The sequence below is a fragment of the Pinus tabuliformis genome, chromosome 1_2 (assembly GCF_031772625.1).
Source record: "Pinus tabuliformis cultivar Carrire ecotype Pingquan chromosome 1_2, CPIR1, whole genome shotgun sequence".
Lineage (NCBI taxonomy): Eukaryota > Viridiplantae > Streptophyta > Pinopsida > Pinales > Pinaceae > Pinus > Pinus tabuliformis.
In genome coordinates, this window is record NC_142298.1 from 671750997 (window position 1) to 671823085 (window position 72089).

At 32.5% G+C, this 72089-nt stretch overlaps 1 protein-coding gene and 1 long non-coding RNA gene across 3 annotated transcripts; one reads left to right on the top strand and one right to left on the bottom strand.

The window, feature by feature from the left end:
- Window positions 1–25384: 25384 nt before the first annotated feature.
- Window positions 25385–27528, top strand: LOC149207479 (uncharacterized). Its single transcript, XM_089395734.1, has 3 exons — window positions 25385–25681; window positions 25795–25924; window positions 26238–27528. Exons 1-3 carry the CDS (start codon window positions 25549–25551, stop codon window positions 27361–27363), a joined length of 1389 nt encoding a protein of 462 aa, XP_089251860.1. The 5' UTR covers window positions 25385–25548; the 3' UTR covers window positions 27364–27528.
- Window positions 27529–27892: 364 nt separating this feature from the next.
- On the bottom strand, window positions 27893–51990 carry LOC149207480 (uncharacterized). 2 transcript variants are annotated; one of them, XR_016252632.1, is made up of 3 exons: window positions 51574–51990; window positions 51255–51340; window positions 27893–28489 (listed from the first exon to the last, which is right to left on the bottom strand). It is a non-coding gene; the product is annotated as an uncharacterized LOC149207480 (long non-coding RNA). The 2 variants fall into 2 exon arrangements; XR_016252631.1 differs by having other exon boundaries at window positions 51578–51986.
- Between the last annotated feature and the right edge of the window lie 20099 nt (window positions 51991–72089).

Below are 72089 nucleotides of genomic sequence, written 5' to 3' on the forward strand. Positions count from 1 at the left end.
CTGGAAGGCCGAAACTCGGCAATCTTTTCATATTTTACGAGTCAATTGAAAAGAGCTTAAAGAAGACTCGTCTTTTGAGGAACGAGTGATCAACAGGGATAGCAGCTGATTCCAGGTACAGGTTGGAATTTTCCAATCACGGCAGTGTCACAAGGATGGCTAGGTGAAATCACTCTTCGCAGCTGTTCCTCAAAATGGGTAAACAATCATATGGAGGTGAACGATCGGCCAAAGTGGAGGTGGCAGGTGCAAACACGACCAAAGCTTTAACGGCTGATGATATTACATTCACAGTGGTTATTTACCAGGGTAGGTTCATTTTTTAATGAGCTTGAACTCTGGAGGAAACTCTTGCTCACAATCGCTTTTCTATTTTTTAACGAGCATAAATTCCGCGTTAAAACTGCTCGATACTTGCGTTTATTTTTTAACGAGCATGAACTTTATGCTAAAACTGCTCAATACTTGCGTTTATTTTTTAACGAGCATGAACTTTATGCTAAAACTGCTCGATAACCCAGTCATAAGATAAGAGTGTCTCATCAAGATTCTATTTTTTATGGAGCTTCATCTCACTAAGCTTTGCTCCTGATCCTTTCTTTATGCAAGTTTGGAAACGGCTAATCCTACGAGTTTAAAGGGTTAGACCTACAGGTTTAAAGGGAGGACCTAAAAATTTAAAAAATAAATAGTCGCCCCTTGCTTGCACTCCAAAAGGTTTGCATGCCCCCAGGTATAAAACAGAGTTTCAAGGTTACCTCTACTTCTCTTCCGTCAAAACATTTGTTTTAACGAGAGAGGCTTACCTCTTTCAGGTTACCCAAAGATTGTCTCGTTACTCTTTCAAACAAAACACTTCCTCGGCAATGTCTACCGAAATAGACAAGGGTGAATGACTCTGGTGCCAAACACGTAACTTTGACAAAAGAATCCTATTCTAGAACAACCCCTCTTCCATCCACGGACGGGGTACGGACTAGTCATATTCTCCCGCGGAAACCTACCCTATACCCAAAGTTTTCCTGCCGAAGCAGGCCAGGACGCATGCCCCCTGGGTTCCAGTCATATCCTCCCGGATTACTCGCGCTCATCAGGAGGACGGACCGTGGGTTGAGACACTTCTTGCATGAATAGACCATTTAGGGATGGCACATGACTATTTGCGATGTGTGATCCGGGAAACGAAAGTTGGTCCACGAGCTTGACCATTCTTCCTTCATGCGGAAAACACATTACTCTAAAGAGTGAGGAGACTACAGCTCCCATGCAATATATATAGTCTCGTCCAAGGAGTAGGTTATAATCCAAGGGTCCTTGAACGACCATCACGTTCATTTGAACGGTCTTCCCTTTCAATGTTATAGGCACATTGGGGAGGATCCCTAAAGGTCGACTGGTTCCTTTATCAAAACCTGATAGACTTCTCATCTCAGGTAAAAGCGTTGGCGAACCAAGCGCTTTCCAAGCAATAGAGGAAAGGATACTCACAGATGCCCCCTCATCAATGATAGTGCCAGCCATTACCATTCTGTATATTTGAAAAATAATTCTGAATGGTATAGTGGCTGGCAACTGGGGTCTGCCTAGTTGGTTCCAGTCAAAGGACACAACTAGGTTGCTTGGTGGTGGGACTGAATAGACGGCCGGATATCGCTCCGATGAACTTCCTTCCTGCGATAAAGGAATGGTGGCATTGCCCCCTTGATCATCAGAGTCAGTGTTAATGAAGAGAATTTGGACGGTGTCGTCTTTATTCTCCTCTGTGATGGTGTCATTCGAAGATGGAGCCTCTGAAGGCAAAACCGGGTCAACTGCCGTATCAACCTTTTGACTTTCATCAGGCATGGATCCAGACGGTTCATCTTCAATGACAGGTGCTTCGGTTGACCACTTGGACGGGTCAGCCGGGTTCTCAACTAGTGAGGGACTTGGCAGGAGTCTTTGATATCCAGGAGGGAGATGCGCTCGTAAAATCGGGCGATCTTCCAGAACTCTTTTTGCCTCGTCTAAGAAGGGACAACGGTGGATGGCGTGATCGCCTTCACACAGTCTGCAGGGAAATTTAGCTTTCCCACTCTGTCCTGGAGCTTCACTCCCACTAGTTGACGGTGAGCAATCAACATGGCTATCAGAGGTTGATGCTACTGAATTGTGCAAACGGGGGGACCAGTCCCTCAGTATCCGGGGAATACAGGGACAATCTCTATGGAAGTGGTCTCCCTGGCATATGACGCATGGCGATTTAGGCCTTACGAGTGCTGTGTGTGGATTTTTGTTAGATGACACTTGTTTTCCCCCAGTCGCCTTAGGCTCCTTCTTCTTCTTTTCTTTCTTCTTCTTCTCCTTCTTCCCCTTAGGAACCTGGTTTTTTGTTCGACCAGTTCCGTCAAGCGAAGAGGAAGAAGGGGAGGAAGATGAAGTGGAAGGCTGGGAGGCAACTCTTGTCTGATCTAACTGTTGACTCGACTGTTCAGGAATGGTGGTATTTTGAACGACATTGGTCGAAAAGAGCCAAACTAGTAGGCCAATTGTCAGTCCTGGAAGCGACAATGTGGCCATGTGGGGTGCACCAACATCTCCCCAAGAGGAGAATGGACTAGGATTTCCACCAAGAGGAATTCCTTGGTTGGTGTGCTCCATCTTTTCAACCTAAAGATCAACGCAGGATTAAAGGGTGATTGTTCCGTTTAAAATAAATTGTTAACGACGCTTTAGACACAACTTGCTTTTTCAGTTTTAAAGAGTCGAGAAAAAGCGAAAGATGACTCTAGTCTCCTTCGATGTTTTAACGAGCCCGAAGTGACAAATGCTCGGATGGACTTTTTCTGTTATAGAGTCTGAAAAAGGCCAAAAGAAACTGCTCTGGAGTTCTAGGCAGAGGGTGTGCCAAACTTTTCGCAAAACCGCAGAATACTTTTTAGGGTACGGGCGGTCGATCTTCATGAATGCTGTGTTCACTGCATTGCGATCAGTAGGGCGGCCGACACGGCTTCCTAGGGATAAAAGATATATGCCTATAGGGCTCTCCCAATATATACGCGACGGTACGTGGGAGCACAATCCGTACTAGTGCTATCGTCCCTCAGGAGGAATCACCCACCTTCCACGAGATCGACAGTCACTAGGCTTAACGACGCCGGAACACGTCTCTAGCCTAGACCTCTATGTTGTGCGTTATGTTACAAAGCGTTGTTAGGTTCATTCAGTTTATTTTAGGTTGATCTTTTTAAAGTTTGCCTTTCAAGGTTCACCACGAGATGTATGATACAAATTCCTAAATGCAGTCTAAAGATGATAAGCAAGCTTTATTATCTTTTCAACTTTGAAAATCCTAGCTACTAAGGGAAAAGAAAAACACTATCTTTTCTCAAAGAGAAATCAGCACACTCTAATGCACTTTCCCTAAATCCAACATGCAAACTATCAAATGCAAAATGCACAATGCATGTGTTTGTTTTCCGCTTTCTTAGTATAAATGCCTACAAAGAAAGCTTTTTGCACAACTTTGAATTTGCTTTTAAAATGATCAATACAAACAAGTTCACTTTTTCGAAATCAAAGAAGATAGAAGAGATTATAATACTTAACGATTTTCGAAATAAAGACTTGTTTTGACACTTCAAAAGAGACAAATTCAAACCAATAAGCAAAAGTAAACCTATAATCAATCTGCAAACAGCCAATGAACTCTCTTCTAAGATCCCAATCAATCAGATCTGAATCAAAGGCTACAGGATGACTACTTTACTCATGCAAAGGAAAACTGTAAATGACGCCACAAACACATAAAAACATTCACAGTCTTTTTGTACAAAAGGAGGCGGAATCTAAGCAAAGAAAAGGAGTTATCTGACTGGTACCTATGCTGGTTAAAGGCTACAAAAACAGAGATCAAAACAGGGCAACATACAGCAAATAACCCCAGCTGCACAAGGCCAAACTGGTTCAGCGCAACCTCAACACTGAGGATTTGACATTCAGCACAGGTAGCCCTCACGGGACCTGCGTTGAAATGCAGACTGCCTTCACAGTGCTTGCGCTGAAGGAGAAACTCTCGTTTCCCCTGGGTTCTGGGTCACAAAATGCTCAAAAATCAACTGTTTCAGGCCAAATTAGAAACACAAGCAAGGTATAAACAGAGGGATGCTTTGAGAGGGTACTAAAGACTATCACAAGGATCATCAAATCATTTGTGGATCCATTGTTTAGATCATAGACAAGTCCAGCAACTGGATCAAAGCAGCAACTTTCTACTTTGCATCCGGGAAAGATGCAGTTCGATAGTTGCTGTCAAGTCTATGAAGTAAACAAATGACTGAAACACAAATGAAATGAATAAACAAATTCTTCCCCAGCGGAGTCACCAATTTGTTGTGGGGAAAAATGCCTATGCAGGACGATCCTATCCACCTAAGGTGTGACAGTACCTTAGCAACAAACAAGTACAGCTACACTGGTTTCTTCCTTTATGAAATGTGAAAGAGGGGAGATCGATAGACTTACCATTGTCTTCCATTTGTCCCTCGATCTAAATCCTCTTCTCTCTGGGTGTTCACAGCTACTTGCCTCCTCGCTTGCTCAAGAGAACAGCTACTTGATTTCCACGAGATCACAAGAGAACAGCTACCTGTGACAAGAGAACAACTACTTGCGACAAGAGAAGAACACAACACAAAGGCAGATATTCATATTCATAAATGATTCAGGATTAGGAGTAAATCAAATACACTAATGCAACCATACAAAATACACTAGCATATAGGAAAGAACCAAGATAACTTTATTGATTGATAACAGGGTTCAGGAAGAGATACAACCCAAAGGGCTCCAATCCAGCATCTCCTTCCCAGCAGAATGGAATTCCTTCTTCAACTCCCTTCAAAGCATTAAGCACCCAATGTTTCCAGTCACAAACCAACAACAATTCTTTGCAATAACCAAATTCCAGCCTCCAGATCTCATGGAGGAGAGATCTATATATAGTTATTTTGGAGAGAGGATGAGTCAGCTTGAGATCTGACTAGTGTCCTTTCCCTCTCTCAGTTCTTGAGTCTACTTGGAGGTTCTTGCTTCCACTTGGAGATTTGGAACCTCTTACTCATCACCAGTTGAATTCCCTGAGGCAAGTGTCATTTTGGAAGCTTCCTGAGCATTGACACATTGAGGAATGAGCCTGCCACTTGTCCAAACTCGCTCAGCGCAGGTAGCTAGTGTTGGAGTTGACATTCAACGCAGGTAACCAGTGTAGCAGTTGACATTCAGCGCAGATGCTCAGTGGAGCAGTTGACATGATCCTGAATTGACTTGTTTTTGAGTGGTTTCAGGTGGAGAACTTCTGTGAATTGTTGTGGTTAGTTAGCCTTGTTCCCCTAGGGGTAGGAACAACATGTTTAGGGACTTTGGATCCCTTAGATTATGGACATTTCATGCTCAATGTTGTAAGGCACAAAAATTTCTATAACACCTGTGAAGGGCTCTTGACAATCCCTTGTCTAGTTGATTTTCCACCTCTTGCATGACTACCTTGTTTGTCACATATTGCAACAGAGATGAGGGGTTGTTTGACATCTGAAGCATCTGATGTAAGTTCCCTTGGGAGCTATAAACTAGTTTGTAATATCTTTAAGATACTCCTTCATTTGATCTTTCATGAATGGAAAATTGGTCTCGAATATCAAGTGAAAGATGGCTACAAAGAAGTGTGCGGCCAATCTGTCGTATGCACTTTTGAAGTTTCCTTCTGTTAACACCTTGTAGTGGACATAAACTGGGAACTTATATTTAGGAGTGCAGTTCCAATACAACTTTGGGAATGCATATCATGTAAAGATATCGCCCAGGAAATATGCAAACATGTAAAATTTTGGAGCTTGATTTGCTTACAAATATGCTTTGACCTATCCCACTTGTCATTGCAACTCAAACGATAATATATCCACCCAATTAAAATCTTTTCCATAGTTCACCACCAGATTGAGCATATATATCCAATTCTCTTTGAATACCTTAGCATTCTTGTGCCCAAACATCCGACAATACATAGCTATCAAATACAAATATACGTCTCTCGAGATATTTTTTAGATAAACTGTCATTGGGGGATGGCGAAACTTGGTGGGTTATTGACACCATTGCTTGATAACATTGATCATGTTGAGGTTATCCCGTATTGTGTAAAAGTCATTGTTTGCATATTCATTGGGCTCGAGCATCTCATATCCTCACCATAATAGGTGGCAAGGTGTCTACCACTTTTATTGCGTAGCACAAGGTGTGAGTCATCCATATCTGTACTTATCCATTCAATATCTTCAGCACATGGCATGGCCACATATCTGCACATCCTATGTATCATGGACTTATTGATGTTTATATATGCATGCACATCTTCTAAGTCCTCAGAAAATGTCTCCTGCATGAATTTGTTGTAGATCTTGCTCCAGGTAACCTTTGTCACCTTATCAATAAAACATTGAGTGTCTGCATATACAGGAATATTAGACTTTGTAACTTCAAGTGGCTCATCAGTGCTTGCTCCTGAGAGTTCTTTAGAGGCTACTTTGCGCAGTGACATGTCTCCAATAGATGATGACACAGTAGTAACACTTGTAGAATGAACACATGTTTGTGGAATCACACTCATAGTGACAAGATCAGCTTAAAACAACTAACTATGCAACAATATTTGTAAATCACATTCAAAGAGTCACCACAAATGACAGAGCATAAAAACTATGAACGAAACTGAAAAATAACCTGCATGCAAGCAAAACTACACATGCAAACTAGGAGGGTGCACTCTTGAAGCACGAAGAGACATGCATGGTCATTCAGGTCTTCATAGTGTGCTAGTGTGCTCAAGAAAGAGGAAAAAATCATCCAATGCACATTGTAGCACCCTAAAGGCTCAAAGGAATGAGAAAAGATGGCTTCAAGCCTTCCCTATGAACCCATGCACCCTCGGAGACAAGTGTGCATCGTCGGACTCCGAACTGATGAAGTATGAGGAAAAGGGAGATTCAAGTCTTCAAAGTATGCTTATGCACTCAAGACAAAGGAGGGTGTACTTTTGCATGTTGAAATGATGAATGATGACACTTCGTGTGTTCATGAAGTGCCCATTTACCCTAAGGAAAAGAGGGTGCACTGTCACATGTTGAAATGATGGTTGATGAGGCTTCGTGATGTGCCCATGTACCCCTAAGGCAAAGAGAGTGCACTGTAGAACTCCGAAGGGTTGAAGGGAAAAGCTTTGGGCCTTCATGATGTGCCCATGCACCTAGGAAGAAAACTTGGTTGAACAAGGCGCAGTTTTTGAGACTGAAGGATCTTCGAACTCAGGGAGCGCGATCTACCTAAAAAGATCCCTGAAACAAGTACATAAACTAGAATTTGATGCTAAGATAGGAGAGGAATTATTCGCAAGGATATATAAGTTATTATCGCATGCATGGTGGAAGATGAAGAGTTTCAGGAATGTGAAAGGTTTGTTGCATGTGATAGTAAATGAACACTTCCAAGATGAAGATCCAGCTAAAACGCCAGTAAACACACCATAGAACAAGAAATAGATAGCAAACAAAGCAATATTTAACCGTGAAATCATAAAATGAAGTAAATATTAGAGCATGCAAATTTACTTGCTACATTGGTTGATGAAGGGCTTGATGATTTTCCAGTTGTTCACTCAGATGAAATGATGGTGAAGGAATGATTAGTTGAATTTATTTAAAGAGATCATCATGCAAAACTAACTCATGCATGAGTTCCACTTGTCGCCATATGAAATGATCGCTTAATAATGATTTAAGGTGGTTCCTATTTTCTAGGAGTGTGCCCTCGTGCAACAAGTTGGATCATGCATGTAACTGGATAGGGCACATGTCTTCGTCATGAACGAGTGCACCCAGGTAGGGTGCACTTGCTCAGTCTTAAGGAGTGTGCCCATGTAGGGCACATTCATTTTTCCCAAAGAATTTTGCTCACCTTAAGTGCAAACCTTCATCAACTCAAAGTGTGTTTTTTCTTTTGTGAATATTTTCTTGCTTTTTTCTTATTTTTTCTACTTTTTTTAGTGTGTGCATGGCTAGAAGGAAATTTTCTAAGTCAAGAAAGACCGTGAGTTCACCTAACCACAACTTACTAACTCAAACACTTATAATGGTTAAGTGACGACACTTGAGACACATTGACTTAGGAGGATGTGACACTAGGAGAAAACACTCAAATAACAAATCAAACCACATGACGACACATGGGGGCTTGAAACGATATTTACCATAGGCTCCAAAATTGACATAGGAAAAAATTTTAGAGGCTCCTTGTCGCAATGACAACAAGTTGTTAAGGTAGGTAACCATACTTTGCTTAAAAAACAAAAATGTTGCACATGCATCAAGGTGGATTGCGTTTTTAATACCCATGGAAATTATTACAAGGTTCCTATGCATTAGTTTTCTTGAAAATTTTGTACAGGTTAGTGTGTAAAAGATAAAGGAAACATGTTATTGATTTGAAATAGATTGCATATGAATCATGCATAAAATATTAGCCACATCATTCTCTTGGTAAGAATACATGATAAAAGATAAATTAATGTGCTAATCTTTTGGAAAAGAATGCATATGAATCTTTCACATAAGAATTATAAGTAACCATGTTAGTTCTTGAAAGTCATTTCTTGAAAAGGATGCATGTGAACTTTACACACAAAAATATTAAGAGGCCATGTTGTTTTAATGGAAAATATTTCAGAGAATTATGTGTGTGAAGAGATAGATTATTTAATTGATATTTTCATGATTCCTATGCATTATAATTCTTAAAAACAGATATATATATATATATATATATATATATATATATATATATATATATATATATATATATATATGCATGAAAGAATGTCTATCATTTCTTTGATTTCTTCATAAAGAAACATGTGTTTGCATCCATGAATGAATAACTACTATGATTTTGATTTATTGGAAAAGAAATATGTGTTTTTGCATGCATGAAAGAATGACTATTGTGTTAGACTTCTTGAAAACAATGTATGATTATTTTTATATAGTTTCATGAAATGAACATGTGCTTATAGGAAAATAAATAACAATTATTTTGCTAAGTTCCTGGAAAATATTATTTGTTGAGGTGCACAAAACAATAGCCATCATGATAATTTCTCTTAAAAAGAATATGTGTTTATGTGCATAAAAATATTAGCTACTGTGTTAGTGTTCTTGGAAAAATAACATGTGTTTATATGCATAAAAGTAATGGCTCTTGTGTCATATTTCTTGGGAAATAAATGTATGTTTACATGCACAAAAATCATAGTTTACGTGCTAGTTTCTCTTACAATATAGTAGTTGCAATCGTTGTTCTTTTGAAAAGAATGTGCCTTGTGCAAAAAATAATATCTAGTGTGGTGTTTAACTTTGTAAAGACTTCCCTATTCTTGTGGGAAGAGATGGTGATAACCATGGAGATTCTTGTAAACATTACCATGTTCTTGTGGGTAGAAGTAGAATGTAATTGTTTCCCTTTCTCATGATACATGTGAAGTAGGGACAAGTGAACATCCCTTGGTAATGTTTATGTACTTTATGCATGTGAGTTATGAATGGATGGCATGTGTCATAACCATACATGTGTAAAGATAAAGATACATGTTTTGGTATTTATGTACTTTAATTAATGCATGTGCAGTGTTCACAAAGAAGCTCGTCTCAATACTTTGTATGCATTTTAATTATGCACGTGAAAATATGCTTGAAGCATAGCTGGTAAAGATTTATTGTTTGGACGTCAAAGTTTACTAACATTAGTGATTGCAGGAATGATTGTAATTCATGTGAAGGATGAATTATCTTTAACATTATGGAAGGCAAAGAATGAATGGTCCATGTAGATTGAAGCAATATAATCCACTAATGGGAAGAACCAGGCCACAAAGACATGGTGTTCAAGTATTTGTGGGTAAATGACATCATGATTAATGTAATAGCTTTTGAACTTAAGATGATATTTCTTTGTAATATTTTTTTTAAGTGTTCAAGGGATGGACTCCCTCACAGCTATTGAGTGAGGAGTGAACACCCTCATGAGATGTTTAATAAAATTAAATGTTTGTTAGCTTTTAACTATGGTGTTTCCCGTGTATATCGTTGTCCAATGACCTCTTTTCCTTTTGTGTGATTCTAATGATGCTTCTTCCTTGCATGATGTGGAAACTTACATTATTAAGTATGTGAATAATTGGCTTAGTTAAAAGAATCAAGATGATGACGTAAGGTTACAACAGGAATCTTATGTTAATATACCACAAAAATGGTTGTTATGTTATGTAACTTGATATTCTACTTCTAAAGTTACTCTATGTGATAAATATTATCTATCTAATGGTTAGTTAAGGAATATGGAATAAGTGACTTCATATTAATACATTCCAGTAAATTTCGTGAATTTTTTTCTAACCATATGTACTTTTACACGAGGATTGTCGGGAGATGTTAAAGTGATATCAAAGAAAAAGGTTGTAGCACTGATTCTTTTTGGGAATCAATAAGTGGAAGATAAGTAGAGTTATGATGCTATTAGGCATCAACTCAGGCATGACTCTAACAAAATTTAATAGTGATACATGCAGTAGACTACATTTGACATGAGATTTATGATGCATGTTAATAACCACATTAAAGAATAGTAAGTGATAATGCCTACTTTAAAACTTTGCTCATGACATTTGAATCTTATGTGGATAAAAGACAACAAAACTTATTTTGCATTTATGGGAAAACCTAAGCACTAATTATTGAAAGTGTGGATTAACTACCAATCTTTACATGCATACCATTATGATAATGATTATGGTGCTTTTAAAGAAAATGACTAAAGTTAAAACGCGTTGCTTATAAAAAATGAATGCATGTATTTCTCCATGTGATAACAAAAGGATGTAAAAGGTAGGAGGAGTCCTTGAAGAGAACAATGGGATGTTTTAAAAGGCATTGAAATAACTCATTTAGATATTAAATATAAACAATCACTGTAATGGCTAAATGATGATTGAGTCTTATCATGGATTTTGATTGAAATAAGATGGATGGTAACATTGAATAGTTAGTATTGCATGACTAACTATTAAAATTATATGCATGGATCCGTTTGATTGAAGATTAATATAAGTTGTAAGTAAATTCATTGTGGTAGTTTACTTCATGTTATTTGTCTATTAGTGACAATACACTATTGAATTTGGGGTTATTTGGATTGTTACTATAATTTTTATCAACATTTACACACTAATGATAAGTTAGTGCTTTAAATAAATAAATCTTTGCATAAGCTTTTATGCATAATGGTATTGTATGCAAGAAGCTACAATGATTGCGGAAATGGATACTTGTTTAACAATGCATACATATGCCTGCAAGATACAAATAACTTGGATCATGATACCATAATTTCGATGGTTCCATCAACCTAATGATAGAACTAGTAGTAATCAAATGATGTTGATTACCTTGTTTTTTCAAACTACACAACTTTAGAAATAAATGATTCCATGATGATGTTAGTTGGTATGCATATTATATTTAACAAGTATGTTAATTACATATTTTAGAAACCCATCTAGTGCATGTGAATATTGCAGTGACATTACATTCTATTATGTTGCGGACATATGGTGTCTCCATTTTCATCACTAAAAGAAATTTGGATGCCATTTTGAACCTATTGCCATTACTTTTTTGTTTAACCAAGAAAAGTTGAATTGAATTTGGTAATGCAACAAATGATTGTTGATTAGATACATGTGCATAAATAAAGTATCATTTTGCATGAATTAGTGACTATGGTATTTTTGAAGGTCCTACTCCATTAACCATTGTTGGAAAAAAGCTTCATGGAAACTTTGTTTTAAATTTCCTTGGATATAGGATCTGAAAGATGTGTCCTTATGTGTTAGGTTATTTTTAATGCATGGAAATGGTTTATGAAATGTGGATATGACCAATACATTTCTACATTGTTGAAATATTGAATTGACAAGATACTCTATAAATATTAGTATTTTGTAGAAGGTATGTTTTTATCAAAAGAAGTTGTGATTGATGTTGCTAGTGTGATTAAGCAGGGGTACCTTAATGGAATCATGGTACATAAGGACCTATTAAAGGTAAAACATTTCAATGTGATTTGAAACTGCAAATGAGAATGTATAATGTTATAATATGCAAGATATGGTAATTTATTTTTCTAAACTACATGATGATTATTATGTGGAAAGTTTGAAATGAATACTACATGTATGGTATAATATGTTAGTTATGAATACTACAGTTTATGGGATCCATGTTGAGAGTCAAGTATGAATGCATGATGTAGATAAATGTTTATTTGCTTTAATATATGGTCAATTTGGTAAATTATAGTGGGAAAGGGTGCTAAAGAGAATTTCACACGCCAGAAAATTATGGGACAGATGTGAAAGTCCCAAACAGGTCTATGGGTTGATGGCGGTTATCTTCCTGGATTTCCTCTCCCTATAGATAGATGATATTAGTAAGGGAAAGGAGTTAGCCAAGATGGTGAGAGGGAAAAAAGCCTGAGGCAACTCTGTTGGTTTTGGATTGTGTTGGAGGAGACCCAAAGAGTGAGTTATTAAGCTATAAATTCCTCATAGACGAGATATTGTTAGAGGAAACAGTAGGATGCTACCAAGAGGAATCATGTATTAGAAGACCCTATGTGGTCATTGGAATTTTTGAGTTGAACTTGGTATGGTCAATGGAATTCCAAAATAAACCCTGTGTGGCTAGTGAAATCCTAGGCTAGACCTAATGTGGTTAGAGAGCCCTAGGTGGACCTAGTATGGTCTCTTCCAGAGAAATTTCTTGGATGTGAAATTGGCTCAATCTAATTGTGGAAACTAGTTCCCATGGGTTGGGAGGAGAAATTTTTTTTCCCACTGTGGTTCTCATAGTATAAAAATTTAACTAATTAGATAAACGATGTGTTAAAATGAATTTTATATGATTGTGTAAGAATTTTATGTACATATTGACAAAAAAAGAGCCTAGTGCTTGGAACAAAATTACTAGAAGAGTAAGTTCCTTTCTTGGATTACCAATCTTGTGAATGTCTTTACTAGGGGCTAAGAAAATATGCCCTTGGTGTATTTATTGATCATTTCGATGATTAGAGAGCTAGGTGATCTCTCTGATTACTTGTAGAAGTACTACGCGAATTTATTTAGCGGGGGCTAAGACAATATTCACTTGGTGCAATGATTGATCATTTTGATGATTAGAGAGTCAGGTGACTTTTGAGTCCTTGTAGAAGTATTGCGATTAAAATATCATTTGACATTGCATAAATAATTAATGATTGAAAAATGTTGTGATTATTATGATTATATTGAATTTTTTTTACCATACATTATAAGGTGCTTGCCATGGAGGCTATGAAACCACCCTAGGTTCTTGTTGTTGGGTCTTGAAACCACTCTTAGAGTGCTTTCCATAGTTGATAAACCACCTTAATTGAAATTATTCCTTTTAAAGTGATCATGATTTCCAAGAGTAATTGGTAAGTAACAGTAAGTTGGTATAAATATATATTTTTTGTGTAACTGAATAATGGATAAGTGATTGAAAGTAAAAAGTAGGTATTTTTGTAGCTGAAAAGGCTTGTGATTATTGATAAACATTATTGATTTTACTTATTGAAAATAAAAATTCTTCATTTTCAAGGGGAAGGATCCCCTTATTGGGATTATGTTTAGATAGACATTATGAGTAAGAGTTAATGATGAACATTGAGGATGATGTTATTTTTAGGGGGGGTGGGGTTTCTAATTTTCCTTTGACATGCATAAAATGTCGTTAATGGTTAACAAAAAACAAAGTTCATAAAAATATTATTAATTCCATGGTTAACAAAATAGTTACCATCTAGTTGAGTTTTGGTCTACAACCACCATTTTGTTTCATGCTTTCTTGGTTGATACTAGATGTGAATTTTGGGGGATAGACAACTTGAGGGAAGAGGTAGTTAATATCCGCTCTAGATGGGGAACCTCAGTGTTATAAAAACTACAAGATATGTGAAAATGGGACAACCAAAGTAGATCATTCACATTCAGTTGGAAATAAAACCATCCATCTACTAGCAGTGAACCGGGGTGCATCATCTTTTCCAGCAAAATCATTATGTTGACATTATACTTCAACTCGAAAATCATGTTCACAAAGACACATAAGGTTGATGGAACTTTCATACATGAAATGAAGGACATTTCCATGAATGTGGCAGAGCCAACAAGTGGGTATACTTTGTGTTCGTTGTACATTTCCTTAATATAAATTGTTCTATTCTCAATCACTCATAAGATCCAAAGTCTTCGTTGTCGTTTTTTTATGATATGATTCAATACAAATCCTCATGGCATTTCTTACCAGGCTCCTCTTCTTCTGCCAAATGTGGGTGAACTAGCCATTTAGAAGACTAGTGTTTTATGGTTGTTCATATTTGATGCCTAGAAGGAGAGTGGATGGACTCATCATCTATAATAATTGTTAAGATAAGTAACCAGACTTTGCTTAAAAAGGAAAAATATTGCACATGAATAAAGGTAGATTACTTTGTTAATACCCTTGGAAATAATTATAAGGTTCCTATGCATTATTTTTCTTAAAAATTTTGCAGGGGTTGGTGTATAAAAGATAAAGGAAACAAGTTATTTATTTGAAAATAATTACATATGAATCATGCATAAAATATTAGCCACATCAATCTCTTGGTAAGACTGCATGATAAAAGATAAATTAATGTGCTAATCTCTTAGAAAAGAATGCATATGAATCTTCCACATAACAATTATAATTAACCATGTTAGTTCTTGAAAGTCATTTCTTGAAAATGATGCATGTGAACTTCACACACAAAAATATTAAGAGACCACGTTTTTTTCAGGGAAAATATTTCAAGGAATTATGTGTGTGAATAGCTTGATTATTTAATTAATATTTGCATGATTCCTATGCATTAGAATTCTTGAAAAGAATCTATATTTATATATGCATGAAAGAATAACTATTATGCATTTGATTTCTTGAAAAAGAAACATGTATTTGCATCCATGAAGGAATAACTACTATAATTTTGATTTCTTAGTTCAGAAATATGTGTTTTTGCATGCATGAAAGAACAACTATTGTGTTAGACTTCTTGGAAAGAATATGTGATTATTTCTATATAGTTTCATGAAAATAACATGTGCTTATACACACATGAATAACAATCATTTTTCTAAGTTCTTGGAAAAGAATATGTGTTTTGGTGCACAAAACAATACTCATCATGTTAATTTCTCTTATAGAGAATATGTGTTTATGTACATAAAAATATTAGCTATTGTGTTAGTGTTCTTGGAAAAAAAAATGTGTTTATTTGCATAAAGGTAATGGTTGTTGTGTTAGATTTCTTGGGGAACAAATGTGTGTTTACATCCACAAAAAATATAGTTAATGTGTTAGCTTCTCTTAAAATACATCAGTTGCAATGGTTGTTCTTTTGAATAGAAGGTGTCTTGTGCAAGAAATAATATAGTTAGTTTGGTTTTTAACTTTAGAAAGACTCCACCCTTCTTGTGGGAAGAGATGGTGATAAGCATGGATATTCTTGTAAACACTACAGTGTTCTTATGGGTGGAAGTAGAATGTAACCATTTCCCTTTCTCATTATACATGTGAAGTAGAGACAGGTGAGCATACCTTGGTAATATTTATATGCCTTATGCATATTAGTTATGAATGGACCAACATGTGCCATAGCTATACATTTGTAAAGATAAAAAAACATGTTTTGATATTTATGTACTTTAATTAATGCTTGTGCAGTGTTAATAAAGAGACATGTCTAAATAATTTATATGTGTTTTAGTTATGCACATGAAAATATGCTTGAAGCATAACTGGCAAAGATTTATTGTTTGGATGTCAAAGTTTGTTGACAGTAGTGATTGCAGGAAATGATTGTAATTCATGCAAAGGACAGATTAAATTTAACATTATGGTAGGGAAAGAACGAACGATCTATGAAAATTGAAGCAATGTCAACTATAGGACAATCCTCTAATTGGAAGAACCAAGCCACAAATACATAGTGTTAGAGGATTCGTGGGTAAATGATATCATGATTAATGTAATAGCTTCTAACTTGTTATGTTGAAATAAATATTATATTTCTTTGTAAGATTCTTTTTTAACAATGGTCAAAGGATGGAATCCCTTACAGCCATTGAGTCAGGGGTGAACACCCTCAAAATATGTTTAATAAAATTAAATATTTGTTGGTTTTTCCCTACAGGGTTTCGAAGGTATCAGTGTCCGACGATGTGTTTTCCTTTTATTTCATTCCAATGATTTTGATTCCTTATATGACATGGACACTTACATTATCAAGTATGTGAATAATTGTCTTAGTTAAGAGAATCAAGATGATGACGTAAGGTTACAAGAAGAAGCTTATCTTAATATACTGCAACAACGTTTGTTATGTTATGGAACTTTCCATTCCAATTCTAAAGTTACTCTATCTAATAATGATTATTTATCTAATGGCCAGGTGAGGAATATGGGATTAATTCAAAGTATTAAATTCCAGTAAATTTTCTCCTAATTTTATGTACTTTAACATGAGGTTTACCAGGGGATTTGACAGGATCGAACTTAACACGTAGAAGAAACCAAAGTTTTGAGGAAATAACTAATTGGAATCCAAAAAAAGTGGCATATACAAAACTTTGTAACTGAGATTAAACTAGAACAATAACTCTAATATAAACAAAAACCCAAATTAAAAAATTGACAATATTTACCCTATTGAATTTAGGCTTCTATAATTCATGTCAAGTTTATTGAGAAGGTTTTCGACGATAATCACATCAAAATTCATTTGTCAACGCGTTTCGAACCAGTAAGTGTGGTACCACACTATCTAGTTCGAAACGTGTCGACAAATGAATTTTAATGTGATTATCACAGAAAACCTTCTCAATAAACTTAATATTTACCCTACTGTATGTGATCAGTGAATCCATGAATATCAAAATGAATACATAAATACCTTACTATGTGTAATCAATAAGTCCATAAATAACTTATAAATAACCAAAATATCACTCTATTTTTAGATAAACTTGAACATACTTCATAATGATTAGATGCACATGAAAAGTACAAATCATCTTGTAAATAAGATACCAAACTTAATCATACTTTAAAATGATTAAATGCACATGAAAAGTACAAATCATCTTATAAGTAGGATACCAAAAATATGATACCAAACTTGATCATACTTCATAATCATTATATGCACATGAAAAGTACAAGTCATCTTGTAAGTAGGATACCAAAATTGTGATGAATATTGAGCTTACCTTTTTCTTTACGATTTATTTAATCTAAGCTAATTTTGATGGAAATGGTAATCATTTAAATAAATGGATTTACAAAATACCCCTCAAATGAAATTTATTTAAATAATTATAATAAAATTTTATCATTATAATTACTTCATTGTTGTGTATATTTAAAATTTAATTTATATTATTTATATTTTACCTATTATATTTATAATAATATATTCAATTTCGTGTAAGCCACAATTACTCGCAGGATTTTACATTCCATTCATAAGCAACTTTATTTTGATAACGAGAATCTCATTTGCAATTAAATATGCTACAAGTTCTCAAATAATTTGATATTTTGAGAACCAATGAAAATATGTTTATTTTTATAAATTTATTAGTGATATTATTTAAATAAGTGTTAAGTAGTAGCTAATACTTATTGTTTAGTATAAATATAACTAATTAGAGTATGAATTGGTAACAAGATGTGAGATGATCAATTAAAGTTTTTATAAAAAATAGAAATGAAAATGAAAATGTTGTGCTAAAATGTTGTTTTTTGGTGAGCTCCCTATCTCATTCGTTGGAATGAAGCTTTATAAATTTATTTCTTTGACACTATTTGGTTCAAATGGATATCGAGAAACTTAGTTTCAACTCAATGAGATGTCAATTCCAAGAAACTTGTTTTGCACAACCAATTATCTCCTACAAAGTTTATGGGAATTGTACATGATTGATATATAGTTGAATGCAATTATGTCTGTGGCAATGAAGGAATGAGAATATGGAACAAAACCTTTAATGTTATCTCTCAAATGGCCTCCCATTTTAAACAACAATTCTTTCTTTTGCAGAGGAAAATGGAGATGGGATGATCTATAATTTGTGATTATTTATTAAATCAATTTTTAAATTAAATTGTAAAGGCAAGCTAATTAATATTTATGAATAATTCATAATAAAAATTGTTTTATTACTAATTGAAGAACTAAATTATGACTAGCACAGTTATATAAATTAAATCACTAGTAACTATAGATGGATGTCAAAACACTTAGTTTCTAATCAAAATACTTAGTTCCTAAAACATTTTCTATTGTGAAAATAAAAATAAAAACATTTCAAGAAATTAATTATTAAAATAAAAAAATATATATATCATTAGGCATTTTCAAATATTTTCTAAATATTATACTTTTGTCTATGATTTGTGATTTAGTATTAAAATGGATGAATTTGATACAATCACTTTGAATAAAACTAGGAATAAAATTGCAATGCTTTAACAAAATCTTCTATGTTGGTTAGAGGAAAGAAGATAAAACTTAACAAATTAATTGAAATTGATGAGAAATTGAAAATAGAATATGGAACTTCAAAGTGGAAAATTAGTAACTATACATCAATAAAATTGGGAAAGTAATATTCTAAAAAGTAAAAAAAAATGATGGGTAAACAAAAGAATTATGATTAATGTAATTAAAATTGAAAATAGAGAAAAAAAAAATAGAAAAGACAAAAAAATATAAGCCATATTAAAAAATAATAAAACTTATAAAAAAATTATATTAGAAAATGTTTTTTTAATTATTTTTTCTTTTTAAAAATTTTTCATCTTAAAAAAATTCATATATATATATATATATATAACTAAAAGATATTTATTGGAAAAAGCTTTTTTAAATTATTTTTTCCTCCTTAAAATTTGTCATATTAAATTATAAATATGGAAAAAAACTATGACTCATGAAAATGGAAATAATAGAAAAATGAAAAAAAATAAATAAAAAAGTAAAAAAATAAAAATAAAACTAAAAACAAAAAATAAATAATTAATAGAAATAGAAGTTACTAAATAGTGCATAATAATACCTCATCCAATCACTTAACAAATAAATAAATTTAAATAATAATAATAAAATAACAAAAAATGAATTAAGTTACTATTATTATATTTTGTGTTATATGAGGTTGATTATGATGGAAACAAATATACATCTAAATATGTATGTATACCTTTTCTATAAACATTAATAAATATAAAAATTTAAACTTCTAATTTTTTAATATATTTTCAAAAATTAAAATTATATTATTATTTTAATAATATATTTAAAAAAAATTATTAATACATATTTTAAAAAAATTATTAATATTTTTTTAAGTTGATATTAACAAGAAATTATTATAATAATTTATTCATTAAAAAAATTTCATATTATAATTCATGAAAATGTAAAATTTAAATATAATATTATAATTCATGAAAATGTAAAATTTAAATATAGGTTAATTATTAGTTTTTTAATGATAAATAAAATTTTAAATTATTATAGAAAATAATAATAAACTTAACCTATTATATATTAATTTTTAAAATAACATTATTCATAATCATCTCACCTAAATCATATACTTCCTAACATAGACAATCATAGACTTCCTAAGCTAGCTTTAAATGCTAGCCAAAACCACCTAAGGCTTAACCGGGGATGGCATAAGGATACAAGGGCCTGGTTAAACTATTGGGAGATCAATGAGAATTATGCTTTGCAAAACATAAATAACATTAAAGATATTGTTACTTCTAAGTTCAAAGAAAAATTGTGGTGTGAGAAAGATTTAGCGTCTAAAAGAAAATTAAGTTATTATAAGATGGTCATCAACCCCACCCTTGAAGATCAAAAGTATCTCTCTATTCTAACTAGCTCAAAGAAGAAAATTAATATAGCAAAGGTTAGAACGAATTCTCATGAGCTCCATAGTGAAACTGGCCGCTGGGCAGTTCCTAAAACGCCATGGATGGAAAGGATCTGCCATATTTGTGAGAATAAGAGCATCGAGGATGAAAACCACTTCCTCTTAGAGTGCCCTGCATACAACCACATTAGATCTCAATTTCAAAACCTTTGTTACAATACTGACCTTCCTAGCCTTTTACAATGCCAAAATTATAGTGAACTCGGGAGGCTTCTCTCCAAGCTTTTTGAACATAGGAATAAAATCTTAAATCAAAATAAATAATTTGTCTTTTTAGGTCCGATAGATCATTATTTGGTCTCAGCGGACGTTAACCATCATCATCATCATCATCATATATAATGAGAAAAAGTAATTAAATTTAAATATTCAATCAAATATTCTTAGTATTTTTAATAAAATTGTTTATATAAATATATATATATATATATATTAAAAATAATATTATTCATAATCATTTCACCTAAATCATATTAAAAAAATAAATATAATAAGAAAAAGTAATTAAATTTAAATATTAAATGAAATATTTCTAATATTTAAAAAAAAAAAAAAAAAAAAAAATTATATATATATATATTATATATAATATAATATAATATAATAGGTTTCTTATTATTTTGAGGATGAGGAGGTAAGTTTTTGAATTATTTGAGAAAAAAAATAAAAATAAAAACATCTAAATTGTGACTTGTTTTTGGCATGGAATCACACCAATAAGATAGGTATATAGGATAGATATAATGTATGGTCTGAAATTAGTATATGAATATAAAATTAATAATATAATTATACGATATAAAATGTCTAATATGAAATGGAAAATGAGTGATATCTTCACCCTATTTAATCTATTAAGCAACAATATGAAATGGAAAATGAGTGATATCTTCACCCTATCTAATCTATTAAGCAACATTATTCTATTAAGCAACATTATTGCTCATAGAAAAGAAACAAAAGTTATCATCCTAAATATTCATGAAATCCCACTATTGCTCATAGAAAAGAAACAAAAGTTATCATCCTAAATATTCATGAAATCCCACTCTTCTAAGATCATGACCTCCTCCTCAAAGTTATAGAAGTCCACATTTATTGGACGGGCGAGAAACTTTAGTATTCAATTGCTTCAAATGTAAGTGCAAAGCATCGATGGTAAGAAGAATTTCTTGAGGGGCCTCACTTCCTTCCATTAACACTTTGTTCATGATTTCCTTGTTTTACTAACAAAAATGGATGGTCTATGAATATATTGTTTTCCAGTGTTCCCTCAGGCTCTTCCACATTTGCATCAAAAATGAATCAATGCTCCAGCGAAGCCTCTTTCTTTGCAATGTTAACTTTCCTACTAGTTAATAAAGTGTGATCCTTATAAGTTTCCATATAAGTCTTAGCTCCTAATTGATCTTTGGAATGGGGTTATTACCTTCTACCCCAATGTCCATGATATCTAGAAAACGAACTTGACCTTGGCATAATAAAGAGAAATGGGAGACTAAGAAAAAGGTGGGGGATAGATCAAGAATAGAAGCTTAGAGGGTGAGAAAGGGCAAGCCTAACCACCCACACAGAAAAGACAATGAGTCCAAAAAAGAGAGAGGATGGGGAGATCCCATAGAAAAACTAATAGAGAGACATAATTAGGGACACTAACAAAGAGATATAATTAGGGACAAGCCTAGGGAACCAAAAAAAAGTGGATAAGAGAAAATGTCTTCTCTAACCTCTCTCATGAAAAAAAAGATTACAACAATAACTAGAAGAGAAAGTATAACAAGTACCAACCATAAATGGGGACATTAGATCCAATGGACTTAGAGCTGGTTGCTACTGCCATTCTAGTGGTAGTGGGGCTATTTGATAAAGTCAAAAGTGCAATTATGGTTTCAGGATTGGTAGAAAACAACCATAACTCAAGTAAATGCCAACGCACATATAAAGAAATCAACATTAATATTTTTATGTACCATAACCTCACGTTTCAACGTCAGGTGTGTAGGTCATCTATTCGAATAAGGTGGTAGGCATAGGATAATTAATTGAAACTCGTGTTAGGGAGGGGGTATTTTATTTTATTATTCAATGAAGTAGTGCCATTTATTAGGTATAATATAGTGATTTATTATGGTGTTTTGCTATTTAACAAATAATTTTAAAATTATATTTTATAGAAATATATCTTCTGCACATATAAAGAAATCAACATTAATATTTTTATGTACCATAACCTCACGTTTCAACGTCAGGTGTGTAGGTCATCTATTCGAATAAGGTGGTAGGCATAGGATAATTAATTGAAACTCGTGTTAGGGAGGGGGTATTTTATTTTATTATTCAATGAAGTAGTGCCATTTATTAGGTATAATATAGTGATTTATTATGGTGTTTTACTATTTAACGATTAATTTTAAAATTATATTTTATAGAAATATATCTTTATTTTTATTTTATTAAAATAGAACAGATAATATTTATATTATATTATGCTAATTTTATCTTAATAATGTATAGAAATGGTAAATAATCTATATATTTGTTAAAAATTTAATATTCATTCTCATTATATTTATTAAATTTAAACGTGTTAATTTAATTTTAAATAATTTATATATAGCTTTATTATTTTATATTAAAATTTATTATTAATATTAAATAATTTATATATAGTTTTATTATTTTACATTAAAATTTATTATATAATATAAATATTTGATAAAAATTAAATATTCATTTTCATTATATTTATTAAATTTAAAAGTGTTAATTTAATTTTAAATCATTTATATATAATTTTATTATTTTATATCAAAATTTATTATATAATATAAATAGTTTCATATGAATAATTTATAATCTGGTCTGAATGTCAAAAATATATAATATTTATTTTCATAATAATATTATATGTAAGTTAGTTTTTTGGGTGTAACCTAATTGCCTATTGTCATGAAAAATGAAGTGTTATGAGATTTTAGGTTCAATTTTTTTGAGTTTGCCTATGATCATTATTTGGTCTCAGCGGACGGTAACCACCACCATCATCATCATCATCATAAAAGACATAGACTTGGTTCACAAAATCAACTCAAGGGATTACTAAATCAATTTTTAACTTTAACCGATTTAGCTACCAAATCTTATATATATAGATATATATATATATATATATTACCTTTTTATATTTATAAATATAAAAAATTATTTAATTATATATATAATACTTTTGTATATTTATAAATATAAAATTTTAATTTTATATATATATAAAATTCATTTTAGATTATGGGTTAAGTTAAATTAAAAAATAGATTATATCATGTTTAAATATAGTTCAATATTTAAAATATTGGAATTTTAATTGATTCAATTTTAAATATGTATTGTATGGGCCTCTTAGTTATGATTATTTATGTTTATATTGAATAAAAATATATTTATAATAACATAAACAAAAATAAAATAGGTAACAAAATTTATTTTTATTTTTCAAAAATAATGTTTTTTATATTAATATATATATATATATATATATATATATATATAAATAATAAATATGTTATATTTGGTGATGAATCCTAAATTTTACTCAATATTATTAAATGTTAAAATCTTTAAATTTAAATAATGATGAAGGATTTTGAAATAAATAAATTTATAAAAACTTTAAAAATCAAATTATATATATAACTATTTTAATATTTAATATTTAATATTATAATTATATTTTATAAATGTCTATTTTACAATAAACATTAGTTTTAAAAACAGGAAATGGATACATTTCTGATGATTCCACTACCTTAAATTGCAAATAATTTAAAAACAAATTGGAATTAGAAAATGAAAAAAGTTACATGAGGATAAACTCAACAAAAATATATTTAAAATGGTTATATTCAACAATATTATTTTAAAAATTATATTAAATTAAATTTTATATAAAATATAAAGATAAAAATCAAAATAAAAGATTATTTATAATTAATATTATTAAAATTTGATACAGATCATAATATTAAAATATATTAAAATTGGATAAAAATTATAATACAAGGAATCAATTATTGTACTGCGAAAACGATTTTTGAAAAAGTTATAAAAAATTAATAGTTATCTACATAGTGCAGATGGTCGGCCCACAAAAATAGTAGACTGATCTTTCAATACTTAGCTACCTACATAGTGCAGATGGTCGGCCCACAAAAATATTAGACTGATCTTTCAATACTTAGCTACCTACACAGTGCAGATGGCCCGCCCACAAAAATATTACACTGGTCTTTACAAGAGTTGAAAGATATACAGTTATCCATACCCATGAACATGTGTATTACCCATTTTTCATATTTTGAACATTAAGTGTTCAAAAGATTTAAAGAGAATGATTGTTAATATCTACTTTGCTGAGTAATGTTAGGATGTTGTATGAAATATGAAATAATGTATAAATTTTAAAATTTAAACGAATGTAATGGTATAAATTAGTTGATTCTAAACTATATATTAATTAAGATATTCTTTTTTATTTTGATAATATAAACTCTTGCTAATTTTGTGTGCCCCAATTGTTACAGCCCCAGAGCACAACCTACCAAAAATTATAGGGATAAGGGACAAAATCTAACTTATATGTTTTAAACCAGTGAATCCACACTAGTTACCAATTCCACCAATTAACCTCAAACAAATATAACTTCAAAAAATATAATTAATTATTCGAAATGCATTCGAAATACCTAATGCAGATTTTGTTTCAAATGACGAAGCATGTTCGTTCGACAGCAACAGCAATCGCTTGAACTCAAAGAAAAGAACATGAATCATGTTCAATAAGAAAAGAGCATACAATGGTTGGGCACGCCATGCTTTTTCATTGACAAGGATGCTGGTGGTGAGGGGGTGGCGTAAAGCAGATTAAATGTTTTATCCACCCGGTTAAACCATATCATAAGACGCAAACGCTGCTAATTACGCTTTTAATTTATCTATTAAATATGTCTCATAATTGTTAAGCAGGTAAGAAATCTCTTGTAATTGCCTAAGTTTGTTTAATTTAATGGCCAGTAGTTCTGGCGATGAACTGATTTATCATGCGTGAATAATCATTTAATCTTACCTTACAGTCAAACCCTCTGACTTCGTGTAAGCCTTTCGTGGAAAGCAAACTTATCCATGATTGAAGATTAGAGTTGTAATGTGTCTTTACTCTCTTTATATTTAAGCGTGGATCATGTCGAACTCTTAAACCGCAGATCTCGGGTTTTGATTAATCAATCCGACAGAGGATTCTGTATTTGAAGGGGTTCTATTTTTTTGCCTGTAGACTGATTACGAACTTGGGTTGTTCTGAATAAATGGGACGAACTCCGTGCTCTTTGAATGTGGGACTAAATAGAGGTCCATGGACGCTTGAAGAGGACCTTCGCCTAACAAATTACATCGAAGCTCATGGAGAAGGCGGGTGGACAACACTTCCCAAGAAAGCAGGTTTGTATCCATGAAATCTCTGAAAATTCAAACATTAGATCTCAGTATGAGCTTTCTAGGGTTTCTGATCTGACTCGATTCTCTCTCTTTTTCAAATTATTGAATCTTCCCAGGTCTTCTCCGATGCGGGAAGAGCTGCAGACTGCGTTGGATGAATTATCTTCGACCCGATGTGAAACGCGGGCACATTCTACTCGAGGAGGAGGATTTAATACTCAGGTTGCATCGTCTTCTTGGAAACAGGTAGGGTTTTCTGTGGTGAGAATCTTGAGAATGATGATTATTAGGAATATGAACCATAGTAGCTATTTTTGTGTGGAGGTTTTAAGTTTACAACAGAACTTATAATCCAGATTTGTGGTGAGTCGGTGACCATGAATCTTGTTGTTGTAGACTTGAAACATCATACAAAAATGGCTACAGTGCTTCATATTCCGAATACTCATCATTGTCAAAGTAGGGTTTTATTCGTTTTTGTAAAAAAACAACGAAGAAGATGATATATGAATAATTTGTATTAGATTGTTAGGGTTTTGCTTATCCGATTTCTTTGCAGGTGGTCTTTGATCGCTGGACGTATGCCGGGCAGGACTGACAACGAGATCAAGAACTATTGGAATACCCACCTTAGTAAAAAGCTGCGGAATCAGGGTATAGACCCGCGCACACACAAGCCCTTGTCTGAATCTCAGAACGTCGTGTGCTCGACTTCTGTGGATAGCGAAAGCAGCCAAAAGTCCAAAGATGAAAGAAACACTACAATACCTGCAAACATTGAGGAAAGAAGAGCCGATCTTCATGATGAGGGATCAAAAGAAGAAGAAATTGCAGCTCAAGGAAACGAAGATCAGGCATCTGCTACCTGGCCTGCCAATAATGCCAACAATCAGTTTCCTGAATCATCACTGATTTGCAATCCTCAGCCATTGTCGGTTCCAATCAGTACCTCGCCTCAGGCTCCTGTGACAACTTCCATGGCACTGCAAGAAAGTACTTCTATCTGTGTTGCTGAGGCCATGTTGGATTCAGCTGATATTGATCATAATAAAGGAAGCAAGCAAATTACCTTTCCTCTCTTAAACACTGCATGCTTCAATACTTCCGAACAGTTAGCAGGAGTAGGTTGTTACGATCTTGACCAATATTTGATGAATAATCCTGTTACGAGCAGTAACGAAATGATCACATCCACTGTCAGATTAAGCTCTGCTTTACAGACTGCACCCTTCGCTAGACAATTCGATTCAAATCATGCTTTTCTACCTGGAAATACGTTGCTCAATGAACAACATCGGTCCATGTCACTGCAGAGCTTGCAAGCTCTTGAAATGAATCCCGAACATTCTTTCTTAGTACATCGTTCTGAGGAGGCAACCTATAATAAATTTAGCCATACAAGTTGTGCTGTTTCTGATCAAATTAGAGGTACATGCAGCTATTCTTATCCTGTTATTCCCACTGCTACTGGAGCAGTTCTCGGAGATTTTAATTCAGATATCTTCCCTTCGCTTATGGGATCATTTGGTAATGAGGAGTTGCAGCTACAAGAACCCAGTACAGATACTCCCATAGCTCAGAATATACAGCTATGCCCTTTAAGTCAGTCTAAAGCTGAGAGCCTTACTAGTTATGATTTGTGGTCTATGCTGGCGCCAAGTCCACAATACCATCCCTATGATTGATGCAAGTAGATCTTTTTAATATTAGGTATCTGTAATATATTGGCTTAATCCTGCTGGTGTGCACTAAGAATTCAATGTGTTTGAAGATTGTTTTAGTATCTGTTCAACAAGGGCGCGTTTGTAAGTAATTTTATACAGTTATTGCAGTTATTAATGTTGAAGTTATGGTTTGTATGCTCATGTGTAAAGTATTTGGTCCTGGCAAAATGACTTTTCAGTGGAAAAAAAGGGAACTTTGTCGTGAGCTTTCACATTGAATATCTGAAAACCAGACTGCTTGGACAGTTTGGCTCGGAACAATATGAAAGAAAATAGATATCGTGAAAAACTCTTGATATACAGACACATCTTTAAATCGATATAAGCCTCATTTAATATCTTTATATATTCTCAATTTAATTAGGAATATATATATATATATATATAGTCTTGTTGTATCAGCAATCCTTACACTACCTAACACATCCAACAATAATATTGCTATCTCATCAATCCTTTAAATATTCTCAGCATTACACCACCAAACACATACCACAATAATCTCTCCGTCCTTTCTATATACTTGGTGTTATACTACCTAATACATACAATAATCTTGCTGTATCAACTGACCACCTCATTTATAGATCCTTATAATAAGCATGACAACATTATACTAACCAACACATGCAATAATCTTGCTGGATCAACAGGCCGATCTCTTTTATAGATCCTTGAGCCTGAGAGCATTACACTAACCAACAAATACAATAATATTGCTGGATCAACAAACCTTAATTATATATCCTTATAATGGGGATGACAGCATTACACTACCCATGACATGCAATAATCTTGCTGGATCATCCATCTTTTATATATCCCTTTTATAAAGGTAACATCATTGAGACACTACCTAACACCAACATTATATTACTGGATCATCACATTTAAACAAGGTCTGTAATTGTCTATAATTGGTTATCTTGCAGGAGCTCCCTCCGCAAACAAATTGGTGCGTGCGATTCAGTAAACTGCGTGCGTAATTAGATTTAATCTCCTTACTGGTATTTATGTTAAACGTAACTAGAATTTGTCCTTCTATTCTGCGGTTTGCAATCTGTTCAAGTTTCAGAGTCTGGACCATCTGCAAGAAACAGCCGAGTGTGAGAAAAAATTTACATGAAATAAGTGATAGTAGGTACTAGGAACTACGAATTTTTATGACACGTTAATGAGAGAAAACAATAAAAAGGAGAAGCAACGGAAACGCATGAAAGGACATATCGAGTCTAGAAGATATTCAGATTTTTATTTTGAAACTGCAAATATCTGAGTTTTTTGGAAATTATTATCATTAGGTTAAATTGTGGGTTTTATGGAAATTATTATCATCAGGTTAAATAATTAATTCATATTTTGAAAATTATAAGGATTTCTGAATCTTTTGAATACTATTAAAAGAAAATAATTGTCTAAACTAAAAATAAATTTTTATAAACTAATAATGAGTTTGACTCTTTTTATAAACTAATAATTTGTTTGACTCGTTTTTATAAACTAGTAATGTGTTTGACTCGATGTTAATAATTTTAGTATTGATTAAAAGATGGTTCAACCTAAACTACTAATTTTAGTATTGATTAAAAGATTGTTCAACCTAAACTATTAATTATTGATTAAAAAATTGTTCAACCTAAACTATTAATCAATTACATTAGGGGTTGATAATCTTATTAACATTAATTTACTATGATGATTAATAAAAATTGGTATAATCATATAATAATAATAAATTTCAAAATATTTATCATATTATTAATTTTTTTTCTTATTTTATAAAATTTATAATATTTGAAATATTTTTCTTAATATTTCAATGAATTTGAATAGATTTAATATTATTAAATATTTTTCTTAATACTTCAACGAATTTGAATAGGTGTTAATATTATCAGTAATATTTATAAAGTTATAAAGTTAGTAATATTTCTTCTAATACTTTAATAAATTTGAATAAGTGTTGATATTATCAGTAATATTTACAAAATTGATGATTAAAATATGGTTAGTCATGTCATAGTAATAAAAAATTTAAAAACATTTAAGATTATACTAAAATTTTTATTTTTAAATTCACCACACTTATAATATTTAAAACATTTCTCTTAACACTTTTCTACTATAAAATTGAAAATGTTTCTCACTCTTATAATACTTAAAAAATTCACTAAAACAATTTGAAAATGAAAAATTATCCGTCATATAATCATGAGTCTTTCTCTCTGATATTTGAACTCACCAAATAAAAAAAGTTTTGAAACATTTTTCTTACTAATCTAAAAATTAAATAAACTTGTTTTTTAATGACAATTCAAATTGAGAATATCAATTTCCCCCAAAAAAAAAATAAAATAATAAATAAATGAATCTAAGCATCATCTTTTCTATTAGAAAAATAAATTATCCCTCCTATCATAATAAAAAAAAATTAAAAGGTTTAAAACATATTTTTTTTTTAATTCACCAAATTTATAATATTTAAAATATTTCTCTAAACACTTTTCTGCTATAAAATTGAAAATGTTTCTCACTCTTATAGCACTTAAAAGAATACACTAAAACAAGTTGAAAATGAAAAATGGTCCGTCGTATAATAATAAGTCTTGCTTTCTGATATTTGAACTGGGCGAATAAACAAGGTTTTGAAACATTTTTCTTAATCTTTTCTAATCTAAAAAATTAGATAAACTTGCATTTCTATCACAACTCAAATGAAGAACCATCAATTTCTATAAAAAAAAATCTACTCATCGAATTCCAGTGGCACAAAAATCGGTGTGAGAAGTTTACCGAATAATCACTGCGTTGGGCGTTAAAAGAGACCTGCACTGTTATCATCTAACCTACGTTCGCCATCTAAATTCAAGTAGTCAACGAAACGAATAAAATATTGGTTGCAGAGGGTGTTGAAATCGAGACACAAAAGAAACAGACGGGTTATGGGAACGGAAGAGACAATATGAACGCAATCAAAATTAGACAGCTGTGTTTGTCTTTATTTCATCACATCTCCATGGAAAAAGAGATAATTTCAACTATCCTTCAAAGCTGCACTACAGAATTTAGGTCAATGTACACACATTTGAACCAGTGTTGTATCTCAGGCACAGCAGAAAAAGCATGGATGTACATCATTCCCGAGCAAAAGCCGGAATAACTCTAGTAAAAGCAGGATGTACGTCAATAAGGAAAAGAAAGGTAACCCATTCCTATGTCCTAAAAAACGTACAGAATTCAATGATTTCTGTTTCTGAATGACGTTACAATCATAGCATGAATGTGTATCATAACTCAAATTTGTATTGATGTAACACTCATCTGCCAAAGTTAAATCAGTTTTCTTTTGCAGAATCATAACTGAACAGACTAAGTCATCAATTTTAATAGTAAAACGCGTGAAAGCAATTTGTGTCCACAAGACAATAAAACCATGAATATAAATCAGAAGCCAACAAATTAAATCATCAATGTTGTGTCTGCACGAAAGTAAAAGCGTATTCTAATTATTATATGCTTTTGATTTTTTGTGAGTACATTTTTACTAAAATTTGGTGGAAATTTTTTTGAAGTAAAAGAGTATTCTAATTATTATATGCTTTTCATTTTTTAGGAGTACATTTTTTCTAAAATTGGGTGGAATTTTTTTTGAAATAATAACTTGAGTTTGACAATTTTCACAATTTAAATCCCTTATACATTAAATCATGTATATGTATATGGAAAAAGTATTTTAAACAATTTCGGGAAGAGCAAAAATATAGAATTGAAAAAATTAAATCCAAGAAAACATTTTTAATCAATATAAGAAAAATTATTTAGGTTCGGGCAAAGTAGTCAGAATTTAAGGATTTTTTTCAAGAAATCTTGCAATAGCAATGTTTGAATCATGTTTTTTTTTATGATAGAAATAGATTTAGCACTATTAAAAATTTTTAGGTCACCTAAAATTTTGAAATTTGACAACTATAACCTAAATTTACAAACATCAAAAGCAAAAAAACAATCTGATTAAACTACAGTCTATATAACCACTGAGCCAATTAAGTAATTAATTGTGTACTCACATGATAAGAATAATAATGGCAAAATTATACATCTCTGAAATCTTACAGGTCCCTCCTGGGGACATTGCAAAACTGTAAGATTCTCTGAGAGAGCCAATTAAGTAATTAATTGTGTACTCACATAATAAGAATAATAATGGCAAAATTATACATCTCTGAAATCTTACAGGTCCCTCCTCGGGACATTGCAAAACTGTAAGATTCTCTGAGAGAACTAAGCATAATTCTCCTGCTGAAAACATAAATCTATATCACGACTGAGCCAGTTAAGTAATTAATTGTGTCTTTACATGATAAGAATAGCAATGGCAAAAATTATACATCTCTGAAACCCTACATGTCCCTCGGAACATTGCAAAAAGTGTAAGATTCTCTGAGAAAACGTGTCAGTACAAACGCTCCCATACATGTCACCCATGTTCAACCGAAACCTTTTTAGAAGCGAATAATGTTTCAACGTACAGTACAAAATTTATTCTTCATCTTTGTTCAGTTTATATTGGGGATAAATTTTACTATTTAGTAGAACAAATTATTTTCATGACAAGAAGAAGATGCTATCATGGTGTTCTCCCAGGTTTATATCATAATTTTAAATAACGTAAATAATCAATTTATAATTTTTTAATTATTAATTTTATGTATATTTAATAAGTTTAAAATTAATTTTGTTAGTATATGTTTGTTTATTGTTAATTTATAGGTTTATGTTTATTTTTATTTTGTGGATAGTAAATTGGATAAACACTACATTTTCATATCATAAATTTTTCTTAACAAAAAAATCTATGTATAAATAAATTTATAATTACAAACTTTTATATATAATTTTTTTTTTTTTACTTTAACGTTGGTGAATGGATAGTATTTGTGGTCTTTTAATTAGAAACATATAATTAAACACATACATTTAACTATTAAGTCCATTATTAATAATTGAATGAATTATATATTTTTTTTTAATTGATTTTTTTTATTTAATTTCTTTAAATACTTAGTATGGTTTAAATTTACATATCAATTTGAGATTTAAAAAAAAAAATGTAATGATCAATTTGATATAAAATTATTTATTTAAGATATATCTATCTATCTATCTATATGAGAAAGAAATTGATATATATTATTTAAATATTTTATTTAATATGATATTGTAATATATGAATTACAGTTATTACTCATATTTGAAAATAAAAATATAATTTATTTATTTATTTATAATTAATTATTTTCCTATATAAAATTGATCTACAATGTTATTAGACAAGTATTTTTATATATAGTTTAAAGTGAACTAATTTTTTTAATGTTATATTTCAATTCTATATTAAGCCCTAGATAAATAATATGTCTTTAGTTTTATAATATTTTAAATTGAAATTGTTCAAATATTTATATTTACAAGATATATATGTCTATTTTGAAATATAGATTTCAAAATTTTAATTTAACTATCAATAATTATTAGATGGAAGGTTGAGATTTAACTCTGTCATATTTTTATTAGTATTCATAAATCAAAAGTTGAGATTTATCTCAAAATTGGTTATGCCATTTCTACTATATTAATTAAAATAATTAATTAAACAAAATAACATATGGACATGTCTCATATTAACATGAGTTATGATCTTTTTGGCATGTGGTATTTGTAAACCATGGTATTATGTTGAAACATATTTACAAGTTAAAAATATCTATAGTAAAGTGAGAGTCTCTATGTTTTTCCAAACACACACGAAGATATATATATATATATATATGATTTAAGATTTTGAAAATGTAAAATATTTATAAGATAAATGTTTTAATTTCTATGTATATTTATCATCTATTTAATTTATCTCACTATGTTATATTTAATGAATATTTTATTTTTACATTAGAAAAAATAAATATAAATTTCAAATTAGGTAAAAAAAATACATCAATATTAAATTATCAAAAATATATTTTAAAATAAAATAAAATAAATAAATTTACTTTAGATAGCTCAAAAATTATTATAATAAATAATAATAATAATTTAAAATTTATAGTGCATTTTCTTTTTTTACTATTTTATCTAATTTTTAAAAAGTTAATTTAATTTTTCGTTACATAAAGAAAACATTTTTTATAAATATTATAAAAAAATTATAAAGATAAAAAGATAATATAAACATTATTTGATATTTAATAAATATAATGTTAGTTATAGTAATTTTTTTAATAAAAAGATAGTTTTGAAAGTTAAAAATTATGATAACTACCATAATCATGATAAATTAAATAGATAATAATTATAGATGAGCATTAAAATACATGATATATATCACATAAATAAAAATTAAAATAACATAAAAATTAACTAAATTATTACTTTATTTAAATTACTAATATTATTAAATATAAAAAAATTTGATTTGTGAATTTTATATATATATATATAGAAACATGTAATAAGATTCTTAACTACAAAGATTCAACCCAATTTTATTATGGATATCTTTAAATGTACTATGTTACAATATAATGGGACAATATTATGGATTACTAATACCACATGTTCACATAAGACATGTTCATATGACATTTTTTTAATTATGTACATAGATTTATCTATTTTAGAATAAGGCTTCCAAAATTGTTGAGATTTATATTCAAAGTGGTTTTTTATAATTAAATTAATTAATTAAAAAATGTCATATAAAACGAGATATGGTTTTGTGGACATGTGGTGTTGATAAGCCATGATATTGTAACCAAACCTATATTTACAAATTAAGAATCCTCATGATAAAGTGGAGGCAAATATATATATATATATATATATAAAGTGTGATTCTAATCATGGATTGATGTCTATCCATATTTCCCAACCATTTTATTTATATGGTTGTGCTAATTAAACAATTTAATTAAAAGTGTGGAAAGTGCATAACTACTTAAGAGATAAATCTCAACCTTTAATTTGTGACTACTACTAAGAATATTCTAGAATCTTCCATAGATGTTAAATCCTTCCACATAATAAATGTTTGATAATTAAATTAAAATTTTGAAAATCCTATTCCAAAATAGGCACACCTATCTAGCATAACAAAAATTAATAATAAAATAACTACTAAATTGTTTAAAAAGAGGTAAATATATAATGTATGGGTGGGTTATATATATATATATATATATATATATATATATATATATATATATATATATAGGCACACCTATCTAGCATAACAAAAATTAATAATAAAATAACTACTAAATTGTTTAAAAAGAGGTAAATATATAATGTATGGGTGGGTTATATATATAGATATATATATATATATATATATATATATATATATATATATATATATTTTGGATGATTTTCTATTAATTTAAGAAGAGAGTACATCATAAGTATAACATATGCCATTAAGCTAAGGCCTCACTCCTACTAGATTTGTTGGCCATTAAGTACATACAAAAAAGAACTGATAATATCTAGAAAATACTATAAGACTTCATATCAAGGGCCCAACAGGCACATAACTTAGCAAACAACAGAATGTATCCCACTCACTTCATTCTACATTATCATCATTAGGGCCCTTAGAAGTGTTACCTCTGCCAACCAGATGATGAAAGGCATCATTAATATGTGACTCCGTATGTGCCATCCACCCTTCAAAATTGTCCATCCAATCTTGCAATCATTGTTCATTTTGGCATAGTGATGCTTTCTTATCCAAAAAGAGTCCTTGGTTGTGCAAAATGCGAGTAAAAAAGATGATAATTTCATTGCGATCATTTTGGCAATCTTGATCTTATTGGTGGATCGAACCTTGGACTAGGTAGATCTGGACTTCTATGGAATCGAAAGGGGCGGAAAGTCAACTCTTCCAAGCGAGACACTATGAGGTAAGTCCAAATTTCCTTCCTCGACCAACTGATCCCCTGGCATTCTATCTCCCCTGCCCCATTGGCCACCCTGATGGTGAGGATGAACATGTTGCCACAACATAATTGGCTTACAAATATATCTACTATGGTCTGTAACAACTGAGCCCACCAACTGTGAATAGACACATCCTCTCGCCTGACCCTGCCTAGGCCTGCTAAGTGACAAGAGCATCAACTCCATAGGCTACAAATTGTTGGCAGGTTGTAGCTACCCCAAAGCACCTGCCTTAGACACCGAATAAGCAAGGATCATAAACACCTAGTTGAAAATGTAAGAAATGAAAGGGGTTATCCTAACCCCAATGTTCCATGAACTCCAACATCTAGACTCTGAAGAGGAAAAATTTCTCAAAACTCCCATCCCTAACCCACAAAGGCTTCGAAGTGCCACGTTGGGATCTTTCCCACACCTCTAAGATATAAGAAATACAACGCTATACTCCCATAGTAAAAAGAAAGAAGGGAAGCTAACCCCTAGAAAGATTTTACACCATGCACATAATACCAATTCAAGCATTCTTTGGGGAGAAATGGGTTGCACAATGAGATAAGACCAAATCATGCACTCGGGATAAAGACATGGGAGAAAAATTACCTAAGAGAAACCTGTGAAGTCCGAATCGACCTCTCAAATGTTGCATAGACTTGCATCCTAACAGAAACCTTACAAGCGGTTGACACCATCATACAAAGGATTTGCATCCGTGCAAAGACCCTACATGTGACTCAAACCTAGGTCCCATATTTTAATCCGCTCGTCAATAAGAACTTGCATTTTGTCATTCTTATGTCTTTGGGTCACTATGAACGGCACACTCTTACCAGTAAAATGACTCAAAGTTCTAAGAAGTTCAATCGTAGAATTGGAACCAACACCTCCATTATTTCACCAAATTTCATTGCCCAACTATCTACACCAAATTTCGTGGATTTTATAACTTTAATCCTTTTTAAGAATATAGATTAAAATTTAAATTCTAAATAATTTGTCTTAAATAATAATAATTCAATTTAAGTAAATTAAAACATGTTTATATATAAGTATATAAATAAAATTGGGCCTTTAATTTATATTTAATAAATAATTTTGACAGTGATTTATTTATAACAACTAAGTAAATTAAAACATGATATATTTAAAACATAAATTTAAAATTTAGACTTTGTTTATCCGTCCTAGCATAGTTATCTTTGATAATGTTGTCTTTACGACGATTATTAACTTGGTTGTTATATTAAGTTCCCATATAGCTTCCACTTCCTCTTTATGTATAAAGAGGTCTTTTGAGTACATTGTAGTAAAAACTTCATTTATCTACAAAAATACCTTTTAGCTCTAAAAATAAGTTTATCTTTTTAATTTAGAAAGTAAATATTTATTTTAATAAAAAATTATTATCTATATACTAATTTTTTTTTTATGATTTTAGTAAAAACAAAGGGAGCTTACTCTTTGAGTCATACATTATAACAAGACAATATACTCATGTCACCCAACAAACCCGCCCACCTTACCACTTATTCCTTATTTGCACTTGGCCTTATCTTTCAAGGCACATGTTTATTTTCATGGAGAATGATAAATAACATTATAATATTAGTTTGCAATATACGTAACAATTTCTACCCTCTTCTCCCACTTATTTGCACTTGTAGTTATCTCTCAAGGCACATGTTAACAATATAATTCTTCAGATCCATCTCGCATTTAGATGCAATGTTTATATTAAAGATAAACTTTACTGATTTAGAAACTTCTTATTAAAAGTGACTAACAAACTTGGGATATCTATTATAAAAAGATAAACTTTACTAATTTAAAAACTTCTTATTAAAAGTGGCTAACAAACTTAGTATATCTATTATAAAAAATTGATGCGGGATTTCATGGAATTTATAAACATAACAACTTTGAAAGTTGAAATTTAATATTTAATGAATTTAAATGTATAATTTTTTTAAACAATTAGTTGTCACACAGATAATAGCTTTATTTTTGGAGAGAAAATAAGCAAATGATGAAGTCCATGGATACCACTTTCTACTTCTAATTCGGGATGGAATTTTGCTAGAAAAGATATAGAAAAAGAACATCTTCCACCTTATTATGGTATTGAAATTTAATATAAAAGTTTATTTTTCTCTAATAAAATATAGAAGAGACATTTCAATATTGTATTTGGAAACCTAAATAACTAATAAGGGATATCCATGCATTTATTGTAGATGTTGCGTAATAAGAGGTGGTATAGGTTAAAATATAAACATTCTAACACCATTCCTAATAGTCCAATGTTGGCCCTTCTTTCAATAAATAACACTAGATTGACGGTCAATTATAGGATGATATGATATGTATGTAGTATGTGAGTTAAATGAGGTTGTTTCATTAAGTCAATTATAAGGAAATATTAATAGTATTTTCCTTACATTTGTTATAGATGTTGTCCAAGGAATTTGCTTGTAGTCAAGAAACCCTCTTTTGTTTCATCTAATTTGTTAAATTATCTTAGGTCAATAAGTCCTTCAAAATGAGATTATTAATTTTAAGAAGAACATAGTAGCTATGAAGAATTGAGGCTACATAGCCAATCCAAAAAAATATAGCCAATATTTCATTGCTGTATGTAGATATAATCCTCTCTACATCATTGCACTTGCAACTTTCAAAGGTAGCTTGCCTATTATCTCATAAGATTGTCACAATGAAGAACAAAACTAGAAGAGTTACACTCCATATTAAATGGGAAAGTGAAATCAAGTGGTAAATGTAATATATGAAGAAGGAATTCATGTAGGATTCAAAATACAAGGTGTACCTCATTGGACCAATGAAAGAAATATTTCCTTATTAAGTAGTCAGGTAGCAAGAAATAATGGAGATTTTAGATACAAGTGTATGAGCATACTAATCTACGATATTTAATTTTGCTAAACCCTTAAATATATAAAGCTTTTAAAGTGTCACAATATTTATGGATACTTAATTGGTTGAGACCTTCGAAGGATCAACACAAGCACTGTATTTAAAGATATCATGTCTAAGATACTCTAAGGAAGTCTAAGAAAATTCACACTTGAATTCCTTTACATAGGAATTATATTGAGATAAAATATCAAATACAATATCCATTTACTTTAAATGTTCTATTATAGGTTAATACATCATTAAAGAAAACTAAAATAAAATTTTGGAGGTATTTATAAAACATATTTTTCATTAAATATTTAAAAACACTTGAAAAGTCGCAAGAGCATTACAAATGATGAATAGCATTACTCAAAATTGGAATTTTTCCTAACAAGTGCTAAAGCATTCTTATCTTCATCATTTTTGAGGTAATTATCAAATATATTAAAGAGAACTTGAAATGTAGCAAGATCATTACAAAGGATAAATGGATAAATGGCATCAACAAAATTGGATGCGACGCTTATGATCTCAAAATGCATTCTTCTCTTCATCATTGACTTTTGTAGTTAAATAATAGTAAAGTGGATGAAGGTCAATATTAAAAAATAATTTGCACCATGTAGCTCATCCATTAAATGATATATTTGATGCATGTGGAAAATATTTTTAATAATTATTTGATTAGGTGGTCTATAATCATTATAGAGGTGGTAAGAACCATACTTTGTATTATGAAAGAAACTTACATAGAATAAGGGTTTTTGCTAGAATAATAATCTAATACTATAAAATGTCTTCCATAAGTTTTTTAATCGAATACTTCTTGAAATATGCAAATTGATAGGGTTATGGAGTTTTCGTATATTTAGTGAGGTTCAACTCAATAGAACATTTCATGTCTCTATTAAAGTGTTGCTTCTAGGCATCTCCTAAATTACCACCTCATACATCTAAATTATGGCAGAGAGTAATAGAGAATAATTTTCTTAAATATGAGTTGCTTCCATGTGGTACAAATGAACCATGAAACCACAACTATTCTTCTTCAAAAGTTTGTGCAAGTGTTTGGAATCCACGATCTAGATTATCCTAAGGCCAACTCTTTTAAGGATTATCTCATTACTAGATCATAGTGGAACAAGAGGAATCTCTCACCATGGTGAGGGGAGGAGGTACCAATAGAAATAAGTCATTAAATGACCAAAACAACAATACATCATATCCTCGATCTAGATTATCTTAAGGCCAACTCTTTTAAGGATCATATCATTACTAGATCATAGTGGAACAAGAGGAATCTCTCACCATGCTGAGGGGAGCTACCAATGGAAATAAGTCATTAAATGACCAAAAAAAAATACCTCGTAGAACATTTACAATATAAAAGTGATCCTAGAGACCATATTCCTCCACTTTAAGTGCCACCTTGTATAGTGGACTTTTACACTTAAATATTTTTAAGTCTTGAGATATTAATGACAAATTATACGAAATTATTTAACTGGAGAACCAAATGTTGAACCAACTTCTATCAAGAATATTTAGTCTACTACTAGGATCAAAAATAACAATGACAATTTTTTTTCTAATATAGGCATAAAAATTGAAGGTATCAAATCACCCCAACTCAATCATTCTGTAAATGGAACCTAATGTTTCTCTTATTTCTAAGTGCAGAGGGTGTTGGTATTGTGGACTAGATTAATTACTAGGATATTTAGGAAGAATGTCTTATATAAGTTCATATTTTGAGTTGGGTTGGTGAAGATATCCTTGCATAAAATGTTTTTGGGAATTACAAGCATTACACTAAGATTCAAGGCATCTACAATGTGATTTTTATGTGGCCATATTACAATTTTGGTTGGGTTGACATGTATGGCCTTTGATTTGTGGCATCAAACTCCCCCTCTTCTTAAAATCTCATATCATATGATTAATCTGTTCTAAGTAAATATTCAATAATTGGGTCCTTTCAGAAAGAATGAATTAGCTAAAACTCATAAGGTCTATCCTAGTTATGATTTATTGTTTGAGTTAATGCATCTTTAAAATTATAAAATCCCTCTAGGTTTTTCGTATTCTATCTTTCTCACCAAGTATGAATTGGTCTATCCAAATGTTGTAGTTCCACTCTCAAGTTGCACTTTTAATCGTATATGTGTTTCACCTTAAATGAAAGCTTGAACTTGGTTAACCATATATGAATCTTTTCTTTTCCACATTTATATTGTAATTATCTTCGTATGAAGATTAAAATTGAATCTATGTTAGGTTTGTATTTAACATTTGATCTTAGAGGGGAAATCACTTAATTCTAGCTCTTCATCTTCCTCATAAGCCCCAAGATTATGGAATGAGGACTATGGACCTTGTTTTATTGAAATTTTACCTAATATCATGTGCTTAATTATCTTTTCAAAATTCCAAAATATTGCATATAAATTTTCATTAGACACATACAAATATTTTTTCTTCGTTTTTAAATCTTGCAAAGAATTGATGAGATGTACAAAGGTCGAAGATTTATTGTTTCTCATAAATTCCAACTCTAACATTGTAACTAAATAAAACCAATACTACAAAATAAATAGAAATATATTGATGATAAAATGAAAAGAAAGAAACAATTGAATCACTTTCACTTACACCCTTAACAACGAATTACATCTACAAAATAAAAATAATTGAGAAAACCATCTCTAATAAACACCAAAAAAAAATTATTTATATTATTTAAATGATATTAAAAAAAAATCCTCATTTACAAATAAAATAATAAAAAATTAACTTAATACATAAATTACTCATTAGAAACATCTATATCTATATATAATATTTAATATATAAAATTTTATTATAAATAACAATTAAAATTTCAAAATTAATACCATAAATCTAAAATTAATAAAAAATTATTTGTTTTAATAAATTTTTATGTATATAAATAATATTACTTATAAAATTATCACAATTATTTTTTAAAACCATAACTCAACCACCTTCGTTAGTTAGAGAATCCATAAAATAACCATCTATTAAGTAGTTACTTCTATATTTAAGGTTCTAGCATGTGAGATGATTTGGAATTATATCTTTATTCAAATTATTAAGTATTAATATTATATTTTTATTCAAATTATTAAATAATGTTGATTGATTCAATTATACCATGGTATTTTGGAAAAATCATCTAAAATGTTTTACCTATAATTATTTATCAAAGTAATGGAATTAATAGAAGTTGAGATTTTAAATTTAAGAAATAAATTTTAAATTATATTTAAAAAATATTTAATATAAAATTATTTTTTAAAATAATATCAAAATAATATTAAATTAATAATTAAATTTATTTTAAATAATTAAAAATAATAATTTTTATATTTAATTTCTATTATTATATTATCTATATAAATATATAATCAATTATTATATTTTTCTTTATTTATAAAAATTAATGTAATTTAAATATTTTAATAATTAAAATTAACAAGAATTATGATAATTTTTAAAACTAAATTTTATTTATATATTATTAAATTTATTAATTATATAAAATTTTATATTGCTATTTTTTTTTAAATAATATGAACTATTTTCAAAAAAAACTTACAAAATCACATTTTTCAATACTCAAAATATAAATACAAATAAAAGTAAAAGTATAAATTAAAATGATCATAGAACTGGGAAACTTCGAATCCGTTAATGTTTCTTTTGGCTTGAGAAATGGAAAAGGTTGTTCACATTAACACGAACCCTATCATGTCATGAGGGTTTTATTGAGGTGATGGCTAGGGACTATGAAAGGGAGCAATCCAAAAAGTTGTCGTCGTCTTTTGTGATGGAAATATCCCCAAATGTGTAACAAGGAAATTTGGAAGCTTCTTTAAATCATTATGTAAGTTTATTTAATAATATACATGTATATATATATTTTCTTCACTTGAGTTTTAATGTTTAAATAATACTACTCTTCTAAGGAAAAGGAAATGGCCATGGATTATCTCCTCCTCTTAATGCTACATGATAAATGTTATGCATGTTCCTTGGGAATGGCTTATATTGAGAAAATTTAATATCCAAATTAGTCTAGGGAATGCCTATTTTTTAAATGATATGGGTGTTTTTAGCAACTTAAATGAATTGTGTCAACATCTAGTAAGGAAGGTACAATACATTTACACTGGTGTTTACAATTAGAATGTTCGCCCCCTCCATGATGGGTTGGTGGATTCCATGGATATTTCCCTTTTACATTTTACAAAGTTCTATTATTTCCTTGAGCATGGGTAGGTTTCGAGAAATTGGTCCCATAAAGGGCTATGCTTAGGTTACAGACAAATTAGTTGTATTTTCTTTTTCTATTTCTATTTATATTTATATATATATACATTATTTAAAAAAAATAACATTCAAAATCATTATATAATAGTAATTATATGCTTAGGTTACAGACAAATTAGTTGTATTTTCTATTTCTAATTATATTTATATATATACATTATTTAAAAAAATATATATTTTAAAAAAATAACATTCAAAATAATTATATAATAGTAATTATATATTCATTTAGTGTAATAATATAAAAAAAATAAAAATAAAAAATTGTATCAATTTTAATTATAGACCAATTAGGAAGAAAAAAATGTATCATAAACTTTATTTATATAATTTTAAAGAATTATGATCCTCATAAGTTGGTGAATTTTCGATGCCTCGTTTACGCCAAAGAATGGGTTGTCGTAGAGGCCAGCCGAGGCAAGCTCCCACCAGTTCATCCTTTGACTCGCCCTCCCTTTCCAGTGAACTGTCAGTAGGTCGTCGCCCCTTCACTCGTAGGGGGAGAGGGCGGTTCCCTTCCACCAGTTCCCGCCACGGGCCTCCTTCCACCTCTGGTTCGGCCATCTTTACCTTTAACAGCACTCTGAATAGACCCAGGATAACTACTCATTTCTCGGTGGTTTTCCATGAAGACAACCAAATAGAAGATTCTGGTACCTATCGCGGGGGCACAGGGGCAATCTCGGCTCCTTCTTCTTCTCTCCAGCTGAATGTCAGAAATGCTCCTCGGCAGGAAGCGAATGTACAAGTTTGTAGCGCTCAGGATGTGATGATGGCTGACCCTGGTCCCTCTGTTCAGAATGCGGCTCAAGCAGGGGATTTGCCATATTTTGGTTGGTGCCATATCGTGGAAGAGCCTCCTAATGACTAGTTCGTTCACCCAAGCCTCTTCTTTTTGCAGTGCGCCCTTCACCACTGGGCATGATTGTAAGGCAAACAGCTTAGGGGTTCTCTGGTGTTTCTTGGCTTTTTCTTTAATTTTGTATTGTCATGTGAATCTCAGTCCAGTCCCCTACTCGGGTCCTAAAAACAAACAATATTTTCATCTGCTTTAGTTGACAGTTCTGCCTCTTGTCAGTGCACAGTTCTTGACTTCGGTCACACTGTAATTGTACTTCTTTACCTTGTTAATAGAATTAGTCTTATGTAGAAAAAAAAAAGTTGGTGAATTTTCTAGTTAATTTCTTAAATCTTTTCTTATGTATGTATTTTTATGTAGAATATGATTTCTTCGGTAATTTTTATGTATGCATTTTTATATGGAATATGATGTATTTTAGGCTTCTTCTCTTTTTAATCTTGCATTTTGCAAGTTGGTTATTATTATTAAATTAATAAGAGTTTTGGAATTATTTATTATTTTCATTTTCGATATTTTTTTGTTTACTTATAAATTTTGTGAATAATTATAAAGTATTTATCTCATATTTACTTTATTTTGTTAATCAATATCTTATCACATTTATTCCTGAAGGGGATTTTAAAATTCTGGAAAATAAAGCTAATATATTATACGTAATGTTGGGGTGTATAGGGTATACAAGGAGTTTATAATTAGTGGGAAGAATAAAAATTGGAATCTAGTAAAAATAAGAGATATTTGTTAATAATATGGATTTTTATTTATTGAAACAATGTATTGGAGGGGGATTTTACAAAAAGATTCTCGAAAGTATTTATTAATATGTGATGATATTAGAGATATTCTTTAATGCCTCACAATCACACATGTTATTTCATAAGTTCACTAAGTGAATACCCCATTATTCAATTCTACCCAGTTGTCCATACCTTCACTAATGCTTGCTCTAAAATACATTTTATCATCCTCCTTAAAAAACAACATGCCACCTACCTTAGTTATCACATGAATCACTTGGCATGCCCCATCAAAATATCTCATGCATATGATTTTTCAATGTCACTGGCTATAACCACCCCTGGATATTTATACTTACTTGGCTTCCAAAAGAAAAAATTATATAACCTTGTCATTTTCTTCTCTACAGTCCCATCATCATCGTCGTCGTCATCATCATCATCATCATCATCATCATCATCGCTAATTTCACCAAAATACATATTCCTCTTACCGAAAAGCTAATTTTTCATTCTCTTTTATACTTTTTTATAGAGAAAATTCCAATTCTTAAATTATTTTGCTAGAACGTCAATGTCAGATACTTAACTCCATTATTAAATGGGGTTAGTTTAAAAAAAAAGAAGATTATCTTTCAACTATCTATTCATCAGATGACTCCACCAGAGTGGGGTATTTTGTGCTTAAGCCTTGTAGTTCAGATTGCAGGAGAAATGGAATGTGGTGCTCAATTCGACCAAGGCAATCATTATGTTGTTGGATTTGCAATTGAATCAATTGAAGTTCTTTCTGAATCTCATGAAGACTGGGGTTGAGATTTGCAGAAATAGCTGGAGAGGACATAGTGGCTTTGGAGATGATGCTCTTCATTAGCCAGAAGAGATGGACAAATTGCTTGTACAAAGTAAAACAACCGCGGGTATTCCTAGGATCTGGAATCAATGCACTGCAATGCTTTGTTGGGACCTTGATTTCCACCTTCTGGTTTAATTCTGCGTCCCAAGACTAAATCAATTGCTTCACCAAGGAAAGAGTCCCTCTGTTATAAGCTTGGATCATTTCCTATAAGATATGGGCTTCAGATTTCTTGCCTTGCTGTCTTGGAGGCTTGCCCAAAGTCGAGCCCCTACTCTTTCCTTTACCAGCCTGAGAATTATGACCACAACCCCCATGCCCAGAGGCACCAGCACCCGGAGAATACTTGACCGTGGTGAAAGAGTACAAACCACCCTTCATCTAGTTCCTTGACCCCACCCCTGTCTGTGACCCAACCAGCAGTGCAGAGGATGAAGAGAGAACCTGTTTATGTAGACCCAGTGTAATAATGTGACATGAAAGAAACATGCAATTGAAATTAATCTTAAGCCTAAGAAGAGGACCATAAAATAAGAGCATCACCTTCTTGCGCTACACCACTCTAAGAAATGATAGCCCAGACCAATATACAAAGGAAAACATGAAGCTTCCAAGAGTGAAAAAACTCCACAGAAAATTGACAATGGTCCCCCTACTATCATTCACTCGGATAAGATCACCGAGTCCACAAACACGGCTTCACACAATTGCCCTTCCCTTCCGCAGGGTTGGTCATATTAATTTACCCCCAAACCCATATAACCTACATGTAGTATACAAATTATATAAGATCCAGAACATGTGAAACAATCCCATACGAGATAATAGAGTTTCGTAAAAAGCAAAAATCGATGCAATGTGAACGAGAGTGCCATTATAGACAGTCATAGAAACTTTCCAAACCATCAGTAAGCCTTTTCCCCTTCTTACGCAAGGCACATAGAAAATGTCCCCAACTAAGGGAAAAGGATAAGTATAAAGGCATACCAGGCCAAGAGCGCCATCCACTTGCAGAGACCAAGTTGAGGTTCCTCCCTGCACTGCAGACTCCTCGAACCACTGCATAATTATATGAGATCACTGAATACTAGACCACTGAATACCACCAAGACCACCTTGAATCCAAACTAGATTCCGGACAAATGGTTCTATGAATACCCCAACTCCCACCACCTAGATTGTTAAATCTCTGCCAAACGTCACTTCCTAATTATGTTGATGGCTACGACCGCCCCTTCCCTTAAGGTGGCAAATTGTGTGAGGGCGTGGGTGAGGCTGCCCACCAGCACCTTCATAAATGTGATTAAACATGTCCACAATCCCTAGATGGATCCTTAGCTAGCTCACACCTCGATCAACGTTTCTGATTAGGAGTCGAGTCCTAGTCCAAAATATGAGTTAACTGCTCCAACCCCTATTCCATAGAGCCACTTTCCCAAGGGTGATCAATGTTGTTACCTGGATGTAGGCAACCCCGGTTTGCTAAGAAGTCTGCAGCTTTGTTTCCGGTGCGTCGGACATGCGAGGGGATATCGTATTCGGAGCCATGAATAATTTCACTAATTTCCTGGATCAGACATGTTGTCCTCGAGATTTTTCTAATCTTTTCCCACTAGATACCTTGATTGAGTTTTTTAATTATGTCAATGACAAGAGTGGAGTCGCCTTCAACAATAATTCTTCTGAACCCTTCACGTCTTGCTATGAGTAAGCCATGTTTGATTGCATTGAACTCGGCTTCATTGTTGTTGGCCTTGCCACAGTCTGAAGCATGTACTCAAATAGCCTGACACTAGGGGTCTCTAAAGAACCCTCCAAAGGCTGCATCTCTTGGGTTTCCTTTAGAAGCCCCATCAAAGTTTAACTTGAGGAAACCGTCAGGAGGACCGTGGAATATGGAAGGAGAAGGTCTAGGGGGAACCCTCAACTTCCAGGAGGAGGGGGGTTGCATTTGCGGGGAAAGGTTCAGGGCTGAAATGATCCTCGCTTCATGAGAAGCGACCTTCCAATTAGCGGGATACCATTTCTATGCTAAGATAATTTCTCTGATGTTAAGAAAAACACCAACCCATACGTTTGACTGAGAAAGCTTCTAATCCTTGAAAATCATCCTATTCTTTTCTTTTCACATTGTCCCAAAATAAAAACCAAAAGAAATGCCACACCCTGTTATTTATTTTTTATTTTAATTTTAATGTTACCATCTAATTATTGTCATAAGAGTTCTTATATCCTTCATTAATAATATTATTATTAGATTGATGAGTTGGTTAAGCATAAATTTAAAAATCTTATAATATCTATGAATAAAAATAGTATTCGCAAAGTTTATGAGTGGATTGTAACCATGAAAATAAAATAATGTTGTGACATCAGTTATTAAACATATTGTCAATTACCTACATGAGGAGCACTCCATATTTTGGGATAATTTGACTATTAAGCAAACCCGTGTTAGGATCTAAGTTAAATAACGAGGGGTGTGGCGTTAATAAAAAATCAAAAGGGGGCGTTCGTTAATGGAAATTATAATTTTCGATAGACACATTGAAAGGTAAAAAGGAAAGAAAATGAAGTTTGCATGGGAAAGCCAGGGATCTCAATCAACCCAAGGTTGAAATGGTAACGAGGCATTTGTATGGAAATTTGTATTAACGTTTAGTAAATTTGAAGTCAAATCTCAGAATACGAAAACTTTCTTACCATCGGATTTTAAACTCACCTTACTCAAAGGTCAAAAATACAGACTCTAAAGGGATAATTAAAGCATGAAGTAAAGGACAACGGAATTTGGTTCCATAAGCTTGTTATAAAAATATATTTCAAATTTTAATATAAGTTGAATCAGGCAAGCTTCTTATTTTGGTTCTACTCCCGGTTGATCATAATAATATATTTTAATTTTTTATTCGGAGCTTTTTTTCAATATATGATGGAAAGGGAGTCTATCTACGAGCATTTGAATCAATAATTTATTCTAGAATTTTATACTTTGATAATATAGACCGAAATTCTAAATTTAAAACTCAATAAATTAATTATTTATCTATATATATTTATTTATTTAAATAATATAATATTTTATTAACCAATATAAATAATTAAAATGGGTTAGTTTTCTTCTAAATATGAATCTAAATTTAATATGTTATATTTTTTTTAAAAGAGTCTGAGATAAAAGTAAAGTATGAAAATTTTATAATTATGAAATAATTTCAAGATATGTTAAGAGTGAGTATCATCAAAATTATTTATCTCACTCCACTTTTTTGTAAACTAGAGGTATAGACCAATATCAAATTCATAAAATGTCTACATAGATGACCAAAAACAATCACTAGACAAGAAACCAAGGTACTATAACCTAATGAAACATAACCAAGTCTTAAAACCAAATCAGACATGAAACCAATGTACTATAACCTAATGAAACATAACCAAGCTTTAAAACCAAATCAAACATGAGACAATGATAGAGGTGTTGGATCCTTCATACTCAAAACAGGTTGCATAGTGGACATAAACTCACATTGGATGTGCCTCTCAATGGGAGTTAAGCACACTTCCAATCTATCCAGACTTTCCTATTGCTTCCACTGATTATGTTGAATGCCATTGAGAATGGTGATGGTGTTGTTTTTGTCCTCACACTTCTCCTCTAATACATGCAAATATTGATTCCTTCGTCTCTTGGTATGAATAGGGTTAGGAAGCCATTGAGACACCTCCTCCAACAACTTTGAATCTGAATAAGCATGCCACTCTTATGCAACTACATCCTCCAAACTCTGAATCTTTTCCTAGGTGCTATAGGAGGTTGTTGATCAATAATTTACTATAGCCTCTTGTGTCTATGAATGGGCATGAGATAGAATGGGTTGACCCTTTCCACGTGCACCCTAGTTACCTACCCCACGGTGACCTCACATATTCTACCAAGCTATAATGCCCCCTCCCCCAAAAAAAGAATAACAACACATACACCTAGCAAGAGACACCTCCAATTATCAAAAGGGAACCTTGTCAACTCCTCTCCTAAAATGAACGCAGAAGATAGAGCCACACCCATAACTTCCCATGCCACCACAAATATCACCAACCTTACCAACTCTAATTGGTCTAAAAACATGCAATTCTTACAGACCCAGAATCTGCCATGAAACCTAGAACTAACACCAGGAAAAAAATTCCACAAAGAATTCAATAGAGAAGCAAAAGATCGAGTATTACAAATCCTTTTTCCCAACACCCAACCCTTCCAACTCACGTAACTTAGAACAATAGAAAAACACCAATCAAACCTTACATAACTGACAACACCAAATAGACAACCAACTAGACCAACATGATTAGCAATACAACGAAGAAGTAAAAGGATTACCTATTTAGGACCACCAAGACGCACCAACACAATGGCGCTACGACATGCCAAGCTAGACTTGTAAACAACCCAACTCTGCTTCCAATATAGAATACTAGTAGGAGTATGCACTATCAATTTTAGGTTTGAATGTTTGCTTCCATCGCAACCTTCACCATAGCTAACAACTCTGAGACTTGTGCATAAAATCAAGTATGGAAAACCATTGTGATCCTCGTCCTTTGCCCTTGTAATTCAGGAAGAGAAACTCCAAATCCCCTCCCCGAAGTTTTGGCTGACCATCACTATAAATATCTCCAAACAATTTCTACAAGGGACGTACAATCCCACCCACACCAAGGATTTACTACTCTCACACTTCATATGCCTAGTACACAACTCATGCCAAATATATTGTATCCATGGTGCATCGCCTTAACATGATGAAGGAGTTTCACATGCTTCATACTCACCCCTTGCTTTAATGGCATGCATAGTAGCTGGGGTGGTAGGCATGCTTGGGACACTTGGCCTCCCACCCTCATCCAAAAAATCTCAAAAATAAATTAATAATGAGTATTACTTGTTTTTTAACTAGAGATTTAGTTTAATTGTTTTAATTTTTTTAGATAGATGGTGATTTTAAATGAATTCAACATCTTTAGCAAGTGCATTCATATTGAGTAGACTACACAACTCAAATTTATAATTTTAACAAATTCTTACTGAATTCCAAATAAACACTTATAATTTCAATAAATTCCTATTAAATATTAGATAAAATTAACCAAATATATATTAAAAAAAATCAAAATATAAAATTAAAAAAAATTATAATAGAAAGTTTATAAAAAACAAAAATAAACAAATTGCAATGTTTCTCTAAATAATATGAAATTAAATGAAGTATTAAAAAAACTATCAATTATAAAATTTAAATAATTTTGTTTTTATCTGGTAGCATGCAAATGCACGAATAATAATAAATTACAATTAGCGAGTCTAAATTTTGTAGCATACTAAATATATACATTAATTATCATCAAAAAAATTGTAATCTCTAGCTAAAAAAATGTAATCTCTAGTTAATTTTGACCAAAAATAACAATTTAGAGAGAGAAAAAACAAAACAAAACATCTCAGCTCATCTCAATATTACAAAAGGATAAACAGCAACAAAATGCCAAAACCTCGGCACTATCTGGGGAGAGCCACGACTACTTCCTATGGGAACCTGCACCCTAATCCTGTAATTAAAATCCCATACACATGCAACTTTTCGGATTCTTTAAGATGGTGCTCTTACAAGTTCTTCCCATTTAATTCTTAACCTTTCAACGAACCTACAGAGTGCCCATTTACACAGACTCTTGCTTTCTGGCCACATTACTAAACTCTCATCAGAATTTCTAGCGTAGATTGAAAGACAACAGGTTAATCGAATGTCATAAGGTCTGTGTCTGTGAGCTCTGACATTTTCATACAGGAAAGATAGTTTAACGATTTAATCCGCTAACATTCTATCACAAGAATTCTATAATTACAAATAATCTGGTGAATTCTGAGATTGAGCTCCCTGGACCTCTAGCTATGGTTTCATTTCGTAATGGTTGGAATTTGTTAACTTGTACATCCTGACTAATCTAAACGCTTACAATTCACAGAAAAAAACCAATCTCTGTAAACGATTGCACTCTTATTCATTCATTTCAGTTCTGCAAAATGAAACAACTTTTCCAGAAAAGATTGAGGGATTCGGAGCAAATTTCTTGCCTTTTCCTGAAGATAAAAGATGCAGTTTCTTCTCCCATATATTATCCAGCTGCACGCACATAACTTCTGTTTGCCATGATTCTACCCTGAAAGTTGCAGAAACAAACAATTAGAATATTTACAGTCCGTCGCAATTACCATTTCAAATCATAATCCAATCATCTCCCTCTCCAAGAAATAATTATGATGAACGATAACAATCTCTAGAGTCAGTCACATATTTCGCGTCGATTTCCAGAAATGGAAAAAAAATATTCTAATTATGTTGAACAAAAAGCAAGATCACTTTAATCCATGGAGCAATCTAGGGATTCGTTACCTACGTGCCTCAAAATTCCCGGGAGTTTCTCGTTCAGCTACCTGGAAATCCATACAGCGGCTCGTATAATGTACAGATACATTGACCCAAGAGGAATTAGCTTTACAGAAAACTTACGAGCAGCCCATGGGCCGGGTACTTTAGAAAAGACCCCACAGTCCCAAATCGCAAGCCTTTCCTGAAATTTATAGTGAAGGAATCTTATTCATCATGAGGGGCGCTCTGCTCTTATTCCCGGGGATCCCGGATGGTTTGAAATGATATATTTTCAGCAACATACAGAAATCTCTGCATGGCCTTTTTGACTGTCAGCTGTAACAAACACACAGTTCTTCTTTTCACAGTTTGGATCAAAAGCAAATGTACTATATTCAGAAGCGTTGCACTATGTAATATATTGTTTTTCTGAGAGTAAAAAATGTTTAACTCCGGATCTGATCGTTTATAACTTGTTGTTGTGTAACTGCCCCTCGCCTTGCAGACTGGTAGGCAGCGTTTACCTGCGGGGTTTTGAACCCGCGCAAGAATGATAGTTGAGACTTGTGGACTCCATGAATGGTAGAACTATCTCACTTTCCTTCGCTTTCTAAGGCCCACGTTTGTGTCTTTCATCTCTGGGTAGATGATTGACGGGCAGTTGCTTCACATGGAAATTAAAATCGTTTGTGATAGAGCCCCTGTCTACCGGACATCTGGTCACTTTTATTGTCAGGTTGTAACTGAATTTTCATGGGTTGAAATTTGAAAATGGGAATCTTATTGGACTCACCATCGCTAGCCAGACTTCTCGACTGTTTGAGCTACAGTATGCGTACTGTTTAAAGGCGTTAATTCACTGTCACGGCCACAGATTTGATGGATCTCATTGCAGCTTTATGCACGGCTCTATTTTTTACCATTGAAATGGACAAAATATTATGGTTGATTTATGGTTAAAATATTAGAATATTGTTGTTAAATACTATTAAAGTATTACGGTCGATTCAATTTACGGTTAAAATATTATAATATTGTTATTAATTTCTAATTAACAGGTGAAACGACAAGATTAGATGTAATTATAAAGTATATTTTTTCGCTTGAAATGGACACAATATTAATTTTTTTTAATGGTTGATTTATGGTTAAAATATTATAATATTTAGTTGTTGATGTACATTTTTTTTATATGTTTGGTGGGACTATATCTTTTTTTTTCAGAGAGAAAAATCTTCATAAATGTATATTAAGACAATATAAAGAACATAAGATATGGCAAGGGACAGACACCTTGCATGCGTATGAATGCTAATGGATCAAAATTTGATAGTCATAGGATCCCCAAAGAGATCAGAGCTAACATTCAGAAACTGTACAATATGGTATCAAAAGCAAGATCAGCTGCTATCATAGTCATATATAACAAAAGGGGCCTATATGCAAAACAGGTAAACAGATAATGAGAGAGAGAGATCATATTCCAGGGATGAAGAAGTCCTGAATGAGATAAGAAAGATCACCATCCGAGACCCTCAAAGACCAAGAACCCGGTTCCATTGTAAGACCCTTCTTCGACAGAAAGTCACCTTATCTAATATATCACTTCTTCTTTATTATGTCTAATATATCACTTTTATAGAGATCGGGAATTGTATCACTTTTATAGGGATCGAGAATTGAGCTAATAGTTTCACATTAAGAAGTGTCTTAATAAAACATTCCATCACCATCTATCCATGATTCTATAAACACTTGTTAATATACATTAAAATATTAAGATCAATTTAATTTATAGTTAAATATAACGCTATTAATTTCTAGTTAACAAGTAATATCATAGTTGTTAGATATAATTATAAAAGTATACTTATAAATTCAATTTAAATAACTAAAATAATAATATTTTTCCAATTACTTAATTTAAATTCATATATAAAAATTTCATGATATACATATATCATTAAAATTAATTTTTATATTATTTTATTATTTTTATACTAAATTATATATTTTTAACCATTAATAATCAAAAATATAAATATATATATATATATTATTTTAATCGATGGATTATATATATAAAAACTCATTTTAATCCCCTTTAATATATCAAATATTTAAAAAAAATAAAAATTTTAAAATTATATATATATATATATATAATTTAAATTAAATATTATATTATAATTTAAAATTTTCAGGCGATATATAATTTAAATTTCATAATGTAAAAACATTCATAAAATATAATTTTATTTTAATAAAATAATATATTATTATAAAATTTATTTTATATAATCGTTTTTAAAAACAAATGATACATACAATTAAAAGAATACATAGAATATATGAAATCTTTAGTTTCATGTTTTTTTTGCTTATAATTTTCCATATTAAAATTTAAATTTAATCGTAAAGATTTTCAGTGCGGATGCTCTTTTGGTCGAGACCATGTCATGAAAACTTCATGAATTTATTCATATGCAACTCATGGATCGGTATGAACTGTCAATTTCGAACTATTTGACTTTAAAATGCATCTGTATTGTGCCATATATCCAAACCGAAGCTTAAAAATATTCAGATATATAGATCCCTTTAATATACTTTTCTACTTCAAATATCATTCCTTAACCCCAAATGAAATGGGGCCTATGTTCGAATATAGTAGACGATCCTTAGTTCACTTTGCCAATGATTCATTGGAATCACTTCAGTATTAGGGTTTTTTCATAGACATGTGACCTACTCCTTTTTTTTTTTTAATCCCTTTTCATTTACCCGTAATCTTATTTTAATGCTGATATTTATATTAGCCTATTTTAATGCTGATATTTGGCATTTAAAAGCTATTTAAGCTTTGAGGTATTTCTAATTTTTTTTTTTTTTTTTATTGAATGAATTAGTCTATTATGTATTTATTTTTTGAGATAATTGTTTATGTGTGAATATTTTACTATATAAATGAGTCCACAAGTTATAAGGTTGAAGAAATTTATGTTATCACTGCTAAATATTTGTAGATAAGTGTATTGTATATATAGAATATTTGGAAGAGGATATCAACCATGCTCAATTATGTAGCTATTGGGAGGATAATACAACACATATTTCATAGTTTCAATTATTAGAAGACAAATTTCTAATTTGGCAATTAGTGGAGAGTTAGCATGAATCTCAGAACTATTTATGGGTTATTGTAGCCATTTGAGAATATCCTATCTTTAAGTGGGTCTACATTTTGATAGTTTTAATAACCATTTGAGAATATTCTCAAGTAGAATATTTGTATTTAGACAGTTGTCGTCACAACTTAGGAATATCCTATCCTTAAGTGGATATATATTTGGACATTACTTTCAAGCAAGTTCATATATGAAAGAGAGTGCCATCTCCATTTCAATAGGAGGACTCGTAGAGTACATAATCCAAATTAGCATGGCATGGAATACAATTTTCATGATATCTTGCTCCAATTTGAATTGTAGTTTTTATGGTGGTGTGCAGTTTGAGTTATGTTATTTTAATTGCATTTTTTATTTGGTGTCATGTTTTGGGAGGTATAACTCACTCCATTAGAGAATATCATTGCATAGTTTGGTAATCTTTCATTTTGTGTGTTTGTGGGCATGTTTATTTCTTTATGCATCTTTATTTTGTTTATAGTTAATTTCCTTTTTATGCAAGTGTATTTTAATTTTCTGAAATGAAAATTTGAATTCATGGATTGGTTTTTACTAAATATTTCCAACGACAACCTGTGATTGATAGAAAAAGGAATTACCTAACTTATCTAGGAAGATTTCTTTGTGAAAATGGATTTATAATTAGCATTTCTAAGTGTTTAAGTATATGGATGGTTGATAGGAGCAATTAGGCTCTAGATATATGGAATGTGGTGATGCAATTTCCTTTTGGTAGAAGCATATTTGATAAATTAATGCAAGTTAAGAACTTTCACCTAAGAAGTAACATTGCCAATGGGGCTAAGAAGGAAGTTGTCCCCTATAATCTCACTCTCTACTGCCCCCCTCCCACTCCACCCACTTAATTACCATAAGAAAGTCTCCAAAACCCCGTTCTCAGAATTCAATGTAAGTATTAATTTTAGTGACATAAACTCATCCCCATTGTTTATCCCCTTACCAAAATTTGAATCACTTAGGAAGAGAAATCCCACCCTGTCTAACTTGTGAAACTTTTTTAGGAGGCACCATTAAAATAGGCCCAACATATAGTCCTGTCAATCTCTTCCATTTTAATTAGTCAATGTGGTTTATCAGGATTTCTCTAAGGAAAATACTCGATTATACTCAATCCCTGAGTGGCATATTATAAGGCTAATAAATATTTACCCTTGAAGAGAGCACCATTCCTAGCATGCTCTTTCCCATGTCCAATATTTTAGACCTTATTCAATTAAGGCTCTAGCCCAAACAACATTGAAACCAGCTAATACACCCACCTCTTCCCAAACCATCTTTGTACAATCAACGTTCATGAGTAAATGATAGGTTGTCTCCTCATTGTTTCTCCAAAGAGGACATCTTTTAGGCTACTCCTTTCCTCTTCTCTAACATTAGTCCCAAGTTAGTAATCCATTGCTCAAAACAAGCCACATAGAAATATTGAATTTTGAGGACACTTAAATCAACATAAATATTTCCACTACTAGTAGATTTTCCCTATTGAGAACTCTTCACACAATGATTTGCACCCTATTTTTGGGGTATACTTAAACAAGGATATGTTTTTAGAACATACAAACTCATCCTCCTTGTCCATTATCGTAACATGTCTCCTAAAAAACAAATATATATATATTTTCCCACTCAGTTGCTTCATTTCCTTCCAACCCAATTCTAACAACACACTTCCTTTTAGGTTTCCAAATAGTAATAAGTTCCCTCTTAGCCACTTGAGATAGATTATAGAAGCATATTTCCTTTAGCTTTTGAATTAGTTGTTTTGATAGTATGAAAGAGTCCCCACAACCTACTCATGGATCCTTCCTCTACCTCATGCTTTCACCTTTGCCAATCTTCTAAACAAGCCATTTTCACACCAAAAGAAAAGCAAGAACCATTGATTTCCACATAGTTGAGGCTTTGTGATGAGCCTTGGTAGATCTTCAGATCCACTCTTTAACAAAATCTCTCTTTTTCTAAATCACCATCTTGCCCTGTAAATTGTCAATAGTAATTAGTTACCCCACACACTCACACACACATAATGTTTTGTGAATAAAAACAAGAAAATTTTGAAACTTTAAATATTAAACTATAAGTGCAAATTAAATTTCAAAAATGTATTGTATTACTCCATTATTATATATGAAAATTTTGATAATACAACGTTTAAATATATATAAAAAAGCAATGAATTTATTTTTTTAAATATTTTCTATAAAAAATTAATATTTAAATATTAAAAAATAATTAATAAACAATGTTAAATTCTATTAACAATATAAATATATTAACTAAAATATTATTATAATATAAAAATTAACCTGAACGAATTTATATGAATAATTAGGTAATTAATTTTTAAAGGTTAAAAAACTAAATTTTATATAATATTGAGTCCAAATTCTATTAAAATAATTTAAATTTATTGATAATAATATCACATAATTAAAAAATATTTTAAATTTTATTATTTAATATTTTATTTCAATATCAAATTTTCTATAAGATTAAATAATACTTTTCACTTTTTAAATTTTATTTCATTAAAGTTTGTATTAAGAATACTGTACAAATGTTATCCATGGAAATGAGTGTGATGAAGATTATATAAAGCGTATCCTTTTATAGTGATTCTCATTAAATTTTGTAAGTAAAAGTTTTAATTATAAATATATTAAAACTAATTATTTTTTAATTTATATTATAAAAAAGTTTTTAAATTATATAAAATTTAAAAGTAATTAAACAGTGTGTAAACTTTATGCCAACAACCTTGCAGTAACAAATAGTTTATCCAAAACTTAGGGGTATGGGCAAAAAGCTTTACAGGGTCAATGGTGTGGGTCAGTACGCAACTAATAAATGTCAACGGATGGCAGATAGGATAGTCTTGTCTAGTTGACAGGAGTGGGCCAATACGGGGGTACATCAAAAATCAAGAGAAGTGGATGTGATTTATCGTATAAATATGGGGGCTGATACCACTTTATCTTACAAGAAAACTGGAGGGCAAGAAAGCAAAATAATAAAGACAAAGGTTAGGAATGTTCATGTGTAGGTAAATAGTAGGTTAAACGTTTTGTAGTTTGGTAAATTGTTTTTTCATATAGCTAGATTCACTTGGAATTTCTTTTATAAAATTTACTTAATATAATTAAAACAATATGAAGATTATATCTATATACAAGTTTTTATATCTAATTATATGTGAGTAATTTATGGAGGTTGAAGAATTGTTTGGATGGTCAAAAATGGCCGAGCAAAAAAAATTCAAAAATCTTGTAGAGGTAGTGTTTGAATCATGTTTTTGATGGTGGAAATGGATTCAAAACCATCAAAAACTTCTAAGGCACCTAAAATTATGAATTTTGACAGCTTTTACTTGGATTTACAAAAATCCATGCCCATATTTTCAAAATATAGCAAAAATTTCCATAACTTTCAGAAAAGAAAAATATAATTATTAGACTACGGCATTATATTTTAATCATTAATATAATTTTATTTATTATTATTTTTTATTTTTATTTTTTATTATTAGATGTATAGTTGAACTTATTCTTATAATTGAGTTATTCAATATAATGTAGGGTTATTTCTTTAAAAAAACAATTAAAGGAATACTTTCTTAAAGGAGAGGATTAACTTTTCATAAATATTTTTGTATAGATTTGTATTAAGCGAAAATTAATGTTTTGGAAATTATGTTTAGTTAATTTTGCAATAGATTTGACACAATTTTATTTAATTAAATAAGTTAAGATTAAAATTAGTATTTATATTTTTCATTTTATCTTTTAAATTTAGTGTGGTTTATTTTTGGGAAAGTATATTTTTGATATTATATTAATATTTATGAGATTATTTATTTTAATATAAATATAAAGTTTATTTATAATATTTATATTTATGGTTTTTGATAATGATTTGAAATGGATCACTGTGTTATTTGTTTTGGTAGAGAAATTGGAGTTAATGGCTTGTAGGACTTATTTTAAGGGTTTTACTATTTTAGTATGATAGCCGTCCTTGTAAATACTATTATAAATTGTAAGCTTTTTAATTAGAAATGGGAAAGATTAGCTGAGATCAAGGGGCACAAGCTCAGAGTTTTGGGTAACAGGTTGCTTGCGAAAATTGGAAACATATATTTAATGCTTGTGGTGGGGCTCACTAGTGTGCCTTAATGGGACGACTACATATTTATGAAATGGGGAGGAAGTGTATGGGCTTCCCCAAGAGGGAGGATGAGCCCATACTCCTCATGGGAAAAAGAAACAAGAAAGAGGACCACACATTAATAAGAGGAGACAATGTTGATAGAGGAGGCCTTTCGAGAGACAAGAGTAATTATCCAAATCAAGAAAAAGAGTCAGAAAGAGAAAAGTAGGAGAGGAGGGAAGAGAAGAAACAGTTAGGGGAAAGTTGTGGTTGGGAACAATGAATGGGAGCTAAGGAGAACAACACGAGAGATGCACAAGAAAGTTTGATGGAGTAACAGGCGTTGTTGATAGGGTGACAACATAAGTGCGGGGCGATTTGAGTGGCATCTCTCAGGTGAAGGGAAGTTGTTCTTTGGACTCACGGTTTGGGTGGAGGCCATGTTTCTTTAGATTTTTTGTTATAGAGTGCCCCTGGTGTTTTCCTTGCTTGATGGTAGGCATAAAAATTATCGATGTGAGACCTGGTTTCCTAGTTTAGGGTGGAGCTATTGAAGGAATTGTTTCCTAGATAAATAGGTGGGGATGGTGATATCTCTAGATTCATTATGTTGGTAGACTATTGTTTATTTCAATGGAAGCACTCCTCCCCAAGTTCTAATCTTGGCTCAGGGGTGAGTGGTTACAAGAAAAGTTATAATGCAGTCAGTCTAAGGTTGGGTGGAGAGTTAGAGTCCCAATCTCGGTTGCCAAACTTCTAAACTACAAGATAAGTTGCTTATACATGTCTTTGTATAAATGAATGTAACATGTATGCTTGTTAATATTAATAAAAATGCAATTCATATAGTAATAAATAAATAAATAAATATGTGTGTGTGTGTGTGTGTGTGTGTGAATGATTAGGTTTATGCTTGAATTTGATCTTTCATTAATGAACAACTTGTCGTGAAAATGACCCTGAATCATTGGTTTAATTATAAGAAAGTATGCATGTAAATGTTTGTATATATATATATATATATATATATATATATATATATATATATATATATATATTTCATTGTGAAGAATCATGAATGCAACTATGGTGAGTGTGGCCATGCTTGGAAATATGATTCTTTTCATATTATCTCTGATAGAAGAGTGAATGTTGACTTAGGGCCTTATATTCGTGACAGTAAGCCAGAGGAGAAGTTAGCATATTAAGAATATTGAGTTAACAATCCATTGGTGTAACTGCCTCGTCCCACATTTACCCAATTTCATCGGCCTACCAGGATAAACATGAGACGAAGAGCTACTATAATATGATCTGACCTCCAAGCTTTAGTTAAGGAAGTGGGGCCTATAAACTGACAACTCACAACATATGTTAGGGCTATAGGACACTCAAGGAATAAAGTACCACCCCAAGTTGTTGGGTCTGTGTTATATTCTTTCCACGACTAGTCGCAGGGGGGTGCGATAGTGCCCCCTATTCGTTACGCTGGGCACACTAGGGGGCTTGAAGCCCTCCGTGTCAGTGGTTTACAGGCAGGCGGTAGCCCCCTACATGGGGTCCGGGGTAGCGCCCCAAAGTTTTTTTTTTAGATCCTATAATAGGTGGACGGACCTACCTATAGTTTTGTGCATGGGTTTTACACATGATTTTTGGCAAGTTTTTTGCCCATGGTATTTTGTAGATCTAAGGTTAATGGATTGAGGTTTATGAATGCTTCGACATGTGTGTGTGTATGTATGTATATATATATATATATATATATATATATATATATATATATATATATATATATATATATATATATATATATATATATATATATATTGTAACATTGAAAGGATAATAATGAAAAATCAATCAGGTAGACTCGGTTTTTTTATCCAGGAGAAAATCTCTGTGTATTTTTTTGTGTTTCTCACCATTGCATAATTTTTGTATTCGTTTGCAAGTAATTTCTGCACACGGTTAAAACCTACACAGGTGACCAAACCCTAATTTGGGTCTCCTTTTTGCTAACCTAGGCTCCCAACCACACCCTTGACATTTTCTACATGCACTAGAAGGCCTCCAACCACACTCACAAGCCTTGCTCCATGCAGTTGTGACCTAAATTTCTTAATTTAGTGCCTACGGTCCTGAGATTTGAGCCACAATTCTAGGCCAGCCCCCATACCCCTGCCCAAAATAAAATAAAAAAGAGTTATGGATAAAGATTAATTAGAATTAAATTAAATCAATTAAATCTAAATTAATTAATTAAAAAAATTAATTAATTAAACTAATTTATGAATTAAGTATAACAATTAAAATACTTTTAGGTACTAGGTAAAATAATTGGAATAATTAAATCTAAATAATCTGGATTAAATAATTAATAAACTAAATTAGAAATTATTATAAAAATATTATAAAAATAAAATAATAATAAATAAAAATAATAATAATAAAAATAAAAATAAAAAAGAAATCATATATAAGTGTCAGCTTCTTTATAAAAATTAGGGATCTAGGTTTATTTATACTCAGGTAGAAAGACTCTTCTCTCAAAGAACTTTCATTCATATTCTATCTAATTTAAGTCCTGATGATGGACCCCCTTTGGGGTTTGAAACATCGACATAATGAACACAAAAATGTGGATAATCTGGATCTTGCTGCAAAAAACTACCACAGAAGCTTAAAATCTAACATACTTGAGACTTCTTAGAAAGATATATGACATAATGATAGTGCTAAAAATACAAAACTTGAATTATAACTTGACCTAACCAGGCCTAACCATGACAACCATTTCGCCAAACATGATGGCGAATATGTAAGCTATAAGTCATGAATGCATATATGATCATAGGAGTCTAAAACTTATTTGAGAATCACCAAGAAGGTCTACTGCCCTCTCATAATAGCTGCAATGACATTTGTTAATCCACACATTCATCAACCATTCATACATTCATGAAAACATGTCAAGAGCCATAACTAATATACATCACATAACCAACATATAAACAGTAAATAACCAGCATAGAAACCATGGCAACTTAGCCATAATATTTCCAACGTAATCACTAAAATTATAGATGAATCACAATGGAATAATATCTCTTATTAACACATGGAAATACCAACCAAGTCGGGGACTTCCACATACCACCCGACCATAGATTTGGATGAACCAAATATCTATTTGAGCCAATCACCCTCGTGCCATATTCCAAGAATGAATATGGGATCTAATGGAATAAACCAAGACCAAACCAAACTAGGTCTTCGAGAGGCCTAACCACCTCAACCTTCAACCACAGTGATCCTACCTCCACGACTGGGCATCATTAATCACCAACTAGATTGGTCTCTACCCAAGCTATCTAGGGCTTTAGGAACTAATAACTCAACCCATAACCTTCGAGGGCTCTAGAGAATTTATTCAACCCGACTACAATGACTAGTAACTCAAACAACCAAGGGCTCTAGAAAATTTGTCCCAACCTAGGATCTAGGACTAGTAACTTAACCCAAGATGTTCCAGGGCTTCCAGAGTGTTTGATCCATCCCATAACCATAAGGAATTATGAGAACTAATAAAAAAATAATGTGGAAGACCCACAATACCATGGCTATCTAGGAAATGACAAGGCAAGTCTAAAACCATTGTCACTCTAGGAAAATCTCCATTCCAATGACAACACATAGCCAGAATATCCCATGCATATAACATGCATCTATAAATCGACAAGGAAATCACACATGAAAATTTTTACTTGCAAAGCAATCTGACTATAATTGTTGAACCACCTATTCCCTTGTGATTTCCTACTTTACTTTATCTTATTTCTCCCAAATCCAATGTAAGCCAAAGCGATCCAAGAATGCTCCAAGAATACTCCAAGTGTGCAAGAGTATGAGAGAATTAGAGAGTGAAATGAGCTCCAAAACTAAACTGAAAAAATCTATGAATTGATCCTTAGAAGACTTTTTATCATTGAGGCCCTACTTTCTTCATTTTCCTTCATTTTTCCTCTAATTTCCCTTGCATGCAAATATGTGTCTCTTCACCTTCCTTTTCTCCTATTTTACTTTATTTCATAAACAAATGCCAATAAATGCCTATTTGCCTTTGCTAATGCCTTTGCCGATTTATTTAGCCATAAATAAACCGATATTGTTATTAAAACTCTTGCAATGAAAGAAAACAGCTTAAAAAGGCATATCTTAGAGAAATTAGATGTTGAGATGGAAGATCATCACGAAGAAAAGACGGCTAATATTCAAGAAAAAAATGATATTGAAAATCTAAATATCACATTGAGGGAACAACCTTCACAATAACTCGGTTTTAAAATGCACCTAGAGAATCCTGAATGGATAACTCCTTCCTCTACCTCTTCTAACATGATAGAACGTCCTATTGGGATGATTCCATCTCGAATAGAAATTTTTCAAAAGAATTATCAACAAATTGAATAGAAGAGCCTAAACATAGAAAAAGATATGACTTCACAATTTTCAACACAGTCCACTACAGATTATAAAACAAGACTGCTTTCCACAATAGACTTAGAGTTGCATATGGAAAGATGTTATCCAAAACCTTATTTACCTACTGAAGAAATTTGTTGCTGAAAAAATTTCACTATTCAAAATCTATCCCCAAAAAAATTACTATCCAAAAGGTAGATCCAAAAACGTTCTCTTTCCAAAAGTTGCATATGGAAAATGTAGGATGAGAGTGAGAAAATGACATTTCAGGTGAGTTTGTTTATACTTTTCAGTCAAAAAAATCACATCCTTTCAATTGACACAGTCACACCATGTTATTTTTGTGGTCAACGGAAAAAATGAAATATGTTTTCGGCTAAAAGTACTAACTTTTCGACGGAAAAAAAATATTACTTTCGGCTGAGAAGTCATTTAGCTAAAAACTTGCAACCCTACGTACAACCAGTGTTGACTCACATTTGTTTACCCTTCTCCAATTTCAGAATTGTTAAAATCAATCAAATATAGTGAATTTACTTTCAGAATCAACACCAACATTTGCATCATTGAATCTACTTTGACTAGATATAAATTTTATGGAATTTCATAGATATTTGTTAATTTTAACTAATTTTCTAGTAAAATGTGTGCAAAATTTTTCTTAAGGTCATTATGATTCAATGAAATAAAAAAATTGTATCTTCCAAAATAATTTGTGAAAAAATGTGGAAAATTTATGGTGCATCACATTGGTCCATCCTCTTTAGTGGGTACTTTTTAGAGTTTTAACTAATATGATGAGAAACATGGTGTTTTGTTAAACATCTTCAAATTCTGCAATTTTTTCATATTGGTTCAATTAGAAAATTTCTAGTAATTATGATATGCATTTGTTGGCTTCATAAATATAGCCATGCCAAAGTAGAGTCGGTCTAGATTGTTGTAGCATATTTTTCATTTTTTAAACCCAAGGTTAACAAGGAATACATTGGGGCAAAAAAACATAACTTTTTATCGATCCCTTGATTTTTAAAGAACACAAAGTCAAACAATTGCTAATTTGACATATTAAATGTGAATAAAAAATTCTAAAAAATAAGCAATAGAAGCTAATAAAATTTTTGACAAGTTTTTTTTACTGTAAAATGAAATTCTAAACAAAAAATAATTTGCTTACCAAAAATTGAAAAAATTCTAAAAAATGATATTTTTTTCTCAAAAAAGGGCCAAAAGTGTAACCCAACTTCACATTTTCATCCAACATAGTGACTCTCGTACACGACTCAACCCCTCATATACATGTAACTATCTCTCCATAGCTTATACAAACACTTGGACCAACTCTCACATGTATATATATAAGACTTTCGCTCCTAAGATTATTTATCCATATATGTATAAAGAGGGAACACCCTCAATACTTATTATACATGACTCCCTCCTAATGTTTGTTTACACACACACTCACACATATAAGCCTATCAATCCTAAGCTTAAATAACACTTAGACCAGATTTCATGTACATATTGATGTATTTAAAACTATCTTCCCTGAGCTTTAACACTGTTAAATAAGTACTCAACCCAACTCTCTGACCTAAGACTGAAAATCGCGCAGTCCTCCAAAATAGGGCCTCTACAGATAAATTTAAGCTTGGGAGAGGTAGGCCACATAACTTTGTTGAGATATGCCTTGACCATTATATATGTGTGTGTGTCCGTGTGTGTAATTTGGTAAGTGAATCTTAGAGAGATAGGTTGTAAGGAAGTGTCAAGAGAGAGCTCAACTTTTATATATATGTTGGGCATGGGATCCCCCCAAGGCAAGTTTTGGGGCTTAAATCCCAAGTGTTGACTAAGTCCGATGTAAAGACTTCACAATTTGTGGGCATGGAGCGTGAAGTTATAATTGAGTCAAAGGGTTGTCACCCTTACTTTTGTAAATATAATGTCGGCATGAGAGTTCTACCCCTAGTCCGCAGACCATGGGATTGTATAAATAGAGCATGGTTCTAAGTGTAAAGAAAAAACGTCAGATAGAAGGAATAGAAGAAGATCTAATGAGGAAGCATTGAGTAAAAAGTGTAAAGTCATGTCTTTGGGTTGTAGAGTAGGAGAAGGCTCTGTAGCTGAGTGCGTAGAGGCCTAGTAGTCCGTTGCTGAGTGTGCAGACCCTTGCAGCCAAGTGCACAAGGCAGGCTGAGTCTGTAATCGAGTGAAGCATTAATAAAGAGAAGTTTTACATTAATTGTGTGTATCGTTTCTTGTTTTATGCATTGAATTATATTTGGTATGAATTGCAAGTTTACTATTTATTTGTTACGCGAACTTATATGCATATGTTGAATAAAAGAATATAAGATAAAGTATCTGTTCACGCGAAGATAACTAATTGTTATAAGAAGATAAGTAAGATCCGTAGTGTAACTTGGGGAAATAGCGCAGATCGCTACTCTAGTAGTGCGAAAGCTTCATAGCCCCTGGTTAGGGCTATGCGAAGACGAGTATAACAGGGCTTGAAAGCCTCACAGGTCAGGAAATTAGTCACAGTTGGACTAAATCGACCCCTCAGACATCTCAAGGGTGTAGAAACTTGGTTCCAGCATCCCCCCATATTGCTTTGGCTGAGACCTTAGTCCACGCTTCGCAGACTGTTTCCGAAAGGGCCAGTAGTATAAGGATTTGTTTGGCTAAATAACTGTGAACTTGGGTCAGGCCCCATCAAGCCAACAAATGGTTCCTTTGCCAGGACTGTAATATACATAGAGATGTCTGATGTCGTATCATTGGAATCCAACTGAGAAAGAAATTGAAGGTTGGTTGGACAGGAGAATTCACGAGTTCGCGGCGCAGGAGAATAGGAATCCGCGACTATCAAAGAGTGGTTAGACTGCTACCTGTACACGGAAATCCACACAATTTTCTTCGCACCTTTCCCTACTGAATTGTACTAGTGGATCACGAAGCTAGAAGATAGCCAAGGAAGGTGGAAACTCGAAAAGCCTATTGTGTGGGCCCCATAGTTGGTGCGCAAATTGGAAGTATCAGAGGATAAGATCATGCACGCTATTGATCATTGGCTCAATCAGAATATATGAGGTTTCATTACTGAGTTCGCGGTAGATACTTTAGTCAGCTATAGCGAGGAAGAACGACGCTTTCTCAAAGGACCATGAGGTAAGTACGTAAAGTCTCTGAATACTTGGATTAAAATGTTATTGTGTGAAAATATGGTTATGCAATTACCTTGATGTCTGGAGCTACGCGAAGTGGAAAAAAATATAGAAATGAAGGAAGTAAAAGACCCGAGAATAACCCCTTTATTTCACCTTTGTGAAGGGACGAGGAAGAGCTCGCGAAGGTCTCATTGAGAAGTGCGATCAATTTGATAAGGCAGAGGATTCTGTGCATACCACTCCCACCCATGCCACCACCAGCTTCACCAGCTTCACCCCCATCTTCGCTTGTACCACCTCTGCCACCACCGCGAGTCAATTTGGCAAGTGCGATAAAGTTGCTAGTGTTCAAGGGAGTAGGAAATTAAGATCCAGACCAATTTTGGTTCGTGATAAGGGTTGTATGGGAAGCACAGGGAGTTACAGATGATAACATAAAGAAAGCAACGTTGGTCAGCACTCTATGGGATCACGTGTTGACCTGGTATATTAAACATTCTAATGACAATCCGAATGCGAAGATTGTGGATATCTGAATCGTGCTGAATAGAGAATTTAGTAGGATAAATTCAGAGGCGCAGTCGATCATTGGATTCAAAGAGATCACAATGCTACTAGGTGAGACTCCTTGGGAGTTGGATCAGATACTGAAGTGCACAATTCGTGTAGCTAATATGACTTTGACGGATGTACAACACTGTGAATGGTTTGTGGCATCGCTAACGCCGCATTTGAGGAGAACGTTATCGCAACAGAGGTTAACAACCTAGGCAGAGGCCTTGGAGATTGCGGTGAGGCTGCATGAGACCCTGATACAGGTTCCTAACCTGGGATTTTAGCAGATCCACGCGCAGTTGAAAAACTTATGCCTTGAGATGCAGAGTTTGAAACAAGACATGACAGCTCGCCCTGAAGTGCGCGAAGAAGTATGGTGCGTAAAATGAAAGGGTCAGGGACATGACAAGGACTACTACCTAGTGTTCATGAATTACCTCGTGGGAGGAGGGTTGATGCCATTAAGAACGGAGGCACAAGCAGGACCTAGCGCGGTGCCTACTTTGTGGTGCACGATTTGTCAAATAGGAGGAAAGCATGCTACGGACAATGACCATTTGTTACAGAAGTACACACAGAATTCGCAATAGTTGTTCTGTAACTTTTGTAGATTGGTTGGACACGATTAGCACACCTGTAGAAGCTATGAGTTGATGATGGATAGGACTCCCACCTATAGAGTTCGGGCCGAAATGCGGCCCCTTGACCAAAATGCAGGAGTGGTGAGAACAGGATTTTAGGGGCGTGGACAAGGCCGAGGTGGAGGAGGACTTGGAAGAGGTCGTGGACAGCTGATATGTTACAATTGCGGGGGGCTAGGATATTATGCCCATGATTGGACAAATCCAACGCGTCCATCATGTCTTTATTGTACCTTGTTTGATCATGAGATGGAGGATTATCTTGACCAGAATGCAGGAGTGATGCGAATCAGATTTCAAGGGCGCGAACGAGGCCAAGGTGGAGGAGGACCTGGAAGAGGTCATGGACAGCTGATATGTTACAATTGCGGGGAGCCATGACATTATGCCTGTGATTGTACGAATCTAATGTGTCCATCATGTCTGTATTGTATGTTGTTTGATCATGAGAAGAAGGATTGTCCCACACTGATAGCTAGGCTGCGCGATAAGGGAGCGCTCCCACCTCCCCTGACTCAGAACCTACAGATGATGAGGTCTAAGCCATGCGAGGAAGACCCAAATGTGAACATTGTGCTTCGAAGTGGTATTATGACAAGAGATGATAAAGGCAAACAACCTGAAGATAGCACATGGGTTCGCAAAGCTTTGACAAAGGAAGTAGAATTTGATTTGGAGCACGCCTGAGAAAATTTTATGGAAGCTAAGAAGAGCTTCACTGATGCCTCCACTTCAGGAAGAAAAGACAGACCGAAGCCAAAAATGGACCCATCGATGCTCACGACATTCCTAGAAACATGCATGAAGCTACTGCGTGATAGTAAGGTTGTAAAGGGATTGCAGGAACTATTGGGTTGCGTTATATTCTTTCCATGACTAGCCCACGTACTTAACTAGGGGGTTAGAGGGGGGGTCACACGGGGTTTGAGGCGTACCCGTAACCCCACTTTATGGGATCCGGGGCAGCGCCCCGAAAAATTTTGGTTTTGGACCCTATGTTAGGTTGGGCGGACCCACCTATGGTTTTGTGCATGATTTTCGCACATGTTTTTGGACGCGATGGTTTTCGGTCCATGGTATTGGATGCTTCGGCATGTATAAATATGTATTATAACATTGATAGGAACATAATGAAAAATCAAGCTGGTAGTCCTGGTTTTGGGATCCAAGGCAAAATCTCTGTGTATATGTGTTTTATGTGTTACGCTATCGCATTGTTTATTTTCTATGTTTTAGAATTCGTATGCAGGTAATTTCTATACGGGGTTGAAACCTACATTTGGTATCAGAGCAGATTTGGCTTCAAAGGGATGCCTTTGTTGCTGAGGGGTTTCTCTCGGGCCTGTGGTAGACCTGCGAGATCGATTCTGGTGGTAAAATAAGATGGCGAGCAGTGGAAAGATAGAGATCGAGAAATTTAATGGTTAGAGTTTTGAGTTGTGGAAATTCAAGATGGAGGATCTGTTGGTGGATAAAGATCAGTGGATCGCGGTAGATCCAGGTACTAAACCAACGGGAGTGTCCGATGAAGAATGGAAGAAGTTGGATCAGAAGGCAAAGAGCATAATACGATTGTGTGTCTCAGATTCAGTATTGCTGAATGTATCAGGGGAATCTACAACGAAGGCTCTATGGGACAAGTTAGGGACTTTCTACTAATCTAAGTCTCTGGTGAATAAATTGTTCCTGTAAAAAAAGCTGTATAACCTAAGGAGGAAAGATGGAGACTCGGTGATAGAGCATCTGAACGCATTTAATATTGTGGTAAGTCAGTTAGCATCTGTTGATATTAAAACTTTAGATGAAGATAAGTGCATCAATTTGTTGTGTTTTCTACTAGATTCGTGGGATAGTCTGGTTATTGCAATAGGTAGCAATGCAACTGCCTTGCAGTTTGATGAAATAGTCTCATCCTTGCTGACGGAGGAGATGAGATGGAAAAATATGGAGAACCAGAATGGTGATGCCTTGTCTGTACGAGGACGGTCCCAGAACAAAAACAAAAATAAGTCATCGAGTGGGAGATCTAAATCTAGAGGGAGATCTAAATCTCCAGGAAAACCTGTAAAGGTAGTGTGTTGGAAATGCGAAAAGGAAGGGCACTACAAAAGGGACTGTAAATCTAAAGCTCCTGATAAAGGAAATGGATCTGATGATGCTCCTTCTGCAGAGGTGAAAACCACCTCAAATGAAGGTGGGGACGTGTACTTGGATTCTTCAAGTACAGATGTAGATCATGAGGCATGGTTGATTGACTCAGGTACATCCTTTCACTTCACTCCCCATAGAGAGTGGTTCTGCGAGTATGGGAAATACAATGGTGGTGATGTCTTTTTAGGGGATGATAGGAAGGCTAGAATCATTGGTCGCGGAAAAGTAAAGTTGAAGTTGCAAGGTGGAAGGGTTAGAACACTTCCAGGTGTTCTACATATTCCTCCATTAACCAGAAATCTGATTTCTGTAAGCAAGCTGGATGATGTAGGTGTAAAAACAGTGTTCAAGAAGGATACTTGCAAAATGGTTTGGGGAGCACTGGTATTGATGCAGGGAGTTCGAATTGGAACTCTGTACAAGCTGCAAGGTAGCATTGTTGTTGATGGGTGCAACAGTTCTGTGGTTCCTGAAAGTGGAGTAGAAAATCTAGTGGTCTCTGGAGAGAAGACCATGTTGTGGCATCAAAGGCTTGGACATATTGGAGAGAAGGGCCTTCGAATACTTCATGGTAAAGGTATGAGTAATAGCTCTCTAGATTTTGATTTCTATGAAAAGTGTGTATATGGGAAGCAGAATCGGGTGAGTTTCCCCTCTAGTAGTAAGAGGGCGAAACAGATAGTAAAGGTTGTGCACAGTGATGTGTTTGGACCTGTGAAGGTTCCATCACTAGGTAAGTCTGTGTACTACGTATCATTTATAGATGACTTCTCAAGGAATACATGGATATATTTCCTTAAGAATAAATATGAAGTCTTTGACAGGCTTAAAGAATTTAAGGCTCTCGTGGAAAATCAGATAGAGAAGAAGATAAAGGTGTTGAGGACAGATAATGGTGGAGAGTTTTGCATCAAGGAATTTGAAGAATTCTGTAAGAAGTGTGGTATAGCATGACAAAAGACTACTCCATATACACCTCAGCAAAATGGAGTTGTAAAAAGAATGAATAAGACATTGATGGAAAGGGCAAGAAGCATGCTCAGTGGTCCCGAGTTAGGATAGGAATTATGGGCAGAGGCGGTGGATACTACATGTTACCTAGTCAATAGGTCACCTTCATCAGTGTTGGAGGATAAGACTCCATAAGAGGTATGGACTGGTAAAAAACCCTCTCTTTCACATCTGAGGGTATTTGGATGTGATGCATATGTACATGTTCCAAAGGAGAAACGAACCAAGTTGGATAGTAAATCTGAAAAGTGCACCTTTATTGGGTATAAGGATGGTTTAAAGGGTTATAAGCTTTAGAACCCAGTCATAAGGAAGGTTGTGTATAGCCGAGATGTGGTGTTGAGAGAGGTAAAATATGTTATTAAACATGAAGTCCAACCAAATGAACCTGAGAAAATAGAGTTTGAGCTTAAGGAGGAAGAATCAGACTCTACAGCAGAGGAGGAATCAGAAGATGAAGAGCCACAAACTCCGGGTGTGAGAAGATCAATTCGAGAAAGAAGGCAGCGAGAAAGGTATAGTCCATCTGCTTTTTGTTCAAATTTTGCTTTATCTATTACTGATGATGATCCCAGAACTATGAAGGAAGTAGTGGATTTAGATGATGGAAAACTCTGGAAAGAGGCCATGGTTGATGAAATAGCATCTTTGCACAAAAATGAGGCTTGGGATCTGGTGGAGTTTCCGGCTGGAAGGAAACCCATTGGCAACAAATGGGTGTTCAAGAAGAAGACAAATGTAGAAGGAAAGGTGGATAAATACAAAGCTCAGTTGGTAGCAAAAGGTTATTCCCAAGTGCTGGGAATTGATTTTGGTGATATTTTTTCTCCGGTTGCCAAGGTAACTTCTATTAGATTACTTTTATCTGTTGTTGCTGCTTTTGATTTTGAGGTAGAACAGATGGATGTGAAGACAACATTTCTTCACGGGGATCTGGAAGAGGAAATCTACATGAAGCAACCTGAAGGCTTTGCGATGAAGGGTAAGAGAGAACTAGTATGTAAGTTAAAGAAGTCTCTGTATGGGTTAAAACAGTCACCAAGGATGTGGTATCAGAAATTTGATACATTTATATGGGGACTTGGCTTCACCAGAAGCAAAGCAGATCACTATGTGTATTTTAAATTAATTGGTGACCGTGTTATTTATCTAGTCTTGTATGTGGATGA

Coding starts and splice junctions, on each gene's coding strand:
- LOC149207479 (XM_089395734.1), top strand. CDS start 25,549: ATGGGACGAACTCCGTGCTCTTTGAATGTGGGACTAAATAGAGGTCCA. Junction 25,682..25,794: donor AACACTTCCCAAGAAAGCAG/GTTTGTATCCAT, acceptor GAATCTTCCCAG/GTCTTCTCCGATGCGGGAAG. Junction 25,925..26,237: donor CATCGTCTTCTTGGAAACAG/GTAGGGTTTTCT, acceptor ATTTCTTTGCAG/GTGGTCTTTGATCGCTGGAC.